The 72,089-nt window shown below is 38.3% G+C and overlaps 1 protein-coding gene across 3 annotated transcripts; it reads right to left on the bottom strand.

Annotated features, from left to right (window-relative positions):
• Window positions 1-33,808: 33,808 nt before the first annotated feature.
• ELAVL2 (ELAV like RNA binding protein 2) lies at window positions 33,809-70,604 on the bottom strand. 3 transcript variants are annotated; one of them, XM_008495816.2, is made up of 8 exons: window positions 70,521-70,604; window positions 69,605-69,607; window positions 67,911-68,148; window positions 53,586-53,689; window positions 40,651-40,804; window positions 37,993-38,218; window positions 34,635-34,673; window positions 33,809-34,136 (listed from the first exon to the last, which is right to left on the bottom strand). In XM_008495816.2, the coding sequence occupies exons 1-8, from the start codon at window positions 70,590-70,592 to the stop codon at window positions 33,809-33,811; spliced, it is 1,164 nt and encodes a 387-aa protein (XP_008494038.1). In that variant the 5' UTR covers window positions 70,593-70,604. The 3 variants fall into 3 exon arrangements, with proteins under 3 accessions (XP_008494038.1, XP_008494036.1, XP_030322976.1); XM_008495814.2 differs by lacking the exon at window positions 34,635-34,673 and having other exon boundaries at window positions 70,521-70,592; XM_030467116.1 differs by lacking the exon at window positions 69,605-69,607 and having other exon boundaries at window positions 70,521-70,592.
• Between the last annotated feature and the right edge of the window lie 1,485 nt (window positions 70,605-72,089).

Here is a 72,089-nt window from a genome sequence, read left to right as displayed (position 1 = left end):
ATACAACACATCTAAATACCTTAGGTCTGTACACAGAAACTGCCATATCTGACTGGTTTTTTTCATTGGCTTATCTGATGAAGTTTTGTAACACTAACAGAGAGCAAAGCTTTTGCTGCTGTCTACCATTTATTGTTTTGTGGGTTTTTTTTTTTTGTTTTTCGGGTGCCGTTTTTTTTGGAAGCTACAGAGAAAAGAGGCTAATACTATAAGCTATACTAGTTTTAGAGAAGCAGTCCTCCACTTCAACTTCTGTCACTATGTAGTCAAAGTAGCCTCTTCTGTGGGTGCATTACGTTAATGTCACTAGATGAGCTATCATTTATGTAACAAACATGATTTTCTTTTGTCTCCTTGCAGGTACTGCTTCATGTCCATAATTCAGGGATGAGTAATGCCTCCGGAACAGCTGCAGGCAGCCCAACCTCCAGTCACCACAGATTTACATTTATCTTCCCAACAGTCTGAAAACCTGTCTTCAGGAGTACACTTTCTTCGGTTTTCTTACATATAAACTGTGAACATTCTCCCCTTGAAAATATCTTAAGACACAAACAAAACATATGTAATTGCAAGCAAGAGACAGCTTCTTTCTGAAGGACAAGACATAGACTGATTTAAAAGAAAGTAATTTTTACTGCCTCCACAAAGCCAAAAATAGTTACTCTGGTCACAGTAAAGTTGAGATTTTTGCTTTCCTTGACAGAACACATAGCAGGCCAAAGAAAGATAATAGACTTTAACATAATGACATTATTCAGGGCCTGCCTATGCAGCACAATAGAACTGTGTAGAGATATGCAAGCCAGATTAAGGCCAAGTGCTATACCATATGCAGCACAGTTTTCTATTCCTGGTTAATTACTCTGCTAAGAAGCTAGCAATTAGCAGGGGTACACCCATGCTGATGTGCACCTGATGCAGTCACAGTGTTTTCATTAATAGTGCTCCGTGTACACAAGGGTGTCAAGTAGAATTTGTGAAGTTTTTTCCCTCTTGTTGAACATGATACACAAATTTAGCTATAAAGTCAGATGTAGTGTAGAACAATATTGCAGTGCAACATTTTTGCAGTTCTCTCTTTTTCTACCCTTTAACTTCAATTTTTCTGGTAAGCTCTCATAGTAGAGGTTGAATTTTTATTATTCACTTCAGAATGTCATATGCAGATCAATATTGTTTGAATGATGACTCACAATATGCTTATTAACAGACAGATTTGTTCTTCCATGTTAGTATGTCTCTTTTCAAGCCCTGTCACTAGTGAATGAATAACATCATGGAATTATTAAATTAACATCACAATACTGTTGAATAAATGTACTTTTCAAACCTACAAAATGAACTCCTGGGAAATGACAGAATTCCAACTACTTGATCAAAACAAAAATGTCAACAAGATGGAGCTTCTATTTTGATGAGTCTGCTAGAATGAATTCTCAGTTAAAAGGAAAATTTTATTTTTCTATTTCAGACAGTTTATGTTAGTATTCTGTCAGAATCTTTTTCCCTTGCAACTTAATTTAGATCACAAAATGTTAGAGATAACTAGATGTTAAGTTTTCTCTTTTTTGTTTGTTTTTTTGTTGGTTTTTTTTTTTTTTTTGGTTGGTCGCATTGGGGTTTTTTGTCGATTTTTTTATATAGGGAACCAAAAGACTATCCTTAGAGAGTTGAGTAATTTGTTCTTACACTTCTAATCAGTGTCTTGCCTCTGCTTGGCTTTCACATCATAAAATCCTGTAAAGTGTTGAACCATTTAACAAGAAGAAGATGCTTTCTTGCTGGCTTGATCAAATGGGACCAGAGTACCTTGTCACAGCCTCCAGAGAGATCAAAAGCAAACCTGATGCCGCAAATCAAATACAGATTATGCTTTCCAAACTCTTCCTGATCTGAAAATTCTCACTGCACTTTTCAATCAGCTTTGAAAGCATGTAAATAAAATGTCTTCAGAGTTCCTCCTGAGGCCAGGGACCAAACAACAGATTAACCCACTCTGTCACCTCCTGGCTATGCAGCCCTTTACAGATATAGCTTTGGCCTGAAAGTCAAGGAGAATATATTGAAAGTTACATTGATTTTGTCCCAGAAAGTCTTCAAAAAAATTATGCTACAAAGGCATCCAAATAGAGTCAGGTGCTCTAGAGGAGAAGAAAAGTTGTTTTCAATTTTCCTAGTGTTCTAAATGGCACATGGAACCCATGATAAACTGTACTGGAACTGCTAATTCAGTCTCCTTTCAAAGCGTTTCCTCAGGAAGGAAAGGTGGTCTTAAGAGAGCCATGGCCAGATCTCTGCTTGGTAAAGATGCACTGCTGCCAGCTCAGCTTCACTCACATCACTAAGCACATCCAAGTGTGCAATCCTACGGACTTTATCAAACAATGGAAAATGGCATTAGTCTCTCACTTTAAACCTTGATTTGTGTTTATTTATTTTCTGTGCCACACTTCCCTTATGAGAACCACAAACAGTTAAAAACAGATTAAGCACTATTCTCTAAAGAGGGTCCTGTTCTGAAAAAAAATGCTTCTGAGGAAAATTTGATATCCATCAGGTCTATGACTATTTTTTGTTGCTCACAGCATATTTGAAATTTTCAGAGTTTTTGTGTATTCAGAAGAGCAAGAATTTCTTCTGAGGTTGTCTTTCTGGGAGCCCATAAAGGGCCACAATGACCACTGCATTAGCAAATTGCTTGTCTTTCATGTTTATGAAAAAAATGTGAGTAGAAGAACCACTATCTTGTGTGCTGTATGGGAATTCTACCAGCACACAGAGAAAGATAAAAAGGTAAGTTTTTCATTTTAAATTTAAATCACATTATAGAGGTAAAATAAAGTAACAGTTGATCCACTAGTTATTTTGAAAGTAAGATCTGTGGTTCGTCCGGATGAAACAATAAATCCTGTGCAATAAGGAACAACCAGAAAATGCCCTATTATTATTATTTAAAATTAAAACTATGCTTACAACTATAGACCTCCAAAGAAACTTTCCAAGTTTGGCTCTCTGGATATCCTCTGGTTCCATAAGAGGAATTTTTAGGGAATTTTTGGGAAGCATTTGTTCATCATGGCTTGGAGAATGCTATTGAGAGAAAATCATCGTCAGAAGGTTAAAAAATTACAGAGGGCGAAAGCTATTAACTTTGATTAGTAAAAGCAAAATAATTACAAAAAGGGTAATTATCAGCTAAATTTCTTCATCTAAGTCACATAACAGTGTCTTTCTGTTCATATTGTTTCATGCTCCATCTCAGAGAAGAGCAGATATTACAAAATATTTTATATCATCCCTTCCTCTTTGAAATTTAGAAAAAAATGGATCTCCATCACTATTTGGCTTCTTAAACTTGTTTGCTTTCATGAAACCTTCTTACCCTGTGCAAGGCTGGTAATGCCATTCTCCAGGTGTAGTATAGACAGGAGACCATCATCTCCAGAGGACAGTGCCCTGACAACTGCAACACCATTGAAAAAACACTGTGGTCTTCATAATATAGCCAGACACCTAGAGATAAACACTAAGTATCTTCACCCTCTAGAATCATTTATTGTCAGATCTGTCATTAAAACTTCAGAAATTAAAAAAACTTCAAAAATTATCCATGCAAACAATTGACTAATATGATATAGTATGTGGTCTTCAGAAGCCTGCAGGTTTTATAATATAACTTTAAGGGTGTCAAATGAGAAAGGATTTAGAAAAGCAAATTTTCATAAGCTATGTAACAATACATAGGGATGTACTTTGTGATGGTTCAAATTTTCCTTTCTGGGTTACCAAAAAATTGAAAACCACTGCCTAGATAAATCCACGGCTTCACATATTTCATGTCACAATATATTTAGATAGTTGTATTTCTGCCACTGAATAACCACGGAAAACTTCCAGTACATTTTGATAATTTCCTGTGAATTAAAATGCATCACTGACCCTGCAAGGATGAAGAATTATCAGGTCATGGAACTAACATATTGTTAAATTTTATGGTTAGTCAAATTATTTCAGACCATAAATATTCATTATGAAAGTGACCAGTTTTCATGCATAGTCACAGGTACAAAGAGATTAAATTTGTGAATCCTTAGAGACATGTTTAACATTGACACTGTTGGCAGCACTTTGAAAAGTAGGATTTGACAAAAATATCTTTACAAACTTAGTCACAACACTTCAGTAAGTTTCATTTATTCAAACATTCCTGCTTTGACTATAATGTCAGTCCATATAGATGCTTAATGCCTAAATATTCTAAAAACATACCAACATACCAACAAGTATACTACTCTCTCTCCCTTGAGGTCTCCCAGAATTATAGCAACCTCTGCTCCAAGTCTAAAAAGACTAAGAATTAAGCTATCTGTCAATTAACTTCATTGAATGTTCTCTTACTTCCCTTTGGACAAGGAAGAGCTATAGACCTCATCTGTCTGGACTTCTATGCCTCTGGTATGGTTCCCCACAACATGATTCTCTAAATTGGGGAGAAATATTTTTAATGGATAGACTACTTGGTGACAAAAGAATTGGCTGGATTGTTTCAGCCAGAGAGTTGCACCAACAGTTTGGTGTCACGTTGAAGATCAGGGACAAGTGGTGTTTCTCAGGGACAGTTCCTCAGTCACATTGACATTGGGATCAAGTACACCCTCAGGAAATGTGCAGATGACACCAAGATGAGTGCTAAGGCTGACATGTCTGAGGGATAGGAGAACTTGTAGAGAGACCTGGACAAGCTTGAGAAGTACAGCAAGGTGAATCTCAGGATGTTCAACAAGGCCAAATGCAAGTTCCTACAAATCTGAACAATCTCTAGTATCAATACAGTCTGGGGGATGCAGGGAATGAGAGCACCCCTGTGGAGAAGGACCTGGGGATACTGTCGGTGAGAAGTTGGATGCAAGTTGGCAATGTGTGTTTACAGCCCTAAAACCAACCATATCCTGGGCTGCATCAAAAGAAGTGTCGCCAGCAGGTCAAGGGAGGTGATTCTGGCCCTCCACTCCAGTGATGCCTCACCTGGAGCTACATCCAGCTCTGGAGCCTTCAACACAAGAAAGACATGGGCCTGCTGGAGCAGGTCCAGAGAAGGGACACAAAAATCATGAGGAAACCTCTCCTGTGGAGAGGTTTATTTTGGGGACAAGCATTTTATCAGGGCCTGTTGTGATAGAACAAAGGGAAATTATTTAAAAAAAAAAAAAAAAGGCTTATTTTAGAGTAGATACATGGAAGAAAAAATTACTGTGAGGTAGGTGAAGCACAGGAACATGTTGCTATGAAAGGTGGTAGGTGCCCCATCCTTGCAAACATTCATGGTCAGGATGGACTGGTCTTCAAGCAACCTGATCTAGTTGCATACGTCCATGCTTATTGCAGGGGAGGGTTGGGCTAGATAACTTTTAAAGGTCCCTTCCAACCTGAACCATTGTATGATTCTGTAACAGTTGTGGCTTTGAGGATGAATCTAAGTTGAACATCTTTGTTAAAGAAAATAACTTCCGGAGAGCAAAAAGGAACTATCAGGAAATAGAAACTGGAAAACTGTAGTCTAGATGTGGTTCAAAATTGGATTAATCTTGTATAAAAGCTGCAGTATTAAATATCATTCTTAGATGTGCTTTACATATCATGTAAAAGGAAACTTCCCCTTCACAAACTGGTAATCTGCACAAGGCAGAAAATGTTTAGCTATAAACATGCAGCCACACCATATCATTTAACAAAGCTGACAGTATAAATACTGTAAACCATTAATATTTCTGAATATTTCTTAAGGTTTAAATGTTTATATGCAAATAAAAAAAAAAGATTAATTACACCCTTTTAAAAATAGCTTATTTCCTGTAGACATATTCTTTAAGTATTAATGCTTCATTAATTCTAACTCTTGATATCTTAGAGAAACAGCACCTACTTTAATCTGAGTTGCACACTGTTTAGACTGAAGTCAGACTATAACTAATGTGGGAACACAGAAACTTTAAAAGGTAGAAATGGCAATTTATGGAGAAATATCTTGGGAAAGGCTGCAGAACGCAATGCATTTACACTGCATTCCAGATAAGTTCCTCTTCCTTCAAGTTTTAAAATGATGAACAATGAATTTAAAATTATGCCTGAAAAAGCACATTCTTAAAACGTCCCCCAACTCCTAACACAAAATTTGTCCTCTGTGTGATTTCATCAGAGATAGCTCCAGAGACTTAATGTCAAGAACCGTAGCTTTTGCACATCATACCTCTCTGACAGTTGGGAAGGCTGCTTTACAAGACTGTTGTCTTATGTCTGTGCCTAACACATATCATAAATAGTTGCATTACATAACTTTGCTTTCAGGCAGCTGTGGGAAGCTCACAGCTTTTCTCTTTTAGGATACAAATGTACAGCAGATCACAGAGCCCTTATCTGTCTCAGAGACAAGTGCCTTAGGTTTGTAAGTTCTACCAGCCCTGTGAACCAAGGTGAGCTGGAAAACAACTCTTGCAGATGATTTCTATTAGATGGGGAGGCCAGCAGGGGGAATGCTTTCTGACAGAGCTGTGTTTTACTACAAAGAAGGCTCCAGATCCTGTTTTCTGGGACATGGCATTTAGGATACAGAGCCCTGCTTAAGCAACACCTTTCAGCAAAGGAACCCAGATCTTTTTTCAGGGCTAGGCTGACTTCTGTTTCTGCTGGAAACTTATTGTGGTTGTGCTGATGCCTGTGCTGATGCTCATAAATGAAGGCATTGAAAAATGGTAAAGTTGAGTCAAGCTGCTCTTTCAAGTGTGCCATGTGTATTTCTGGAAGATTTCAGTGAAAAACTGGAACTGGTAGTTTCTGTAACCAGAACTGACCTAATTTTTGCAACTATTTTAGGATGAGAAGTAGCTCTTACTGACTCTTAACAATACACTGCCTATCTGGCAACAGTGCAAGTGTCCTATATTCACTGCCTGAAGAGACCCCATGAAGATCCTCACTCAAGAACAATTCTTGACCATATGCAAACACATCTGGACTATGAAGTAATGTACAAATACAGTAGCATCTGATTATTTATTTATTTACTTTTTTTAAAAGTTCAGCTCCACATAAATGTCCTCTTTTCTGTTGTTTTTAAAACAGGAATATCTATCTCACTCAGATCTTTTCAGCTGGCTGAAAAATTCTACCATGTGAAACCAGAGTGCTTTGCCACTTTGGAAGCTTCACAAGTAAAGCTGTGAGAAATAAACACAGTTTTCATTATGAAACAAACCCTGGTTTTGACTTAGCAAAACTACACCAACAAAAAGCATTTGTGTTTTAAAAAACGAGGTACAGGCACTTCGTTGTTTTTTTTTTAGCAAAGCACAGAAAACAATACTCAAAGCAACTATAAAGATTTTTAAATTAATCTTAAGATATGTATGTCCATAAAGAGGTTGAATATTGCTTCTCTTTTACCATGGATAGGAAATAAAGATATTGAATAAACAGCTGAAGCAGGGAAAAACTATAAGTCCTTATAATTCGGGTGGATTGCCACATGTTTAAGCTAAGAAAGAGAAGAATTCACTGTTACCTGGCAGTCCATCCTCTATCAAACTGACTTGGTCTCCCTTCTTCTGTTGCACATACATAAAATGTCCTTTTGTCACTCCAAATTTACATAGAATAAAACTAGTTTGTTCCGATTAAATAAATTAAGATCAGCATTTCTTTCAGGTGTCACATATGTAACTGTTATAAAAGTACCCTACTATGAGTAGGGAGTTGTCCAGAATATCTGACTGCATTTCTCTCTTCAAGGGGTCAGTATACGACTAAAGAAAAAACACACACACACATAAGAAACCTTTCAACCTGTCATGACAATGGAGAACAAACCATTTCACCTACTGTTTTATTGACTCAAATTTGAGACAAGTTAAAACACCCACAGAGAAAACACTAGCAACTGAAAAAGGATCACTCTACTTGTGAATTGACTTTGTGAATGAAGTTCATTCAGTTTAAGAGCTGTGTTGACTAGTGGTTCTACAATATTCAGTATGAAAGGTTATTTCTTTCAAGACTTCCTGTGTAATGGTTTATAACACAGGTGGAACCAAAAAACCTGAAAGCCTCTACACCCTTTCCTAATAAAATAGTTGTTCTCCTTTCTTCACCTTCCCTCAACCTTAGCCCCGAAGAAGCAAGAAACATGCTGCTACTTTTGACTACAGTAAGTCAACTGCTGCAACCCTAGTGTAAGCTGATTTTTCCATTATAGACTGTGCACCACCCCCTTCCATAAACATTTAATTGAGGTATAGGAGAATGATGGCATCAAGGAAACATCCAGTTGTGTGCAAAAGATCTGTAAGCACGTCAAAAGGGCTGCAGAGGGGAGTACTAGAACACAGGTTCATGGCAGATTTCTGTGGTAGAACATACTTTTGGGGGCTCACCCCCTACATAAGCAGAACTGTTGTGCAAAATGTGTTGAAAATTAAATTAGCATTAGTAAAATAACTATAGTAAAACCGATTAAAATAATTAAATAAAATTATTGAAAAAGGCTTTTTAGTTTCTTGTTGAAGAAAAATTAAGATATTTAAATTACAGCTCTGGAACTGAGACACACATTTTTAAAAGGCTTTAATCCTCTTAATGTCAGATACACAGACGTGCAAAAAAATCCAAAAACATCAGTTTACAATTGGCACTTTCCACACCATATTTTAATGGCAAGATTGGATACCCATGTCAAATTATCAGCAATTTTATGCAAAGAAAAAAGCTATTTCCACAAAATCGTCCATTTCATCATGTGATTTCTAGGACTTTCTCCCATGATATATGGTGTGGAGCAGCACAGGCCCCGCTCTGACTGTGAAGATCCCTTTCCTATGTCAGAGTGAGCAGTACAGTGCACCCCATACCTTCTCTGAACACCAAACAGAGGAGATAGCACACACACGATGCTCCCAGCTGACTAATTCATTGCAGATGGCTGCCTTAAATCACAATACACATGAAAATCAGATGCTTGTAAGCAGGATCAGTTTTATTACAACCATGCAGAGACAGTATGCTTGCAGTAGCATACAAGCATACACCTGAACAAGACACAGTAGGGTCAAAAGAAAGACTACTGTGAGCAAACTACAGGGGTAGTTTCCTTGTTCAAATACAGGGGGTTTTTCTGTGTGAAGAGGTCTCCTACCCCCACTGAGCAGAAGGGCTATTTTTTTAACTCAGCCTTCCCTTTTGAACAACAGGAAACCTCCATTCCCTTCATTGCCCCATCAGTTTCAGCTGCAGCTGAGTGCTGACTTTCCTCACGCCTCCCTCAGGTAACAGGCACCCTCCTGGTGTCTCTTCCTTGTTTCCAGCTTGCCTTCCGTTTTCTTTACATAGCTGTGACTTAACCAGTCTTGCAGTTCCCTGGACAACTCTGTTCTGGTTATGGACCTGGCTTGCCTCAGGTTATGGCAAATGACCCATAGCTGAACATCCCTAACGCTTTCAAAAGAAACTTCTGTCCCACACTGTGAGATATATTCTATCTCTGTCAAGTAGTCTGCATGCTTTGAGGAGGGTTCCCAAGAAACTGTGTTCACTCATATGGTCATGCAGGACTGTATTTCAACAGCTGTAAGAACTTTAAGGTCAAGGAATAGATTTCTATTTTGAGCTGATGTGCAAGTATCTTAATTGTTAAAATCAGGTTTACTACTCCAAGGAGAAACTCCAGTTCCATCTAAGTTGAAAATTAAGTGCAAAATATATGAAGATATAAATACATAGCACATATAAGCATATGCAACCACTGAGATTTTATGCTTGCCTTCCTGATTGAATGTAGTTTGACACAACAATTAAGTTTAGCAACAGATGTATAAACCATGCACAGTGATTCAACACATTTCTACAGTCTAGGAAACTGTTAGCAGTTAAAAAAGGGATTGTATTTTGAAGAGATAAAAGCTACATATAAGGGCATTCTGCTGCGGACTTCTAATCTTAGACTGATCTGCCATTGCCTGTATCTTGCAGGTTGCCCTATAGCACTTCACAGAGCTCTTTGCAGTGTGCCTAAACACAATTCCCAGAGTATTTTACAAAGCCCTCCCAAAGACAGCAGTTTCAGGATACTGCAACCCTCTTGATGTTTCCTGTTCTGTTCATGTGATAGGTTTTGTGGTATTTCACAATAAGGAAGCACTTTTTACTTATGCTACACAAACAGAAATTTGTTAATCCTCTGGTTTAGAGATGATTTTTGACTTCAGAGGATGAGATGCAAAGACCCAAATGTTAATTTTTTTTTCAAGCTGCTGTCAGACTTCGATTACTTACAGCTTTATACCACATCTGCTGCCTCTTTCACATCCTACTGACCAACAAAGGTTGGAAAAAGATGATTCAGGTAGCTCACATAATGCAAAACGCCATCCTGTATTTTTGTCAAGAACATAGTACAAATAATCAAGAGCTATGAGAGGACAAGAGCAATTGCATAAATGTCAGCAATGGGAAAAGATACGAAGACTAAATGTTAAGCTATTACAACATCTGCAATGATTTTCTCTCTCTCTTATTCAAGAAAAAATCCAAACCACCTGAACCTGAATCTTCACTGTCTTTTAGCCAATACTGAGATGGAATCTCCTACAAGCACATACAACCCAATTACAAAATAAATGTATCTTTGGTACAAACACTAAGCCTGTCTTCAACATCCAGTTACTCCTTCCAAGCTGGATAAAAATTACTCCAAAGAATTTTAAAGAATTAAAGAAATATGAATGTTATTTAAATATTTTGGAGTAAAGTACATCCATATACACCCCCTCTTAGTGGGAATGCTTTAGTTTATAACCTAAGTACTGGGAAAAGAGCATTAAATGTCTCAGGGTATAAATTATTATTATTATGGCTAAAAATAGAGCTGCCTCTGCTATTACAAGCTACAGTAAGAAAATTAATGGTACCTGTGAGCCTCTTGATTTATGATTAAAACCAGTAAAAGTTTCAGGCCCATTTGGAGACAGAATTGAAACTTTAAAGATTTTTTGCATCCAATCTTACACTGTTGTTAATGAAAGGAATTATTCACTCCCTGGTCTGCATTTCTGGTGAGGTCTCTTCAGCAGTCTACAAATACAGATATAAAGCTGTCCATCATCTGTACAGAAATGTTCTACAGCAGCTTCTCTAAAAAAAATAAACAAACAAAAATAAAAAAAAAAAAAAACCCAACCAAACAAAAAACAGCTAAAGTAAAGTAAATCCAGCATCATCTGAAATATGGTAAACACTTAAGTGCAGATATTGCAGCAAAAGCACAAACATGACCACTTTCCTGGAGACTAAAAGCAAAAATACTGTGCTCTGCTGATTTACCAGTTTACCTCCCATTATTTGCAGGGAACATTTACCAATTAAATTATATGGATCAACAGCCTTACACCAACAAGGCAATTGAAATATCGTTGTGAAGAAATTTTCATCTGCAAGGTTATGCCCAATTTACCTTCTTAAAGTGGGGACATAACAAATTGGCCTGTAAAGCAGAGCAATGGTGTAGACAGAAAAGTTTTTGAATTGCCACTTAAAGCACAGTTTGTCACCTTGAAGGGTTCTCAGCTATTCCAATGGCTAAAGAACACTGGAAGATTTTGAGATGCTTTATTTCCCCACATGACCTTGAACAACTGTTTTCATCTCACCTATTCTGGTCTTCCAGCACACAGAGAAAATGAAATGAACAAACTGAGTGGATACACTGAATGGAAAATATTCCTTGAACATAATGACAGTAGTCATATATTCTGATCTATGCCTTTTCTCAGTGTAGTTCCCGTCATCTTTAACACTTAACAAAATAAATGGCCTACTTTGTTGATTTTCTTAATAAAATGAGGCATCTAGCCAACACTGCTAGGCAGACATTTCATATTTCCTTCCTAAGTCTGTTCCAGCAATAATGCTGATTTACTCCACAGTGACCCCCAAGCCTTAGATCAGATCTAGATACAGATGAGCGTATAGGAGTTTGTTACTTCCTACACCTCTTATACCATCCTCTACTGCTGGTGATTGCCAGCTAACAACTGGATATGCAGTCTTCTCTGAAACAGCTTCTCCAGTCACCTGAATATATACTATATGCTGTTTGTTATCAAAGAGAGGTTTCAGGTCAATGCAAAGTAAGCATTAAGGTGACCAAATTCATCATGACTGCTGTGTACTGCTTTATAACATTGACTTGAGCTAGTTAGGCTCTTGCACCCTTTGCCCTCAAGTGATAGCCAGCTGACACAAAGAGTGTAAAGAGGGGAAAATCCACAAAAGTTCATCATATGCCTTGTTTTGTAGCTGCACTGATATTTTTAAATTCTAAATATCATTAAAAGTCCAAGCACTACTCAAACGTTTCTTATATAAACACCACATATATAGAATTTCAGTGAATTTTAATCCAAATTTTAGTTTCCTGAGCTTTAAATTGTGTAAACAAATTTAGCTCATCTTTAATTACTTTCAGTAAACATATAAAGAAACACAAACTTTCTAACAATATACCTTGCATATATATTCCTTAAGGAGCCTTTCACTTTTCCTCCAGTCAGGAGAAAAAAACCACAGCTATGGTAGTCTCATTGTCTCCTCTTCTGTAAAGACTGCATTTCTTGTAACACAGGACCACTTATGCGAACAGGTCAGTAAGTTCTATTTCAGATAAAAATAAAACATTTTGGTAGTTCTGTGCCCTAAATTCTTCTCTAACATTAGCTGATCACAGGAGGTTCTGTATAAACATAAGAAAAAGCTTCTTCACTGTGAGGGTGACAGAGCACTGGCACAGGCTGCCTAGGGGGCTTGTGGAGTGTCCTTCTCTGGAGACATTCAGAGCCCACCAGGATGTGTTCCTGTGTGACCTACATAAAGTGATCCTGCTCTGGCAGGGGGGTTGGACTCTTCCCCCCAACCCCCTAAGGCTCTTCCAGCCCCTAACAATCTGTGATTTCTGTGATCACGGTGGATGGGAAATTAGCATCCCTTGGAGTTAATAATTTGAGAATTATCTGTTCAGGCACATAAGTAAATTACATCTCTAACCATACAGAGGCCAAGACATAGGAAGACAAAATGCCTCAAGTTTCTTAACTATGTTGCAAACATTACATTTCAAAAGGTTTCTGTTACGAATGTGTGAAATAAGTTATAGTAATGACCTAACTCAGAAAAGTCAGCAACTGTTCCTGACCAAAAGTACCTCATTTTTCTTCCCTACAGGAATATTTTGGCTACTGGAGTAGCCAAATTCCAAGAACACTTCTGTGAAGACCCTGTGTTGCTGGCAAGTCTTCATGGATGGAGCTGCGCCCCACAAGTATTTCCTCCTACCATACCTATCTCAGCCCCTAAAAACCTCTTTTCAAGATCCTGATTTTGGAGAACCATGCAAACTCAACTTTTCTAGTTGACAGCTGAGAAAAAGTCTGTGTCACCAACACTGGCATCTTTTCTTTGCTCCAACAGAGCCTGTCCAGAGGAGTAGAAACCACACAACATCGCCATTTCTGGAACAATTCCTAAAATAGAAGCAAATGATTCCCTCCTTAAAGTTACAAGTTTTAGTTGCACAGGACAGCCAGAGAAACAGCAGAAAACTACTGCAGAGGTTTATAATGCCATGTTTAAGAATCCACAGATCATAAACAATGTTACATACTTCTAAATGGGCAATGGGCTGTGTCTCGAGGGTTCCAGAACCTAAGGTAGAAAGTACCACACCTGGAAAAGTCAGACTCAGGATTTGTTGGGGATTTTTCATCACCTTTTGAAGTCAATGTTTTTCAGAGATGTTGCTACATTAAAATGGACTCTCCACAGGGAAAGACAGAAGGAGTATATGAGCTTGGCAAAGATATTAATTTACATTTTCTTCCGTCTGCTACTCACTTTTTGTAGGAGAGCCTTCAACAAATGCTAGTAAGGTTTCTTGTTTTGTCTGCACATGGGAAAACAAAGCCCCTGGCAACAGAACTTCAATGACTTTGTAAACGTTGTGGTAAGAAAACTGGAACATAGCTTACATCTGAAAACCCTGTATATGCTGGGCATTGATCTTCAAAGAATTAGTTCACTTAAAGAGATTCATACATTTACTACATAAAAACACTAATGTATAATCCATTTCAAGTCACCTAATTGCTGAAGCAAACCAAAGTTTAAGAAAGGCAGTGTTTGTAGTATAGTATTATGTTCACCAAAATGCTTTTTTTCTTGAAGAAGTCAAGTGAAATAACTGGTTTACTTTTAGAAAAATGTTATGTTTTAGCTGAATTATTTAAGAAGTATCTCAAGTCTTTCTTTAAAAGAGCAATTACCTTTTTTTAAGACAAAAGTGCCAGATTTTCTTATTCTTCTAAAATACCCACAATTGTCTCTTGAACAAGAACAAACTTTTACTTTTGCATCTTTTAAAGAATATCTTCTTCAACGATTAGAATTAAGTAAAATTTAATGTTTGAAAACACATTTCATTGAATCTGAGTTTTTGGAAGGTGGCCTAGACAGTCTAGTCTGCACAGACAGCCATGGAAAATCCAGGAAGTGCTCAAATAATGACTGCTTTCTGACTAAATACATGTAGACCAGCGGATGCACAATATTAAAGTACTTTGCTTTACAGAAAGATGCCTAAATTTTCTTGAATTGGTCAGGGTATGAAATGTTTGGTGTTACGGATTTAAAGATGCATTCAATACAATATAAAAATTGTCTTCATATGATCAGGTAAAGGCAAACTACCTCAAGATACACAGTCAGTACAGATACACTTGAAGGACAATGGGCAGGACTGGCTCTGATTGACTGTTAGAAATGTTTGTTTCTGATCTGAGAAATGGCAGAGGTGCTCCCAATTTTTAGATGTCAGTTGCTTATTTATCTTTAATAGAACAGGGTCAAAATGTTCAGTGACATGAAACTTTACATGCACATATATACATATACCAGCTGCAAAAAATATTTTGTTTAGCATGATTTCTGCAACAGCATGTGTGTGTGACATATTTGCCGTATTAAGAAACAGGGTTTCCACTCACACCCCTCCAGGAGCCAGTCTGAATAATTCAAGTACTTTGCACAGCTGGACAAGCAAGTGAAAAACATCACTTTGTACAGCTTACGTGTATGAGGATGGGCACACAGGCCACTAGGGAGACAACTGCCTACAGCTTCTGGGATACTTGTTAAACATAGAACACCACTTTACCAGGTTACCTCCTTCCATCAGGACTTCTCTGACTATGTGGCATCAGCTGAAAAAAATCTGAGCAATCCACACCAGAGTAACTCTTCTTCCTTAGCCCAAGCCACTGATGAAGCAGGTCTACTCTTCTCCAGCTAACAGAATGACAAGGGGAACCCAGGGAACTGCCTCTCCTCTGAATCCAGGTGGGTCTGTGGTGTGACAGCCACAAAAAACAGGGAAACTGCCCCAATTTGCTCCAGCTGGCAAGCCAGAGACAATCTCCACGCAGGCATGGATGTCTGTGAAGTATTTAACTTCTGAAGCACCCCAGTTGTTAGGCACCCTAATAACACCTATCTCTAAAGAGTGCTGGCAGCCAGAATATCCCGCTCTTTACCTGCTCTCCATCTTAGGAGAATAAAGCAAAATACCTGTCCCACACTTCAGCCACAGATCGTTTTCCTTGTTTAAACTGTGACTGTCTTTATGTGAATGAAACTGACAGTTGTGGTGATGAATAATGACAATTCCATTAATAGGCTCCTGCTCAAATCTCTCTGTTTAAACATAGGCCCTCATAGAGGCAGAGGCTATGATGTCAGTTTAACAAAAGCTGACTGATGCATTAATGAAAGACTCATTAGGAAAATTAGATCTGCTGTTCAGCAAGGGTTGATGGTATCACCCTATTTGCATTAGAAGTGTGCATGTTGGCACCCAGGATTTCTGGCAGAACTGCTGTACAGGATAAGTGCTAACCCCTCCCTCCATAGCACAGCAGCTCTGATTTAAAAGTGCTACAGCAAGTGAAATAACTCAGCCTTTGGGTGACAATTAACAAATACTTTCTGCTGGTAGTGTGCCCTCTGCAATGCATGTTTAAGAGGAAAGCCTTAGGCTTGAATGGTAGACTCTGTGTCTGTCACTGCTACAACAGTTAGCAGTGCATTTGGCTTGTGTGCCCTTGTCACTTCTCTGAAATACTACCACAGAAAAAGCAGATCCTTTGGGCAAGTGAAGTAGAAGTGCAACTTGCAGTCATACCTCCCTGTCTCATTGTAGCATCACTTCTTGTCTTCATAAGAAACACAGACTCACTTGCCTACTCATGGCCAGTAGCCACAGTTCATGCTTGCAATATGGATCAGTCACAGCACGTTAGTATTAAGTTTTGTGCTACATTTTAAAAGAGAAGCTTCTGGAAAGGAAAAAAAGGAAGGACCTCAATTTTTGGTGGATTTGGTGCCATTCTTCAATAGGTCATCTCTCTCATCTCTATCAGGACCAGCAGTGGCCTATGTGCAGGCAGGGAGGAAAGACTGCATTGATGTGATTGGTCATCAAGTATCTCTGATAGCTTATTTTAATTTTGGCTATGATTGTACGAAATGAGCTTTTGTTTACAAATGAGATAGATGCAGCTTCTGATATATTAAACCTACCAAGGGGAGAAAAAAAAGAAAGACACAAGAAAAAGAGCATTTGGACGTAAGAGGTCAAGTTGACTTTGAAGTGCTCACTGAAGTATTCACAATATACCCACAGTGTCCCCTCCTGTTCTTGCCCCCACACGCTAAGGTCCCTGCAATGACAATTTTATCTTGCATAAGACATTTATTTGCAAACCAGGAGAGTTAATGATGAAGCATTTTGTAGATGCAGGGAATCTTGGAGGCCTGAACAATACTTGGAAGTGTAAACTGATACAGTTTGGTTTTGTAACAAGCATATTTACCTCAGTGTTAAGGAAATACTTAGCTTTAAAGGGGACAACACCCTGCTACTGATTATATTTAATTTACATCTGGATTATAATAGTTGTTTAGCAATTAAAGATCTGTAACCATGCTTCGTTGGATAGACTTTCAGTATAACATGAAAGCCTGATACTGATAGGGTTTATATTTTTTATTTCTCATTGAGAGAAAAAATGTTTCATAGACACTGTCTCTATTCTAGAAATGTCTGGTACAGAATATATGGAGTCAAATTACCACTAATGCTCCACCAACATGGCTTATTCTTTGGAAAAATTAACACTAAAACCAAAACATCTCTGCAGAACAGAGATGCAAAATAAAAGAAATGTATCAATTCCCTAACAAAAATTCTTACAGCCTTTTTGTACGAGCAAAATAGGGGACCAGACAATCTGGAGGCCCAGGGAGAGTTTCTGGGAAGCCCCAGTGGGATAAGACACAGTTTTCAGTAATTCACAGGTCAGCAGCAAAGGCTACTACACTAAAAGAAATCTTTAGTCTAGATCACTGTCATGGCCAAAGTATACTCTTTGAAGAGTAAGATGAAAAAATTTCTTGGACTTTTGTCCTCAAAAGCAGATTTTACTGCAATTTTAAACAACTTGGATGCTTACTTGCTAGCTACTAGTGAACATGTCCATATAGGACGTGTCTTAAATAACTAACTATACATAAAATGGGAAGTAGAAGCCTTAGTAGAATACCTGTGGCTCATCAGGAGAGGACTTTTTGGCATTTATTCTCCTGTGCTCATTACTTCCTACACACACTCTAGTTAAGTGATTGGGAATGCAAAATGCTGTGATCAGAAGAGAAATTCAAGCTCTAAAACCATGATCCCCTTCAGTGTTACTATTGGTAAAGAAAAGGTTGTAGCAAACAAAATGATCTGTAGCTTTTTCTTGTGTATTGTGAAATCCTTGTACATATCTCAAAACAAGTGACATTGCTTTCCTCAGCTTGAGGAGGATGACACTCCTTCAGAAAAAGGGAATCAGTATAAAATGCTCTCTTTTACAGTACAGTGAAGTTTGCTTTGTAAAATAATACAATACACTCACATAATGCTAATACCACTTTCAAGGATATCTGTACTTTCATTTACATCATACACTCTGTAGATATTTTTGTTACATACAGCAACAAGATATGTACAAACAACTACAGAGCAAGCAGATTGTTTCTGCTCTTCATGCATCATCTTCCAAATGTTTCTTTAATGAAGACAAACCACTTCTTGCTGAGATTGCAGACCTTTTTAAAGTATACATTAATATTTCCAGAGCTTATTAAAACTACACCTTCTAAATTTTTAAACATTTAGCTATTACAAGTGCCACAATTTCAGGGCAGAAAGGAAAAATGATCTACAACATGTTACTGTGCATGCAATTTGAACACAGCCATGGTTTTGTAACCAACAGACTTCTAAAAAGCTAGAAAAATATAACCCACATTTTAATCCAGGACATAAAAATTAACCATCTTGTTAACTTTCTCCTATACAGACTATAAAACCTAAGAAATTCAGAGGTCAGTCTGTTGGTGTTGGTTTCCTTTTAATTACACACATGAAATTGGATTACATAGTAAGATCCCAGCTGCTCAACCAAAAATTAAAAGCATGAGTTTATCTCATTTCTTTCCATAGATCCACCCATTGCCAAAAGTACTCCCCGATGTAAAATACTCCAGAGATTCATTGGTTTCCAAACAGAACCTAAATGCACACAAAGCCTTGATGATCTCCACTGGAGCTTAGAGTATCTAACAGCTGCAAGTCACGGCTCTAGCTAATTACTCCCAGTAACAAAAAGAATTTAAAAATCACTACAGGAAGAAGGCTCTCTGCCAGTGAAGTATTAATACATTTTTATGCAGCTGTTGTTTGCCTTGAATCTTGGTTCAAATTTTCTCAAAGGTAAAACTTCTAGAAATTGCTGTTCCTTTACCTGTTTTTACAGATTAGCAAAATGGGTACTACAGTAAATAAAAGATTTCAGGAGATCTTCATCACTTACTGTTACAGTATGAAAGTTCATTAGAGAAATCAGCTTTATATTTTTCGTTCAAAGAGTATTGCTTACCTAATATTATTTACTCCTGCAGAAAACTACCTGTTCACAGAAGCATTTCACAGCATACCCTGAACATGGTTAAGCTTTGCATTCTCTTGTTTCCTGTAGAAGTCTCTTCATAACTGTAATTTCTTAGGAATTGCTCTTCACTGAGCTTGTGAGTACATTTTCCACGACATCATGGTGTGCCTCATACTAGATGGATGCAGCTGCTTTTGTGATTCTTCAGCACACATTTACTCTTTAGCAGTCACTGATTAGGCATTTCAAAGCAGAGGCATCTAGCATCACACAAACTGGCACAGCAATCTGACGGCACTAGCAAAGATGCTCCCTACAGTTTTAGCAGCACAAGCCATGAAGAATAGCACACAATTATGCAAAAAATCACACATTTGTGTATGTCTCCAGCTAAGTGAAAGCAGGAATATAACCAGCAGTGAGGCAAATATGAAATCACTGTAGCCAGGACCTTGTTTACAGGTGAGACAAAGCAGCCAATGCAAGACTGAGGTAGTATTTTTAGATTTTTTTATTCCACTTCAACGAATCAGTTCTAATGTTAAGACCTTTTTAAGTAGGAATTATTCCCACCAACAGAAGCAAACACTTTTAGATAATTTTCCTTTTGACTAGCATTTACTACATAGTATTGCTATATATTTACTATATAGTATTGCTCGAGTTCAAATTCAACCAATAATCTTAACTAAGAACTGTTTCAAAGCAGCAAGCACCACTTATCACTAGATTGATGATAAAATTTGATTGATTAACCTGGGCTCAGTCATGGTATGGCAAATGTACTAAAATTAATTGTTGCAGTAAAATCCTCCAGTGATTAATACACATGGAGGTAAGAGAATATCAGTTTTTCCACTGGAGGGAGCAACTACAAGGATCACCATTTCAGGGGTTCATTCCTGTTCTGTGAATATGCAAGGGCTTCATGACCCCTGCCTTACTCGCCAGCAAGATTAAAAAGTGGCAGCAGGAATACACTCTCACATTCATAGAGTCTTTATATTTATGACCATGTCCCTGGGATGCCACTAGAACAATGGAATCTCAGAAATGTTGTGAAGGGGTTGGAAGAGACCCCTAAGATTACCATGTCCAACTGCCAGCATCCCTCCTCCTGATAAATAAAATTCATTTCTCTGTATCACCATGCCCACTAAAAGCATGTCCTGAAGTTCCTCATCTACACAGTTTTTAAATAGTTCCAGGGATGATAACTCCACCAGCTCCCTTGGCACCCCATTACAGCACCTAACTCTCTCAGTAAAGAATTTCTTCCTCAGATCTAATCCAAAACTCCTCTAGAGCAACTTCAGGCCATTTCTTCAAGTCCTGTCATTATTCAGTTGAATTCTTTTCTCAAAGGCCAGCATCCACTTTCCTACAGTCTCCTTTCAGGCAGTTGTAGAGAACAATAAGGTCTCCTGTCAGCCTCCTCCAAACTAAGTATTCCCAATTCCCTCACCCTCTCCTCACAGGACTCGTTCTCCAGACCCATCACCAGCTTGGTTGCCCTTCTCTGAACTCTCTCCAGCACCTCAAAGTCTTTCTTATAGTGAGGGACCAAAAACTGGCCACAGTACTTGAGGTGCAGCCTCACCTCTGCTGAATACAGGGGCACCATCGCTTCCCTTCTCCTGCTGGCCACACTATTCCTGATATAAACCAGGATGCTGTTGGCCTTCTTGGCCACCTGGGGACACTGCTGGCTCATACTCAGTGGATGAACATCCCCCCCCCCAGTCATTTTCTGCCTGCCACCTTTCCAGCCACTGCTCCTCAGGTGATGTGCCCTGGCATTATCTTGACTATCATGACAACTTGTTCATGAACAACTTGTTCTTGTCACTATCTCCAGGCATATCAAGGACATGGGGGTCATCAAGAGCAGTCAGCATGGTTTTATCAAGGGTAAATCATGTTTGACTAACCTCATAGCCTTCTATGAGGAAATTACTAGGTGGATAGATGATGGTAGAGCGGTAGATGTGGTTTATCTTGATTTCAGTAAAGCATTTGACACCGTCTCTCACAGCATCCTTGTAGATAAGTTGACCAGGTATGGGTTTGGTGATCAGGTAGTGAGGTGGATCAGGAACTGGTTGAAAGGAAAGAGTCAGAGAGTTGTAGTCAATGGGGCAGAATCTGGTTGGAGGTGTGTGACTAGTGGAGTCCCTCAGGGGTCGGTACTGGGACCGGTGTTGTTCAATATCTTCATCAACGACTTGGATGAGGGTATAGAGTGTACCCTCAGCAAGTTTGCTGATGACACTAAGCTGGGAGGAGTGGCTGACACACCGGAAGGCCGTGCTGCCATTCAGAGAGACTTAGACAGGCTGGAGAGTTGGGCAGAGAGAAACATGATGAAATTCAACAAGGGGAAGTGTAGAGTCTTGCATTTGGGGAAGAACAACCCGATGTCCCAGTATAGGTTGGGGGCTGACCTGCTGGAGAGCAGTGTAGGTGAAAGAGACCTGGGGGTCCTGGTAGACAAGAGGATGACCATGAGCCAGCAATGTGCCCTTGTGGCCAAGAAGGCCAATGGCATCCTGGGGTGCATTAGAAAGGGTGTGGTTAGTAGGTCAAGAGAGGTTCTCCTCCCCCTCTATTCTGCATTGGTGAGGCCGCACCTGGAATATTGTGTCCAGTTCTGGGCCCCTCAGTTCAAGAAGGACAGGGAAGTGCTTGAAAGAGTCCAGCGCAGAGCTACTAAGATGATTAAGGGAGTGGAACATCTCCCTTATGAGGAAAGGCTGAGGGAGCTGGGTCTCTTTAGTTTGGAGAAAAGGAGACTGAGGGGTGACCTCATCAATGTTTTCAAATATGTAAGGAGTGAGTGTCAGGGAGATGGAGTTAGGCTTTTCTCAGTGATGACCAGTGATAGGACAAGGGGTAATGGGTGTAAATTGGAGCACAGGAGGTTCAAGTTGAATATTCGAAAAAATTTTTTTACTGTAAGGGTGACAGAGCCCTGGAACAGGCTGCCCAGGGGGGTCGTGGAGTCTCCTTCACTGGAGACATTCAAAACCCGCCTGGACACGTTCCTGCACGATGTACTCTAGGTGGCCCTGCTCTGGCAGGGGGGGTTGGACTAGATGATCTTTAGAGGTCCCTTCTAACCCCTAGGATTCTATGATTCTATGACTGATCAGCACTACACTTTGAAACTTGGAGGTCTTCTTGGTCTTGATCAGGAAATGGAGACGGATGAGTTTCTCAGGACAAAGTTTTGCAAAGTGGTTGAATAACCCATTTGTTTCCAAGAATCATTTCCAGTAATGAGTAGGCTTCTAGCTGCTTTTACCAATCTGCCTTTATTTCATGCAATAAGTCCATTTCCCAGTGAAAGCTTGGAGAGAACAATTCTGTTTGACACAGTATATACTTGGACAATTGGACAATTTTCTTTTTTTTTTAACCTCCATTTTTTTCCCCTTTCCCTTGTGTTGCTTTTATACAGAATATTTGCTGCAGTGTTCCCAGACTACAGAATTTATCAAACTCAACTGATTTTCTCAGCTGATTACCCAGATCATCCTATAACATCTCTTGCTATACAGAAGAACACTGTTTTGACGGCACAGAACTGGAAGGCTCATTTTGCCTTTGATCTTGCAACTCCAACGAAACATATATTCACCTGCCAGTGGTACAGTGGAAGTTAGTGGGAAATCTGGTACTCATCCCCACAGTGACAATGTGCAGTAACGAAATAATTAGCAATGAAATTTACATCACAGATCTCATAAATGGTGGTTCTTTTTTCATTGTTTATTTTCCTGCAGCAAACAGAGTCAAAACAGTTTTTTCTTGACTGCACTGGGAAAACAGGAATCCTGCTACTTCTGCTGAACAGGACAATTGGTAACCATTCTTAATGAGGGGCAATGAATTACTAGTACAGCCAAATATCTAATACTTAATGAAAGCAGCTCCACTTGATCCAAGGTCTTGAGAAAATAGTGCATTTTCACAGATTCAGGCCTTTAAAGGCTTGTTTAAACTTAAACATTTTTCTGTATACATTTTTTTTTATTAAGATCATCTTGATTTCACAAAGGGTTGTGTGCTTCATTAACCCACTGGAACTGTCTTGAACATAAAGAGAACCATATAAAGAAAACATCACTACACAGGCTAGTAGTTTCATTTAACTCTTAGGATACAATTTCTAACACCACACAGAAGCACAGCAAGCGGCCTGTTTGTGGGGAAAATAATTAACCTAGGAGCTTTCAAAAATTTCAGTATATTTATAAACTCAGTTTGAAATGTAAAATATGAATGCCTCCAGAAAAAATTAACAAGATCACGGTGGAAAATTGCCATTAGTGTATTTCTGAAATTTCCTAGGACAAGGCATCCTTAAAAAAACCAAATCGACAACTACACCAGTAAGCTGTGTTAACATTTATCAACTATTTAAATATTAGTTTCAAAAAAGAAAACCCTTTACTAAATTTCTGAAGGAGCAGATATCTAGGGACACTTAAGGCTTATTGACAAAGCATGCACTGGATAGTGAGCTACCACAAATGCAATAGCCCTGTGGCCAGAGAGAAACCATACCAGGACACACAGTGTCCTCAGCACCAGCCTGACCCTGTACATGCAGTTCTTGCACTGAAGAGGCCAAGCAAGCTCTAGGCCATCAACCAGAGCTGTGAATGCTCCCAACACTGCATCTAAAGCTGGGTTTTGTCTTGCCTCCACTTTGGCTCTGAGGAAAGGTGGAGGCAAGGTGTGACAGGTTCCTTAAACAAACCCGACAGATACACAGCAGACAGACAGCACATCTCTCATATGTGAGGAACAGGAGCCCTGTTTCACTCTTTCCTTGTAGCTATTCTTGTATGTGTTTAGCACTATGTAACAGTTTACAGTTTCTAGATATTTGCTTTTAGGGAGCTTTTATAGCTGTGAGCAATTTAGAATGTTTGGAACCTACTCCTGTTAGAAATTCATTGTGTGATTTATGACAGCACACATGCCAGAAATATACTACAGGGGAAAAGCAGCACGAAAAATGCCATGCATACATGGGAGTATAAGTGCTCTTCACACAGGCAGGGTGAATTTACCTATCTTATGAGGGGTCTCTACCTCTGTAAGCTAAACAGGGGGAAACAGCACTGCTATGTTTGGTACCTAAAAGAACTTGCATTGTTGGTCCTACACCTTCCATTCACCTCTTGAGTAATGGAAAATTGTGCTTAAATGTACAGAAAGAAAAAGATTTCACTGAAGTAATGAAAAATGCCATCTTTTCTTACCTGTATAAATCACTGCTGGGTGGGAAATCCAGATGAGCATACAATTGCTTTAAAAAGTCTTTCCACCCTCCCCAGTTGACAATGTGGTTGAATCTTCTATGTTTAGGTTCTCTCCCTACCAGCACCATGAATAGATTCATCTGGTCAATGACACCCATATATCTTGCAGCAATAGAGGACCATACCCATTCTAAAGTAAAAAAACAACCAATCAAAGTAAAACAACAACAAAACACAAAACAAAACAAAAAACAAAAGAAGCATTTACAACACAAAGTAATTCTCATTCTCTCTTAAGTTTTTCTGCCATGAACTGATGCCTCATGTTTGGAAATTTTGAGTTTCATTTTGCCTATCTAGTGGAGCTAGAGTAGTTCCAAAGCACCAGATTTCTTTTTATAAGTTAATTTGCAGTACTGAGAGGATATGATGATCTAACTGCATCAGTAAAAAATGCAGTAGGGTACTGCTGTTATTTTAGGACAAAGAATTGAAATGAAATGAAGAATACAGACTTGAGTTGAATGCTGCATTTCAGTCCATGCAGCAGGGAAAAGCAAAGCCTTGGTGAAAAGTGCGTAGCTTACAAGCTCATGTTAGCAGTCAAAAGGAGAGAAAAAAATACCAGCATTCAAACTGAAATGATACTCTCATATACTTCTGCTCCTATCTTTTCCCTGGAGTCTGAAAACATCATAGTAGCAACACTGATATGCTAATAATAATAAATCTGAATGTGAAGCAATGCTCCTTACATTAAAGCATTATGTTCAAAATACCAGGCAGAATCTGTTAATGACAATAAATTGGCAGCTAAGGCTGAGAGACAAAAAAAACCCTCCTCTAACCCAGATGTGCTTCATTTACTAAAAAAATCATATTGACAAGTGTGTTGATAGAGCTCAGCTGGTGAGCAGCTGCTTGGATAGAAATAGTTCAGAATAGTTCAGAATCTGTAATGTTTGCCAATATTCAAAGACATTTAAGGGGACCTAACAGGAAACAAAAACTCCATGGCCTTCAAAATGAAGTGATCCTTACTATGAACATGACACACCTGCTCATCTGTAGGCCAAGGAGCCTGAACAGAGAGCAGGAATTAAACTAGATAGCTCCCAGATGTATTTCTATGGCAGCCAGGAGTGGAAAGATCACAGTACCAACATGAATTAAAATGTAGATACCTTCCCAAAGCCCTGGTGTGCAAATAGGTTCATCTAGGTAAAGAATGGCATGACAGCAAGTCTGACTGAAGATTCACACTCTGTGCCTCCAACAGACTCCCAGTTCTTCCACAGCCAGGCAAAGTTTCTGTAAGAAGCTGAAGGGCATCTTCTGGATAAATAGATTCCTACAACCAAGATCAGAGCTGCTCACTTCTCTCCATTTGTTACCATAATTTTGATGACTTCTGCTGTACAGTGCATGCAACCCTGGAGAAACTCTATGGGAGTTCAAAGCCACTTTCTGAACTCAAGTCTCCAGCTGTCTTGGTGACTCAGGGAAACCCAATTATTTGGGTTTGGTGTATTTGGTGTATTTTATGACAGAAATAGGGACTCTCCCGGAGCCTGACACTGCTTTCTCCCAGTGTGGTCACATTTGGAGAAGGCTGTTTTGTCTAAAACCATACAAAATCCCAATTGAGATTCCAGTCCAAAGAATTGTTGGCACTTGTGACCACTGATGAATTCTGTCAAATAGGTTTGTATTTGGCACGTTTACCCAGCCCTTCAAAGCCCCTACTGCTGAAGAGGTACTTGAGATGGGGTGGACTCACCAGATTACAAGGCTGTTTTCTAAACAGAGTATTTAGCAAAAGCTAAAGTTCAGAGGAGGAACATTTTGTGACATCTGTCACAATACTGATATTCTACTGAAGGAAGCTTCATGTTTATAAATAATCCAAGGAAAAAAATGCTGTTAAACAGCGGCAAACATGTTAACATAATGACTTGGCAAGATACTTTGAAATCACATGCCATGTATTTCCTAGATTAGACTTTTTAAGTAAGGGTTATGTGCTGTCCAGTGTTCATAAAAGATTAAGAACTAGACAATACTATAAAATAATCTCAGACTTAGAATCCTCAAGTAAAACCAAAACATTCCAATCTGTAACAGCCTTGAAAATTGATCTTTATCAATTGAACAAACCTGGTACTAATTCTCAGAGACAAGAGGTAAAAGATGGGCCTTGTGAGAGCATCTTCAGGAACTTTACATAATTTGATTATTACGAACTTTTCCCAAGAAAACTGAGTACATGATACAGACCAATTTCTTTATTGTCCTACAGAAATCCTTGTCTGAAAGTGCTACAAAACTAAATATGTCTGTGGAACAGATAAACGGAAGTTATTTTGAAACACCTAATATTTATTCCAAATTTTGTGATGAGGACTGAAATTTCATCAAGTTTTCATTTGATTTTCTAGGAAATAGCTACAGAATACTTTTGTGAATAAATGCTTATAGCAGGGGTTCTCAAATTCTCTTCAAACAAGTTCCATGACCAGGTGAAGCCCTCAAGAAAGATAAAACACTTCACAGGTGGCAATTCAGTCAACCAAAGAGGAAATTAATCTATTTTATTAGAATTTTATTTTGCTAGAGGTTTACTTCTAATTTTTTACTTTAAATTTATTTTTTCTCTTTGTGCTTTGCATAGATTTTGAAGCAGCGCACTATCACCTGAAAGAACTGCCAAAATTTGGTATCAGAATTTGAAAGCTTCTTTTCAGGCTTCTGCTGCCTTTGCTTTTAGTTGTTGGTTTGTTTTTTTTTTCTTCACATCCTTTTCTGCTTTGCTTCTGCTTTTCTGGAGAAGTTATCTCGGTAGCAGGAAATTAAATAACCATTTTTTCCAGAAAAAGCAAGGACAATTCAAAAGACTGAAGAGGGTAACCTTAGAAATTCTAAGACAAGTCTTGATGAGCTTCAGACATAATATTAATTTTCAGCAACTTGAACTTTCCTTTTTAGTCCAGATTTTACCTTTTTGGAGGTCCCTCTTCTCTTCCCCTAATTGTTCTGAGGGATGCCTATATAAATTCATAGGGCATCAGGGTTATAGCAAATACTGTTAAGCTACCTAGAATGTGGACGACACTGCTTTTGATCAGAAAAGTAAGCTACATCAGTGAGTGCTGAACGAGTTTTCAGGACTAATTAATTTTTTATTAGAGATTATTTTCTTTCATAAGTGTTGGCAAAGAGTCCTGTTGGATCAGCAGTTGGGTGACCTGCTTTTATGAGACGATTCATGTAAATGCTCAAAAGTATGAGCATCTAATACAAGTACATGTGCTGTACTAAGCAAGGGTCCTTCTGCATAAATGAGAACAATTTAGTAAGTGTTGCTTCAAATCAAAATGTATTTTTTTTGTTTAGTAAAGTATGCACAGTTTATAACCAATACTTTGCCAGCAGTTATAGTAACTTTCCCTATAGGATTACTGGGTCACAAAAAATATCATGTTGACTTAAAATTCACTCATGTCCATGAGTCACCATGACATAGCACACATAGAAACCAGGTTTTGTTAACTTTCTGGTTAATAAACTATGCTTGGTTTTTAGAGTGGTCTTATAAGTATAAAAAATTACTAATTAGTTTTCCTCTTTTCCCATTCATGCCTCAGAAAATAAGTTTAGTCAAGAACAGCAAGAAGACTGTTCAGAAGACAATTGTGTCAGATTCGATAGCATAAAGTTAGGCAATCTCTTAACCCTGACATAACTGCTGTCTACTTTAAAAAAATGCACATTTTCATTCACTGAGAAAATGTTCTCCTGCCAAGGGAAAACTCTTCATAGATACAGGTGGGAAGTTCACCTGTCACAGCTACCTTCATTGCATACATCTTTTACAGAAAGTCTCAAGTACGTTTTGTCTGTAATGAAGCCCTTCCACAAGGGTCCCAGCAAACACTTGTGTCTCCTAATCACAGTTCATCCTCTGCCAGTGTCATGCTTCCAGCTGGTCTCGTCTTTCTGTTAGCCCCACACAAATGTTGCTGAAACTCTTTTTATTTAAGTATCTTGCCCTCTTCTACCATAACTCATGAAGTAGTTTCACATGTTCTTCCTTCGCTTTTTTATAGAATTTTAGTACAGTTAAAAACAACCAACCAAACAAATTTGCATAATGCTCCCTTACTTATGAGCTATGACTACCCAGAGGTATTCAACTAAATATAATGAAATTCCTGTTTTCTCTGCTGATCTTTCCTCTGGGCAACTGCATTTATAACTGGTAACTTAGTGTTGATCATTGATTGCCTTCTCTGCAGTGAAAAATCCAAATACAAGCAGTTTTAAACTAGAGGTAATTACATAAACACATCTTGACCTCATTTCCATATAACAAAATAATTCAACCATGCCTACTTACGCTGTACTTAAACAGGTTTAAGTTGAGAACTAAAACTAACCTTCCGTGAAAGAGTGCAAGTTGAACACACAGATGTCCCTGCTGGGATATGAACTCCAAATATAGTTACTCATTTGCTGCCAAGCACTCTATCTTGCATCCTTCCATTACTCTGGCCACCAAAGAACATAAACACACAAGAATTCAGAACACTATTTATTTAAGTAAACGTGAAGTGGTTTGTTAACACTGGCTATCACTGATATCCTATGTGTGTTATCTATGCGTGTTGTTCAGATTTATGAACTTAACATCAAGTTAAACTCTACTCCATCAGAGAATCATAGAGTTCCTCAGGCTGGAAAAGACCTTCATAGAGTCCAAGCCTTGTCCTAACCCTATTGCCCTGTTTCCAATGACCCACCACTAAACCATGGCCCCAGGCACCACATCCAGGTGATTTTTAAACACGTTCAGGGGTGGAGACACAACCACTTTCCTGGGGAGTCTGTTCCAGTGCTTAATAACCCTTTCTGTAAAGAAGTTTCTCCTGATACCCAACTTAAATCTCCTGATGCAACTTGAAGCCATTCCCCCTTTTCCTGTCATCTGTCCCCAGAGAGGAGACCAACCTCACTCTCACTACAAACTCCTTTCAGGTATTTGTAAAGAGTGATAAGGTCTCCCTCAGCCTTTGTTTCCCTAGGCTATACAGCCCCTCAGTCACTCCTCACAGGGGTCGTTTTCCAAACCCTTTACCAGCGTGTTGTCCTTCAGACTTGCTCCAACACCTCAACATCCTGTTTGTATTCAGGTGTCTACAACTGAACACAATATCTGAGGTGGGGCTTCAATAGTGCTGAGTTCAGGGGCAAGATTACTTCCTTAGTTCTGCTAGTCACACTGTTTCTGATACAAGCCAGAACGCCATTAGCCTTCCTGGCCACCTGGGCACATTGCTGGCTCATATTCAGCCAACTGTCAATCAATACAAGTGCCTTTTCTGCCAGGCAGCTTTCCAGTCACTCTTCTCTAAGCCTGTAGCATTGCCTGGGGTTGTTGTGACCAAAATGCAGGACCCAACACTTAGCCTTACTGAATTTTATCTCAGCCCAACAATCTAGTCTGTCCAGGTCCCTCTGTAAAGCCTTTCTACCACACAGCAGAGCAACACTCCCTCCCATCTTGGTGTCATCTGCCAACTTACTGAAGGTGCATTCAATGCCCTCATCAAGATCATTAATGAAGATGTTAAATAGTAGTAGCCTCAGCACTGAGCCCTGGAGGACACCACTTGTGCCTGGCTGCCAACTGGATTTAATTCCATTGACCATAACTCTTTGGGATCAGCCATCCAGCCAGTGTTGAATCCAGCAGCGTATATGCCCATTCAAGCCACTGGTAGCCAGCTTTTCCATGAGGATGTTATGGGGGACAGTGTCAAAGGCTTTACTGCTACGTCAACAGCCTCTTCCCCATCCACTAAGCAGGTCACCTTGTCATAGAATGAGATTAGGTTTGTCAAGCAGGACCTGCCTTCCATGAACCCATGCTAACTGGGCCCAATTGTCTTGTTGACCCTTAACCGATCTATAATAGTTCTTGACATTATCTGTTCCATGACCTCCCCTGGCACTGTGGTGAGACTGACAGGTCTGTAGGTACTGGGACCCTCTCCTTCCAGTGTTACTTGAAGGTGGGTGTTATATTTGCCAGTCTTCAGTCCAATGGGACATCCCCAGTTAGTCAGGACTTCTGGAAGATGATGGAGAGAGGCTTGGCAACCACATCAGCCAACTATGTTAGCACTCTAGGGTGTAATCTGGTCCCATCAATGTATGAGTGTCTAGCTTATGAAGCAGGTTCATAAGCATTTCCTCCTGGATTACACAGGGCCTAATTTGTTCCCCCTGTCTTCTATTTTAAGAGATTGTGTGCCCAGGGAACAACTAGTCCTATTAAAAACTGATGCAAGGAAAGTATTAAGTACCTCAGTCCTGCAGCAATGGGAGATGTTCCACACCACATGCTACAAGGTTTTGTGTAAAAATCTCACAGTAAAGATACAAAAGAGAAGGTGAGAAACAAACCATTACAAATGAAAGTTACATTGAATAAGCCACTTTTGAAAATGTATTATGAAGTGGAAATTCACTTTCATTCAACTGAGCAAAGCAAATAAATTTAGGACCATTTGTACTTTAAAAATGGCAAGAAACAGTTGTGTAATTTTTAAAGAATTTTAAGAAGAGCTGGGAAGGGAAAAAAAAAGCAAAGGTTAACTGAATATCCATTTGATTAATGGAGCCCAGAGATTAATAAAGTAATTAAACAGTAAATGAACTTTGCAATAAAGACTAGATACTTCCATCTCCTTTGTATTTATCCTAACACACTAGGGCATTAACTTGGCTACACTGAATAGCAATCTGCTGGACAGACAGCAAACTAATTTTTGCTGAATATGTTTAATAGCTCATTAATTATATTGGCCTAAGTAGTGAGTGGTTCATATAACACCAAGGTGAAAAGAGATGACACTGATTCAAACAACTAATACACAGAATTAGTCCTACTTCCTTGTTGGTAATGGGGACCCTAAGCTAAATTAAAAGGAGCTCAAGAGCTTAGCAGAAACCTTTCCCTCAGAGTGCCAACCCCTGCAGCAGAGTACAAGAGGGTAAAAGACATGCTCATGACACTCTTTTCCCTTCAACTTTGTTTATTGATGTACTGAACATGAAAAAGTACAAAGGATCCAAACACAAAAGAAAACATGTACAACCTCTTAAATACTCAACAGAATATATTTTCTATTCCAACAGATGTGAATTAAGTCATACTATACAACTTCAAATAAATACCAGCCTTATATTTTACTAAGTGCTCTGATAAACACTGTAAAGTGAAGCCCAATTTACATGCCTTCTCATCAATGCCGTTAGTTGCTACAGTATTACAGGAAAGAAGCATGTAGCTACCGTTTTCCCCACATTGGAAAGTTTGTGATTTCTATTGTATATACAATTTTTAATGCAGAGGATTAGCTTTAACAATCTAAATGCACCTAAGAATGAGGAAGTGCTCAGGAAGCCAATTGATTTTTGAATAGCATTGAGTGGGTCAGCATGAAAACTCGCTTATTCACTTTAGCACGCGCTTCACAGTATATGTACTGTACTATACTGAAAGATTTATAACTACAATTTAAAAGAATAATAACCAAAAGCAACTGCAAAGATAGTGTACAACTATGTTATGCATAGAACATTGCTTTTTCTAAGGGGAAGCATATGAGCATCTCAGTTTATACAAAAAGCAGGACGTAACTACATAGTTGTCAGTGCATCCTGGTGAAGGCATAAAACCCCCAGCTCTTTTTTTTCAAAAATTTAATTATAAGCTAGATGCTAATCAGAAAATATTCTGTATTTTTTTTCTTAAATTTCTTCAATATGTGGTAAAGGCTTCTTCTATTTCCCCAAATAGTGATTTAAGCATCATACAAAGTTAAATTCCAATAGCATACAGGTATTTATGGTTTTGTATGAAAAATGTAAGGAAATTTGTTCAAAACCTATGATTATACTCGTTTTTACCACAAACATATTTATAAACAAAAATGTATCATCACCATAAACAGCTGAAGCTAGACTATCTACAGACAAAAATAGCAACAGATCTGATGCACTGTAAATTCAAGTCCTCAGGACAACAAAAATGAATAAGCAGACCTCAAGTAACAATGTTAATGCCATTTACAAAGAAAAAACTCATACAAAAACATTCAAAATTGAACGTCACTTGGCATGTAACTTAAAAAATCAACTGAAATCAAAATTAGCTGAAAGGCTTATAACTCAAGGTCTTATTTACATTACACAAAGCTCAGGTGTTAGCCTTGAACAGAACTTTCAAAATACCTCCAAATATACCCAACTCAGGCCACTTCTGCTGATTTGCAACTTGCAAACCATGCTCAATGTCTTTTTCTTAAGACAAAACAATTCTTCAAACAATAGCAAGTACATCACTAAACACCATGAGCTCTATCTGAAGGGAATTCTTTAGGAAGAACAGATTTTTTTCCCCCATCTCTCAGTATTTTAAGTTTCCTGCTTGCTCTTATATTCTTTTAATTTTTCATTTGTTTCAAAATCACAAATTAATGTGAGCCACCTATCACTTAATAACCAGGATGGCCAAAGACCTCACTGATGATTACAAAAATGAAACCAACAGTGTATCCCATTGACTCTGCCTCTTAATACAAAGGTCTCATAAATCTTTCTAAATTTTCCCCAACAACTGCAAATTTCCTGGTAAGTTTTAAAAGCTCACTAGATGTCATATGAAGAGATTTCTCAAAGTATTCAAGTCAAAATATTTGTTCCAGGACCAGTAAAAAGTTTCTCCAAATTTTTTTTTTATAAAAATAGATGCTTTTTTAAACCCACATCAAAGAGGCTCTTATCTCTTTGGCAAGGTACTGCTTTATGAAAAGTTCTCCAGTATTCTTACAATAAGCTTTTATAATGTGTTCCCATTCCCCAGCCCAAATTATAATTATAAAATAAATACTGCTTATAACTTTATAAATTAAATGTAAACTTCAAATACTTCTCTTGAAAAACAAAACAGCAATGCATCCAAAATGTAAATTAAACACAAGGCAAATCAAGTAACAAAAAAGAAAAACAAAACAATTAAGTGTAACACAAAGCCTCAGTATTTACTTATAGGCTAAAGGCAGTCACGAAAAAGAAAACTTCCTCCCTTAGCTGAAACATTTTAAAAGGTCCACCTTCTTCAAAGAAGGCAATAGAATATGCATTGCGACAGGCAAAAACCCTGTACCTCTTGTCAATATTCAAACACAAAAGATATTTAACAAGTTTTAATTCAAATATTAGCAATAAAAAATCTCACATATTCTTAGGATGCTAAGTAGTCATTTTATCCCCATTTCCACACTAACATACAACAAAGGCATTTACTACTGCACAAAGCTTCTTGTAAATCGCCTTTGTTGTATAGTTTTCATGTAGTAATGCACTGAGAATAACTTGCTAGGCTTTGTGCGTTTTGTTAGTTTTGAAGGAGACCTGCAACACTCTATCCCCAAGGCGGTAGCCATTCAGGCTCGCTATGGCCATTGCTGCCTCATCATAGTTTGTCATAGTCACAAATCCAAAACCTTTGCACTTGTTGGTATTGAAGTCACGGATGACCTTCACATTGGTTACTGCTCCGAAGGGTCCAAACATTTGCCAGAGGATACTCTCATCAGCGTCGGGGGCCAAGTTGTACACAAAAATGCACCATCCAGTTCCTGCGTGTCCGGGTATGTTAATTCCAGCCAAACTGGTCATTCCATCAATGGTCATGGGAGGAAATCTATTGAACAATGGGGGGGAAACCAAAGCAGAATCATAAAGCAGATGCTCAGAGAAAATCCCAGCAAAGAAATTTCACAAATGAAAAAGAAAATTATACAGGGCTTTTCACAGCATGAACATGGTGCCTAGAATAATAAGGTAACATCAATTTTTTTTTTCCCAACTGCAAAAACAAAAAAAAAAGCAAAAACAAAAAACAAAACCAAAAAAGGTACACCATTACGCGTAAGTACGAGGAACTGTGCGAGGCCTGTGTGAAATGAAGTAACAGAAAAACAAAAGAGCAGCATGTTATAAAATGAGCGAGGACTGTTAAATCATTTGAAACAGGAATTCCATGGAACTGCTACAAAAAGTTTGTCTCTTACATGCACTATGTGCCAAAATGAAAAATCTTAGCTGAAGTCCCAACATGCAAAATTCCAACAGTAAGCCTGAGAAAGTAAAAGTACACTAAAAACTAAAAATGTGGTTATGAACCTAAGTCCTTCATTACCTCTTTACTCCATAAGCCATGTTGAGCAGATTGTCCAACCTGCAAAACATTTAGCAAAGTTTTCAGTCTTCAGACTTTTCCACCCTTGAATCTTAAGGAAATTACTGCTATGATCCTTGCATTCTACAGAACTTCATGCAAAGCATCATCACAGTGCACTGCCGCACCTGATTATACCTGATACAGTTACTGAGTATGAAGCAGACGTTCTTATGTAGCCTGCACAACCATAAATATTTAAAGTTGAAAAAGTGCATCAAGTTTTGCCTAAGTCAAATATAGTTAGCATGAAATTAGTCAGTGACCACCTCAGTGGAATTTGCCATCTTACTACCTTGTTTTGGATAAAGACTGAGGCTTCTGATGATTTGATGGTTCAGACAGATGCAGGGTTATGGAGCAGTGAAAGATTGTTAAAGCTTCAACTACAAACAAGATTTTTCTTTTTCCAGAACAAAGGGTTTTTATACGCTCACATACATATATTAGACTGTAAGCTTTCTCTATTTATTTCATCCCTCACCTTGCCTCAAGCTGCTCAACTGTAATATGCCAATACAACTCTAAACATTTTGGAATCACCTAGCCAATACACAGAATATGACAGTGACTAAAAATTGTATTAATTTAATTCCTGAAGTTCCTTGAATTGTTTCCCTAAGAAAATTTCCACCTTAAAGAAGCTCTTATTTCTTCCTGCCAAAGCACAGATATGTGAATAGAAATTCTTGCTAAAGGTTCTCTTCAAGCTTAGATAAAAAAGGTACACTTTTAAATATTGTTCTGTTTTGAGTGACCATCTGTAACTTATTATGAGTTCTCCTCAGTAATGAGATACACCGTTAAAGATAATTACTGGTATACAGAATCCAAACACAACTACTGCAGTAATCTAACTAATACTTGTGCTCAAAAGACTTGAAAAAAAAATATTTGGCCTTGTTTGCAGCTAAGAAAAGCTGTCAAACTGTAGAGCACTAATGATTTTGCAGTAAGCAGACTTTGCAGGATGCAATGACAAGAAAGCAAGCCACTGAACACCTATAAAAGGAGCTGAGAAAGGGAAATACTATTATGCCTGACTACTATCCATAGACCTAGGGTGGATGACAGATGTCTACTATCATTAGCATTTTGGAGGTGGAGAAGACGGTGAGGAGTTCATGAAACATTACCACTTAGAGGTTCTTGCTGAGGATGTCATACACGAGCAGTACGATCACCCTAACAGTTTTTATCAGTTAGCAAGATGACTTAAAAGATATTCTGGAAGAATTCTCATGGGCATTCACTAAGCAGTTTTTAAAGGTGCTTGAAGTTACACATCCTGCAGAAACTGAGGAGGAATTACATATAGCTGCTTTGGAAAGCCAGGATTTTTTAGTAAGAAAAAAGAAGTATTTTAGTGATTCTACTGTCCTTTACTACTGAAGTCTAATTTGACTCTGTTATCAGGCCTCTGTTAACAAAGACAGGGAAAATGCATCAGGTAATCTTGTCTGATATCAACAATTATTTTTCCCATGGGAAAGATACAGAAGACTTGAAGCACTGGTGCAATTTGAACTACGTAGTCAGCACCCAAGCTGGAATGCTGCAACTCAAAAAATCAAAAAAGACAGATTTCCCTTTATAAAGGGGAACAATTTATAAAAACTTAAAATTTGCCAATGCAGTCTTGTTTAGAGAAGAAACAAAAGCCTGAAGGCCTTTCCCCCCAAAAATATTAAAAAGTCAACTCAATTTGTCTGCAACCCCAAGTCTACTTTGTGACTGGACAGTTCAACCTTGTTCTTTCTTCAGCATAAACAGGAAGACTTTATATCCCCTCCAATTCACTAGACTTGGTACATACTCAATGCTTTTGTTGCCATTATACTTTGAAGTGAAGCTGATCAGTATTTCTTATGGCTGTTTCCGACATCCCTTTACGTTTAGTATCTCAGCAAAGAACAGACAAACCAACCAACCAACAACTTTTCAGTGAAATTTGAAAGCGCATTCTTAAAAATACACTACTTTTAAATTGAAAAAAAAATCACAAGCAATAACATTTTTAAAGTAGTCTACCTTACTGACAATAAATTATGTCCTATTCTAAGAAGAAACTCTAGAAGTTGAAGAATTTTTACAAATTGTCATAGTTTTAACCCAGAGTTAGACCCAGATGCTATACCTGCCAGTATCAAGAGTAATACTGAACAGAGCTCAGTATCTGGGAACAAGCATATTCACAACAATAACAAGGCCAGATTTGCCAGAATATGTTGAATCCTGTATGCAATGCACTCCTCATAATCTCATTTCATACAGTGGACTGGAGGCCCATCCTGAAAGTACAAATTCTACCCCTGTGCTCTGCCTATGGGACAATGGCAAGCCTACTTTTAATGAATATTCAACACACAGTTAGATTAAACCTCTTATTCCCTAAGAAATTGTAAAGAAAATCCACCAAACAATGAATAAAATTGGTTATTCCTTCCCTTAAGGCAGAAAGCACATAAGGCTGAAAAGCTTACAACTGATACGTTCTGCAAGTGCAGTCCATGACCTCTGAATCTTCAGTCTAAAAGCAAGGGTAGCCAGCCAATGCAGAGCTTTTGCAGTTTGGAATCATCTCTTTGAAACAAACTGCCAGCTTATTTATTTCTTGAAAAGTAAAAGAGAATCTGTTTCAGTATATTACTGTTTAACACATTCGAGTCAGAGTGATGAGGCAAACTGTGAGAAAATGATGAAAAATGACTGAAAAAATGCAAGGTCTAAATAATTTCTCTGCTGTCACCATCTGATGTTTTCAATACACTATATATCACAGGGAATTGCATGGCTGTAGTTTCAACACAACAGGAACATATACCCACAAAAAACACATGGAAGTATCTTTACTGCAAAACTTTGTAATAACAGAAAAATAACTGTGGCATTCAGGACTTAAGGCAACTGACTAGAAGAACACCTGAAAACCTAAACAGGGAGAAGAAACATGGACTGGGGGAAGAGGAAGCTGGCTATGCCATGCCATATGGCTAAGAAGCAAATTGGGTTGCCTAGGTCAATGTTAACTAAATCAATTTACAAACTAATCACCAGGAGTCAAATAGGATTTTTTAAAGTGACTATGTAGAAGGAAAGATGTCATCTCAGTGTAAGTTGTTTTATTAACTACTGAAATGCTACAAATAGGGTAGAATAAATTTTTCTTTCAACTGTGCTGTAGGAGCATAGCAAAGTTCACTTTCATGTACTTCCTTCACACACACGAATCAGACAAGCAGGTAAAGGAAAGAGTGGAAGGAAACAAAAATGCCTGTGTGGCTTCCAGGTTTGTTGAATACATAGGTATTTCACTTACCTAAAACGTTGAGCCTGCTGAGCAAGAGGTGCTGGATACCTTCTGCTTGGAGAATGGTACAGCTGGGAAAGGATGGCCTGACTGGTTTTTTGGCTTGGATTGTTAGCGAACTTTACAGTGATGGGCTCTGTGGCACCTGGAGGTTTCTGGCCATTCAAGCCCTTTATAGCTTCTTCTGCTTCAATTCGCTTGTCAAACCGGATGAACCCCACGCCCCTTGATACCCCTGCACAGGTTGAAGGAAATAATTATTCAGTAATTAAGAGACTCTGGAACATTAGGTGTTAACATTTGATTTTCACATGGCTAACTGCTGTGAACATATGGTAATTTTAAACTTAATAGAAATGAACTTTTGCTCCAGGAAGAAAAAAAGTTTTACAAAGTAAAAATGAGACTATTTTTATTTTTCTTTAAGTTGTCTTACATTGTGTAGAAAGCTTTGAAGGCTGAGACAAAACACAGTGGAAACAACTTAAAACATTGTGAGTCAAAGTGTAATTCTGAAACACAGCTATTTTGAGAGAGATGGAGGTGAACCCAGAATCAGCTGCACTGCAAACTCTGTTCAGTTTATGCTAACTCTGCAGTATCTAAATTCATAGAAATTCTGCAAATAGCTTAGTCATCTGCTCCACAGCAGCAAGAAATGGCTTATGCTCTCCTGCAGCACCCCTTCGAGTTCCATGTGGTGCAAATATGCTCAGACAGCAAAGAACGGAGTGCAAGCTTTAGATTGCATTAATAGGAATTATGGCCTCATTTTAACAGTTCCATGGTTATCCATAAGCAAAGCAAAAGATTCCATTTCATCATACCACATTTCTGTAGGTGTTATTTTGGAAGGAAACTAACTGGACCACAGATTCTTCCTCAGCATAGCAAAGTCAAAGACAACACACACTGGGATCAGCAAGTGCTTGCGAAAGTTTTTAGGAACATCAAACCTCAAAAACTCAATGTAGCTTGAATTTAACACACCAGGGTGTCAATACTTGAACCACAACATTAATGCTGCTACAACTGATACTAGGTAATTGCATATTGTGATGTAATATTCTTAAATCAACTTAGAAGCCCCTTATACAGTGGCTTGTGAATAATGAGACAAGTTAAATGCTTGTCCTCCCTTGAGAAAGACATTTATGACAAGAAATGTATTCTGTTCACAAAGACAATTTAAACCACCACAGTGAAAATGAGCAGGCACAAAAAGCTTTCAACAGGTAAATATCAGAGCTTCAACTCCCCATTGTTCATCTATCAGTTTGTGTTACAACTTTGTTTTCACCTATTTGAGTCTACCTCTTAAAACCTAAACCTGAAAAAACAGTCTATGCCAGAAAATTATGGTGAACATCCTGGGATTTAAGAGAACTTGAATTAGATACACATTTAAAACTTTATTATATTTAGTTACTTGGCCCTTTTGTCAAATCCCACCATTTCTATGCATGAATATAGAGGAACATAACAAACAGCTATTATTGCACAGACACTGGAATTCAGACCAACACACCTGTTGCTTCTACAAGTCACTATTTGGCCTTTATCTATCCTTTCTCTGCCTGTCTACACACTCACCATCTCACACTATTAGAACACTCCAGAAGCACTATGTGGTAATACCAAGACTGCTGCTAAGATAATGGATATGCAAAGGACTATACTTGAGATCCTCTACAGGAGACCAAGTGTCAAACACTGGTATGCACAGTCCTTTTGAAGACCATTTGAACACTTTATGGACTCCTACAGCTGAGAGCAGTTTGTTATCCACCATCACATGCATCTTTGAAAAGGTAGTTAAAAAATGCAACCTAGCTTATTATTCAGGGAATACTTTCAGGTAGTAAATTAATTCTTCTGGCTCACACCCCTAGATTTTTGGGAAGATGAGAATTTGTGAATACTGATCCTTTATATTTAAATTTGTACAATACTTCTGTCATGCTCTTGGCATTTCATTTAGTCACTTATCTTTGGAACAGGCCTGTTCCAAGCAAGTGAGACAGCAAAATAAAAAGCTCCAAGATCAGCCATTTGAGCTAGAAAAATACATATATTCCTGTCCAAATCTTAACCAGAGTATCACTGGCACCTACTCACTGGTTAAGACATATACTGTAACACAACTAACTTGCTAGAGCTTAGTTTTTAAAGGCACCTCAAAGCAAAGAATGTATCTTCTCTTGAGGAACTCAGAGTTCATGTTCATTGGTGTGCTTGAAGTAAATGGTGCAACCTTGAACACATTCTTAACAGCAATTACCAGTCAGGGTCTTTTATAATCATAGCCTGAGAGAACTAACTATGCATTTCTGCATAATATTTTTTTTTAACATAATAAGTGTTTAACAGCATTTCGTAAGGCACAATAAGAGACTATTTTCACACACAGTTTGGAAAGGAAGATTTTAGCAGCTGTAAATTTATTACAAGCCATGAAACAGGCTTCAAACCTGCACCTTCAGGGTAGAAATGACTCAAGCTGGCTCAGTACACAATGATCTGTTTTCGTCCATACATATTTATGAACAATTCCAGCAGAAAATTGCTTTTTCTGGCCTACATACACCTTTTGTACATTCTGCAAAGGTGAAGTATTTCTTGAACTGCCAGTCCAAAAATGAGAGAAGTGCAAAGCTGCCTACTCACCAGTGACTTGGTCAACCAGAATACGAGAAGTAATAATGCGTCCATATTGAGAAAAGAGTTGCTCCAGTTCTTTCTGGGTCATTGTTTTTGGAAGTCCACTAACATACAAATTCGCATCTCTGATAGAAGCTGAACTTGGTCGCGCATAGGAAACCTTTGGGAAAAGAAAGTAAAAACACTTAAAAATCAAAATTAGCTGAAATAGGACAGTGTTGTTTGTTATGAGGCACTGAAATATTTTTAAGTTCATCCAGAAAAGTTACGTTGCAAAGACAGTCAGGTAGGTTTTTTCAGTGCTGCCTTCTGTAAAAACACTGCAACAAACCACACAGGAGAAGTTGAAAACATGAAGGCACATATAATTTAAGGAATCAGAGAATCATAGTATCAGCCAGGTTGGAAAGGACCTCTGAGATCACCAAGTCCAACCCTTACTCCACTACCACTGTTATTACCAGACCATGGCACTGAGTGCCACATTCAGTCTCATCTTAAAAACCTCTAGCAATGTAGAATCCACCACGTCCCTGGGCAGCCCATTCCAATGATTACCCTCTCTGTAAATGATTCCTGATTCAATGATTCCTGATCACCCTCTCTGTAAAGAATTTCTTCCTAATATCCAACCTAAAGCTCCCCTGGCAGAGCTTAAGTCCATGCCCTCTTGTCTTACTGGTATCTGCCTGGAAGAAGAGATTGACCCCCCCTATTCCCCCACCTCCAATCTTCACAGAGTTGTAGAGAGTGATGAGGTCTCCCCTGAGCCTCCTCTTCTCCAGACTGAACACCCCCAGCTCCCTCAGCCATTCTCACAAGAACAGAAATAGAGGGGAAGAATCAGCTCCCTCAACTGGCTGAGTGCTTCTTTTGATGCAGCCCAGGACACAACTGACTTTCTGGGCTGCAAATGCACATTGATGGTTCATGTTGAGCTTCTGGTCCACCATCATCCCCAAGTCCTTCTCCTCAGGGCTGTCCTCAATTCCTTCTCTACCCAACCTGTATTCATGCATGGGATAGCCTCCACCCAGGTGCAGAACCTTGCACTTGGCCTTGTTGAACTTCATGCAGTTTGCACAAGCCCACTTCTCAAGCCCGTCAAGGTCCCCCTGGATAGCATCCCTTCCCTCCAGTGTGTTGACTTCACCACACAGTTTGGTGTTGTCAGCAACCTTGCTGAGAGTACATTCTATTCCACTGTCCATGTCAAAGATATTAAACAGCACTGGTCCGAGTACTGACCCTTGAGGAGCACCACTCATCACACATCTCCATTTGGACACTGAGCCACTGATCACAACTCTTTGGTTGTGACCATTCAGCCAGTTCCTCATCCAAAGAGTGGTCAATCCATCAGATCCGTACTTTTCCAGTTTAGAGATCAGAATGTCTCATGGGACAGTGTTGAATGCTTTGCACAGGTCCATGTGGATGATGTCTGTTGCTCTGCCTTTGTTCACCAAGGCTGTCACCCCATCAAAAAGGCCACCAAACTAGTCAGGCAGCATTCACCCTTGGTGAAGCCACCCTGGCTGTCAATGACCCCTTTGTTATCTGCTTGCCTTAGCAGAGCCTTCAGGAGGATCTGCTCCATGGTCTTGCCAGGCACAGAGGTAAGACTGACAGGCCTGTAGATCCCTGGGTCTTTTTTAAACTTGTTTGAAAATGGGGATTATGTTTCCCCATTTTCTAGTCAGCAGAACTTCAGACTGCCATGACTTTTCAAATATGATGGACAGTGGCTTTGTAACTTCATCTGCCAGTTCTTTCAGGAGCCATGGATGAATCCCACCAGGTCCCATGGACAGTGTTCACCTTCAGGTTCTCCAGGTGGTTTCAAACCTGCTGTTCATCTACAATGAGAAAATCATCCTTTTCCTAGTCCCATAGCTCTGAGCAACCACTTTTGGTGAACCTTCTCTGAGAACAACATTGGAATTTAATCCTCCAGAAGTACCTTCAACCCGCAGCCATTCTGTGATTTTCCAAACACACAGCAAAGCTTAAGGAAATTATGTGAAATAAACACAGGGTCTGGAAATAACTTCAATCAAGTGAAAGTAACAGAGGATTCCCATTCAGCTTTCTGCATAAAATCAGTGATAGTCATTTTCCCCTTACTCATTCCAAGAAGAATTTGAAATACAGACACTGCATTTTAAAGGGGAATTTACACTGCTGGAGAAGTGCTGCCACAAAAATATAAACTCACTCTAAACACATTAAGAGGGGAAAAATCCACAACAAAGGTCTACTAACTTACTGCAAACAAATTGTTACGCTACATAACATGTATCTGCAAAACTCTTCTCACTTTTCCTCTGTCAAATAAATATGAATTCTTTCAAAGTGACACTTAATCCAGTGATATCTATTGCCCATTCCTGAGCTGAGAAATGCTATTGGCAGAGCAGTCAAAGCCAATACAGGATACAACTTAAAGAAAGCAAAAGAATGAAAGTAATAAACCCTAACCAGTAAAGATTAGTAAATATTTCAGTTTCGGTGTCATTACCCCTTGGAATTATCTTCAAGTGTGTTTACAGGTATTTTTCACATCTAAGTACACGCACCCATGGCAGATAGGTGCTGCATGGGAAATACCCCACTGACTACTCCTTTATCTGATACACACTGGAATGCACACTGATTAGTCACAGGAGTAACATACAAACTGAAATCAGTACTTCATTAGCAATATCCAAACACTACCTCTAGTAATCTTGCTAATCTCTAGAAGTTCTGGCCAGGCAAGAAATGTGAAAAACACAGAACTTAAACCAACTGTAATTAAAGATTTACTTTCTTTTGCAAAACACTACTAGTAAACTGTGATTAATGCAAGTCAGCACCACTGGAGAAGAACAGACACCACAAAATGTTATTGATATAAAGGAACTAATTCCCATGCAAAAAAGAAAAAACAAAGGAACTAATTCCCATGCAAAAAAGAAAAAACAACCAAACTTTCCTGGAGTATGGAATATAGTTTCTCTTCATTGTTGATGTCAAAGTTCAGCTGTCCCTCTTATCACAAAGATTTAAAGCAAAGACTCTCTAGATTAGTATCTCTGTCTGTATCCTGTCAGCTTGCTCATTCAGTAATTACTTTTTTCAGTTAAAAACTTGTTCTAGATTAAGGATCTTCAAATAATATATATATGCACTGAATGAATGGCCGGGATAAAATATTACTTCCATATCTGCTGGATCAGGTGAATATTTAATAGACAAACATTAAGGTTATGCAGGGTCAAAGCCACTGATCACAATGCAAGTTAAGAAGCAGCCAGGTAGCCTACAGTTTTAAATATTTAACACACTGTACAACATTGAGCACAACTACTTCATAGACACCAATTTAAAAATAGTTTTACTGGAATTTTCCACTGCAATTAGTAGAAAAGTCACTTGTTTCTAGAAATACAATAATTACACCACCAAATCCAAGTATTTTCACTATTTTACATTTCTTAACATTAAGATGAACTGATCACAGTTTACAAGTCAAAACAGAAAGCTTAAACAAATAAGTTGCCAAAATCCCTACAAGTGAATGTTTCAGTTTTACTATTTCCTACTATTTTTCTACATCCCAGCACTAGACTTTGATCTTCTTTATCTTGTTAGAACTACAGAGAATTTTGTAGAGGAATTTTGTACTATTAGTACAAAAAAAGGTGTTTGTATTACACAATACAGCTTCAGGGAAATGTGGCATTAAATTCTCAACACCTCTACTTCAGTTGTTCTTGCAGGTTTTAAAATCTAAAATCTTTAAATGTTAAAGTAAGGAATTTAGTAGACCTTTAACATTCAGTAACTTCCAGTTACTGAAGTACACTGCCATGAGGATGTTATCTAGCTCCTTAACATTTATGCTTCAATGGAAAACATTTCAACAACAAATTCAAATTACTACCCAGCTTGTGCAGATGAAAATGGGTTAAACCTTCCTGCAAACCAGACAGATTTAGTCTGGAAGAGGAATATATTAGGAACATTCAAGCTCCCTTGGTAAGCATAACAAAAACAAGGGCACATTTCTTTACTTTTGTTACAGTAATGTTCCAGAGACAACTGTGCCAAGCAAGTATTCTTAACTTGCACTTAAATTAGTACCTGAGATGCCATGAGTCAAGAACCCTTCTTAAAATTCTAGTAACAAGATGGTGCAGTACACAGCAGAGACCAGGTCTCAGATGTTACTAGCCAGTGATGGGTTGTTGTCTAAAATAGCTGAGTACATTGAAGTATATTAAGTTTACTTTCTGCTTCCTATCAAATGAAAGATAGTTCCAATGCAAACAAAGCTTGAAGGCCACTTTTCTCAGTTACACAAGACTGCCTTGATAAACACATGAAGGCTGTGCCTAGTTTAAGTTTGTCGTGCAGTCTCATAGCAGCATGTTTCTGTGGGTAAAGCAAATTGGACACAGATTTTCCTTTGTCAAGGCAATTTAGACTCTGGAACTACAAAAATATACTACTCAACCCATGTGCATAGATTAAGCTAATAAATATAACCATATCCCATACATATTTTAATTATACGGCCTGCTCTGAAATAGGTAACACATTCAAAAAATAGACAGGGAAGCAACAGCCTTTCAGCACTGTCATTAGAAGAGGTTTTGCTATTTTAGCCCACATCTCAGGAATGGTAACACTTCAGAAAGACATGGTGTCAGAGTTCCAGGTCAGCCACAGGATCCACTTCTATTCTGTACCCTCCTGGCTGAAGGCAAGAGCAGACCAACCTGAGAGTTTGTTTCTTCACAAAACTGATAGAATTAGAACCAGACTGGACCATGAAGTAACAACTGAGATCATGATGGAGCTACACTTCAGACAGAGAACTTATTAATACACTGCACTGATACCAGAGCTTTGTCTTGAAGGACTGTGGAGAAGAAGACAGATTTATAAGGGACCTGTGAAGTCACTAACTGTGCTGCAATATCCTGCTGCAGAGTAATAGTGCCAGTAACTAGGTGCAGTCTTGACAAAGGATCCTCTACAGTCCTGGTACACAAGGAGAGCTGCCCTGACCAGTGCAGCCATTTCCATGTTCAAATTTACAGGCTAGCTAGAACAGTGTTATAATTCCAGTTCCTTCACAAGCTTCTTACATAAACTGATCTCAAACATGATGTTCTCAGCGATTCTTGATGGGAATAATCATTCATGTAAACAGTGTTTTATAAAGCTCTTCCTTTGAACTAGGATAATTTTATCGAGATATTAGGAATTTGCCACAGAGCTGTAGGCTAAATATGCCACATTTACTAAGACTAACAAATATGAACTCAACATAGGTTTTGAGCCAGGGAAAGGAAAAACACATGGATGTGTTTTTCAAAACTAAGAAGGCTACCTAAAGAGAGATCACTTTCACCAAAAAAGTCTCCTTACAGATGTCATCTCTTGCAGCTTTTGCAAACTGCTCACAGGATGTCTTCTATCTTAACGTACTGATCTTCACCCTTGAGCATGCTAGTGCACACTACAGACACTGAATCCACACTCCAGCATCTGAGGCTTCCACCCATTTTCAGATTACCTAGTGAACAGAGAGCACTCCTGATACAATACTGAAGGCTCAGACACATTATTTTCATTCCTCTTTGACCATGTTTCTGTATTTATATATCAGAGAGGCAGTGTGAGAGACAAAGAGCAATCAAGCTAGGGGATACCTCCAAGACAGTTTGCATATTCTACAAGGATAGCTCAATGAATTTCCACTTAGGTGTCCACAGAAATTTACCTTGCAAAGGGTGAACTAGCTTTCCTTCAGTTTCCTGATTTATGATCAAAACAAAAGATGTTTGCTGCAAAAGTTAAGGTTAGAACAGGTATGATAACTAACTTGTATGGGCTCTAAACCACTTTGTTTCTATGAGAATTTAAACTGTCATCTGGAGGTAGTTCTAAAATACACATATTCCACTGTAAGAAACAAGTGGATGAGGATAATAACCGAAATACAGAATTTACCACATTTGCTGGGTAACTCCTCTCTCACTGACATCGCACCTCATCCCCACTTGGCAGTGTTAGTTCCAAGCATTTCACTGTGTTCCTTCTTTCTGCATTTTATCTGTACTGGATTCAAGAGCTACACAGTTTCATTATGTCAACATTCTTTTATAAAAGCCTTTTTTCAGGATAAATTTAGACAGACCTGCCTTTATGAGTGAGAAGAAGAGGACCAGGATTCTTCCTTAGGATTTAACCTATCAAGAACAGCACATTGTTCAAAGAGAAAGCCCTTGTAAAACTGCCACTGTACATACCACAAAGGAACATCAGAAAGGCTTCCACAAGATTTGGTCTCAAATGCCAAAATGCCATGTGGGGGAGAAATAAAATAGTACACCTATTTTAACAACAGAAATCAACTGGGAATCCTGCTATGGTCAAAAACAGAGCTAGAGTTTTCTCAGAAGTGTTCAAGATAGTACAACAGTTTTTATCACACTACTTTTAAAAGAGAGGCAGCAACTAAATTCAGACTTCTTCCTACCCTATACAGTCATGAGACAGATTCTGCTGTTTTGCCTTTAAAAGGACTAACACAGAAAATCTTAAAATTTTCAGTCATAAAAGAAGAAACATTTGATTTAGATTTTTAGTATAAAGAAGTTGTAAGAAACAAAAGGAGATGTAGTCTCCAAACATTCCCAGTTTCCTACTTCACCCTGATTGTCTCAGAATCTCTCATTCATACTTTGCATTGCTGACTGATCTGATGGACATGCCATCTCCACTCATGCCCAACCAGTAAGAACACCACAAATTTCTGACACCCACACTGTTCTATATTTTATATGACAGAAGTACACAGCAGTACCTCTGTGTATAGAGATACATCCAGCCAGTATCTCTGAACAGCAGACACCAACTCTTCTTTTGCAGCAGAGGTGAATTTGTCTACAAGTTCTCCCTTCTTCTGAAGGAAGCAGTCAGACCTCAGCTTCACCCTGTTTGTGATTAGAGCACTGTTGCTGCTGACAGAGACAACCACAGACAGCTGCAACTACACCCCTTGAGTGTCTTGCGTTATTCATTACACACACACACCTCATCGAAATGCACAAAACACTCATTGTCACTGAAATATCTTGCAGTCTTTCAGGAAAAGGAGGTCAATTTGTCATAGGATCTCAAAAATAATGCTTTTATTTGTGGATGCACTACTTATACTTGAAACCTATACTTGGATTAAAAAAAATTAGGAAAAAGAGAGGTATCTTTAAGACCAGCATATGCAGCATTTTGGATCCATGCAGAAGGCCCTAATCTACACCAAGGGCTTTGCATAGCATGACAGGAAGATGCACCTTTGATCAAGAATTTTGCTTTTGAGCAATGCTTGCAGTCATCCTTCTGCTCCATTGGTCCCTTCTAACATTTTTCTGCATCAGAAACCCCCTGTGCAGATTCAGAAAAGACATTACTGCACCACTGAGGTTTCTCGCTGCAAACTTGCTCAGCAGGCCTTACACAGGGAGCTGCTCTGGGGCCAAGGGGTCCTGCTGCAACTCAGCACTTGGAGTTCAAGCAGAAAACAAGCTACAGAATTGCTGAAGGCATTATCAGCACATTTTGTAGTTCAGTCTGACATGCTGCATTATTTTTCTCAGTGTGGTTTTGCATTAATGAACAACCATGTGGCCACAATGGGGTTTACAGAAAGTGACAGTACTATGTGTTCAGCAGTGAATTCTTCTCTCAATATTATATATTCAGTCAAGATGAAAAACAACTAGACAGCTTAAGCAGGTTAAGTAACATTCAACATGAGGGAATCTGATTTTCAGTGAAGAACTAATTTTACCTGGGGTAAAACAGCATGTGTGGGGTAATGAGGAAGGGTTTAAAATGGAAATGCTGTCAATTTAACTGTAACATAGCTAAGACTGCATAATTACCACTTATGTAACTCCTGGAGAAATTTAAGGGAAAAAACACCTTTACCTTTGTTCCAAGACAAATTGCTCTCCTGCTTCAGATCTGCTAGAGCACTTTAATATTACCAGAAGAACATTCTTGAGGTATTTAATAACCTTGTCAAGACCACTAAATGGTTTGGCACCATGCCCCTTCTCTCATTCTTTGCTGATTGACAGTATCACTAGAAACTCACTAGCTTTAATTAAATCTCCAAATAGGATCCCCTTTTTCTGCTCAATAGATCAATGTTCTTTAGTGTTAGAAGAAAATGGAAAAGGTAAGGATAGTTTCTCTCACCTTCACAGCTCACTTGCCTCAATTTTTTAAATAGACTTTTCACACAAGTCATATTTCATTGCTCCCCATGGACATTAGCTATTGAAAAAATTACTATAAAGTGACACAAGCAAAATTTTCATCTACAAGTAGCAACAGTGAAAACAGGAGCAATCTCAATCCTTCATCTGCTACACTAACTCAGAAAAAAATAGCATGTTTGTTGCATGTTTCATTTTTCAGCATTTTGGTTTTTCCCATAAAGCATACAGTGTTTTCAGAGAGTACTATATAGGTAGTTCATAAGGTTAGAGTAGCTAAATTACAGAGTAATTCTTTTAAAACAAATCTTGTCATGAAGCTAAGTAATAACTGTTCAAGGCATCAAGTGAAATTTCATTGCATAATGTCAAGTTTTAAGGACACTGCCTCAGAGTACACTCACTAAGTTGTGACACATCCCTCACTTCAAGTCTTCCCTTGCTGTACTGCACTTCTGTGGGCATTTGTAAAGGTGGTAATTAAATACTCAACTCTTCTACTGCAGTCACAACTAGCTCTTATTACACAGCCTTCTACAGTAGGGCAGTTAACTAGGTGATGATGGCAAAGTAGGGCATCTTTACTAAAGAATCCGTCAAACTTCATTTCAATAGGAATATTACATGTTAAGCCTAATTTTTTTCCAATATATGCAAAGCTATAAAAGAGTGGGAAGAAAACCTACAAATTTAATACTTTAGATAAAATATTTCTTAAATAACTATTCCCCTGGAAGGTGATAATTACCCATATAAACATACTACTACTCTAAAGAATTTAAGGAGGAGGAAGCCTTACTAAATCTGATTTTTAAGAAGCACTAGATTGTGTAACAGCTAGATTAGTGTTATCTTACAAAAGAGGACAACCAGGCCACTTAGCCTAGACAAGCTATTTTATTTCCCCTATCCAACATCTGTCTGCATATGCTCATATCACCAGATTTAATAAGAAACCATCTGGCAGCTCCCACATGGAAAGCTGTCACTTCAGGCCCTCTCACACTGGAAAACTGAGGACAGGGCAGTGGGAAGCTCAGCCCCAGGTCTCGAAGCAAGGGGGGAAAAAAGTACAGCATTACTGCCATCTGCAGTGTCCTCTTGGCAGTTACGATCCACAAAAGACCACTTCCATCATTTACGGGCTAGCATCCACAGAGAAAAATTAAGGAGATTTTCCTGGGTCCTCCTGCAACCCCTTAATAATCTAGGTAAAAACCTGTCTTCTCTTCTGCATCTTAAATGATTCCATGCCAGTTCAAGGATATGCCATTTGTATGCCCACTCCTCTCTAGTCAGAGAATCTTACTATTTTTCCAGGCACAAAAATCCATTTTCGCTGGCTCTTAAATTGGAGGAGCCTCCTAGCAGCTGTGAATTCCAAAAAGAAAAGCCACAACAAATGTTTTACCTCTTTTAAGATACAACTGGTTTTCATACTAAAGCTGCAAAATTTAATGAAGCCCAAACTTAAAAGGCTAACTGCAATACAAGTATGTTTATACTGCAAATCAAAGTATGCCACAGAGGGCACCATGTGTTTTAGAACACTGCCTAGCACAGTAAGGTTTGGGTATCTAACACACCTATATGTGCCTTCAACACCAATGTATACTCACCCCACAGTTTTAATATTCAGGATAAATCAAGAGGCAACCTACCTGGCACCAGGTTAGACAAGACTAAGACTGTTATGTCTTGCTTTTGAGGTACAGAACTGAAAATTTCTGAAGATACTTTGCAACTACTTCAATAAAGTATTCCCATATTGCATTCCATAGAATTTTCTTTTTTAAAAAGGTATCAGGTAGTCGTATTTAGTATCACTACAGACAAACTTAAGCCAGCATTTTGGAAATTCACCTTCTCAATATATTTTCTTTCCACAAAACACTAGGGGGCATCCCCTTTTACAGATCAAAGAAATACACCCAATGTCTAGCAGGCTAGTAGTAGTAGTACAAAAGCAAGATCAGAGGTATGTGTTATGGCCTCCATCTAGAATATCACGCATCAGGATTGATCAAGACAAATTCTCTTGGAAGTGCTAACAAAGTTCAGTCAGGTGAGGTTCTACCACCCAATTGAAAAGGTTCCTCCCAGTTTTATAGACTAACAGAAAGCCAACTTTCAACCATCCATCCACTGAACTACTAAATTATTCTAAAGAACTCCCCAAATGTACAGAGAACAACCACCTATTATTCTTTTTCCTTTTGAAGTCAAAATATCCACTAACACTACCTCAATCGCATTGTTTGTAATATGAAAGTATATATAAAAATCTCAATATTAATTTCTTAAAAGTAAATCCAAGGGTTGCATTCTGAGTCTCTCACAATGTTTTGGTTTTTTTGTTTTTTGATTTTTTTTAATTGAAATATCCATTTTAGACAAATGGGAACACTGTAGTCTATACTCTAAGAAGTCTATGCAAAGGTCCTGGCACTCTTGTGACTCCTATCCCTCTCTGATGTTGCCCCCAGAGTCAGCAAAAGCTTTAGACTTTACCTCTCCTATGTAGTGCCTCCAGGTTGATGTGAGGAATGTGTAAATTATGAACTACTTTACACTAGACTGTGCATTTCTACTGGCTCACACATGAAGTCAGGCTCTCTTGGTAAGTCTCCTTTTAAGTCACTGCCACACAGACACCTTGGATCTTTTAATGGAACAACTGTCCAACATGCCAACGTCAGTCTTAAAACATACTACTGATTCCCCTGGCCTTTAGAGCCTTCTGCAGAGTGGCAGAAGCTGGAACCAGAACCTTCAAACAGCATCCCAGAAGAATTCAGTAATGAAAACTTGGCCTGAAACATAGTATGTGTCCAAGAATGCAGAAGAGTAAATGGAGAAAGGAGAAAAGCAGCTTCTTGCCTGGAGTCATGCACACCAACACTGAAAGATGCTGCTCAAGTTCAGTGGGGAGGTACATAGGTAGCTAGAGTAAGAATTTTACCAGTAACATGACTAAGTGATACTTAGATACCTTTTTTCTAACTAAACAGACTCTCTCTATTTTAGTGAAGAGACAGCCATTTCAGCTTCTGACAACTCTTGTTCCAGACTTTCTTTAGTTAAAGACATTGAAGGCACAAACCCCTGAAAGGTTACACATGAACTTTAGTCTCCAGGCAAGGGCCAGTGTCTGGTACTGTTTATAACCTAGAATTCTACTTTCATGTCATGAAAAGATGGGAAAGGAAAGGCATGGGCATCCTCATCCACATCTGTCCACTCCATTTTCCTTGTTTTTCCCCTAGACCTTTTTACAGTCAATTTGTAGTTGCAGAAGAGAGTCACTGTATTAATCACTTAGCATGGCAAAAGAGGATTAAGAATTCATATCCTGGCAGCATAAAGTAAGCCACTGGAAACCCCCTTAAGGGATTATTTTGATTTGGGAGATCTGGCTTGATACTCTAGATCTTTTTATAACATCCTTTTTTGTCTGGCTATACAATACCAGAACTTCCAACTTACCACCCTAACGAGATGCATTTGCTATCTAAGACATTAAAGGCAAATATACAGTGTACCTGCAACACTACTGGCATGCAGAACTATTTCCTTTCTCACCACAACCCAAAAGACAATTTGAAAAAAACTGGAGCATGAAATTACTTCCCTCAATGTCCCCCCAAAGCAGAAAATTAGACTGTCTGCGGGCAGAAGCCTGCAAGAAGCACATAGGGACCTTTCTGCAGCAAAGAATCTTTCATCCTAAAGGCCTTCTCTGACCAAAACAATCCTGTGGTTCTATGATCTTACTTTTGTCTCAGTCATCTTTAAGTGACTCTGCATTACTTTTTTAGTTCAAACTTAATCTTACAGCTCAAACATGATCCTAGTTAGAGGGCAGTCACTATCCAGTTTATCAGCTAGCAAGCCCTTCTGTTCCATGAGGAAGAACTGGCTGACTTGAACATGGACTACCTTCAGGCACCAGCAATTGTGAAACATTCAGAAGGCAGCATTCCTTGATAAATTTTTTCATCTTCTCTCTCTAGATTTCAGAGCCCAAAAGATTAAATACAAGTATCCCCATTCTTCTGATAGTGGATAAGACAGCAGGTAAGAAAAACTAACTCAAAGACTTCTGCTTCTGAAAATTAAAGAAACTGAATTTAGTAAACATGAGGTGCAGAAATTAAAATACAAAAACCTGATATCTCAAATCAGAGACCTAGAGACAAGATGCATGAGTCAAGTAATTCATATATAACCAAAATAGCTATTTTGGTATTCCATGTAAAGGATCTGTAAGAGAAACAAGACAATTGCAACCTAAAAAAGGAAGTATTAAAAAGCAAATTATACTTTCACAAAGTACTGATGAAGCACAGGGTGCCATGTTCAGACTGTATGCAATATTGCATTCTGCAAGTAAAACAGTTTCTCAGTTAAAACAATTCAAGCTCACTTCTAAAATGTTAAGTGTGTAAAAAATATTTATATTTTCTATACATAACCTCTCTCTAGATCTAAACTACAGACCTAGTCTACAAAGGACTAACCACCTACTACACAGTGATGCCCTAGTCTAGTCTACTGACAGCAGAATGCTTAAGTTACACTTGAAAAGTGAAAACAGAACATACACCCAAACAAGTCAAATCATTTCAGTTTCTTTAAATCATAATTAACACTACATACTTTTATGGTTTTAGTTTGAAGTCTTAGTCCATTCAGAGTGTTGATAGCTTTTTCAGCATCCTTGGGTTCAACGTAGTTCACAAAACCATAACCCAGGCTTTGTCCTGATTAAAAAACAATAGAAAAATAATTATTAGTACCACAGTGCTATACAATGCACTAACATGCACTAATGCATGCACTAGGTGTTCAAAACCTGTAGAGACACACTGGGAAAAAATTGCTTATGAAAACAGAATCTGCCTCAGATAAAGTTCCAAAGGCTTAAAACACACAATTTGTCAAATAAGGTTTTTTAACTAGCTTCCTCTGTTTCCATGAACTGCCTTAAGTTCAAAGCAGAAATAGGTACAGTGAATTTAATGAAGGATTTAAAAACTTATATGCAAACTATGTTCAAGAGTTTGTTGTGATCTGCTAGTGAACAGAAGACCTGAATGAGCATTGAGGTTAAGACAATGTAAAAAAAACAAACAACAAAAAACACTCACTCACTTTGAACTTTTTAATTAAACACTGGAAGTACAGTGCCAAAATTCTTGGCTAATGATTGAAATGAGTGTTTTAAATATATTTCAACAGACTTTGAACCACATTTGAAAGTGACAATTCGTACAGATGTTACACACTACACAGAGCTTCTCAGTAACAAGGAGTCTAAAGGCTCAAACTGTTCCTGTACTCAAAACAACTGGTAAAAGTAACAGCTCATGAACTAAATATGCAGAGTATTTTCGGGTTTTTTAGTATTGGTAATTCAGATGACAAATGGACATAAAGCACTTTTAAGTCATATAATCACTGAACCACAGACTTTGTCTACCAGTGTACTGTCTAAAGACTTGTTACTAAATAGTTGAAAGTTTAGCAGCAGTCATGTCTTGACAACTTCAAAACCTAAAGTACACCATCCTTAACTAGCTGCGCTTTGGTGGCAGAACTTCTGAGAGATCATCTCCCATATGTCTTGATTATTCTCTTTTAGAAACCGAAACAAGGTCAAAGAAACAGCCATCAACCCTAAGAGAAGAATCCGATGTGTTTTTCACAAAACGCTTATTGGCAAGATTATCTTGGAGATACAGTATTACATGAAGCAGAAATGGCATTCATTTATTGCCAGCAAGGATATAATGGAATCTAGGCTTTTATTGAGTTCTTGTACGGTATCTGTACAGTGTTCAATATAAAATGAAACAAAAAACTGATGGGAAGTTTATAATTTAATAAATAAGGCAAAAAAGGGTTTAGTACCAAGCTTACCACATCTGGCATTCATATTTTGTACAAATCCACTACAGCACCAAAACTAAAGACAACTGCACCAACACCCCATCCCTCCAAGCTCCCTCCATTCTTCCTCATCTGCTTCTCAAAACAGTGCACACAAATACAACTAAATTGGCTAGATGAAGCCATCAATGGGTTAATACATGCAGAGTTATTAATAAAAAAATCCAAAACCCATCTGGACAAAGTCTTGAGCAATCTGCTCTAGATAACCCTGATCTGAGCAGGAGATTGAACTACACAATCTCTGAAGTGCCTCCAACCTCAACACTTTTGTATTTCCACAATAAACAATATGGAAACATGCAGAAACATTTCTATATTCATGTACAACTCTACCTACATATACCTAAAGCCTTTTTCCTTATTGCTTTTATTATTGTAGAGAAATTTTTATACCAGTCATTGCCACCACTCCTAATGTCTGCAGAAACTCTTACCATCAGTGTCTCCAAAAAAGAGCAGCTTAAAGGAATGTCTCTTTTTGTAAATGGCTTTTATTTTAGTCTTTATCTCGTAATAGAGAAATGCCGATTTTGATATCAGTAATCTCCTACCAAAGAACCTGTTTGCACCTCAACCTTGAAAGGTGTTAAAAACTTTATGAGAAAACTATTTGTATGTAAGACTATTTGTATGCACACTAGACAAGTGTTAAACAAAGTAATCTTACATAAAATGAGAAGCAAGTGAAGAACACACTTATTCAGTATTTAGGAAAGAAAAGCATTTAGACTTTACAGGCACCAGCCAGTACAAGACCAAAAAAAAAACAAACCAAAACCACTATTTCATGCAGGAAGAGGGCAGTAAGTAAACAGGAAGATAGTCATGATCACAGAGCTCCTGAATTTACTACTGCACCTTGAAAAAGTCATGACAATTACAAGCCAGCTCACTTCACTTGATCGCTGTTAATTACTTATGCAAAGGTGTTTTATAAACCTTAGGGAAAAACAGGTGATCTACAGGCTAGGTCATTTTTCCTACTGCCATGTTACTACCCAAATTATTCATAACAGAGATAGGCAAGAGCTGGTGACATGGAGGAAGAAATAAAAAATTGAGTACTGAAGCTGTCTGAACACTGATACATCTTACTAGCTAGACAAGTCTTCTGCTGGAGAAGTGTTCATGCACAAAATGCTTGGCTGTATTAAGAATCAAGGTGTCCTGATGCATTCCCCAGTTCACTGTTGGGAGACTAGCTTAAGAGACCTGTCATGAAAGAAGATTGCTCAAGATAGGGCAATTAATAGGATATTGAGTAAAACTGCAGAGCAATAGGTCATTTTCCTGATGGCTGCTTTAGTCTAAAGGTTTTGCATGAATTTTATTTCTACAGTATACACAGCTCTTCTCCACTTTAACAGGGAACCTGACATCACCCGTTCACTGCAGTGTTTCCTCATGTTCTCGGTTGCATACGCACCCCTTTTACACTTGGTTACCCATTTAGAGATCACATAAGATGAGGCACAGCCAAATGAAGTGATCGCACTCTAAAGACTGGTAGTGTTTCCCTCCTGTTATCTGTCTACTGACAGACATTTTAAAAGGTCAGGATTGCTAGTGGTGATCTGTCCAAGGCAGTAATTTATGCCTCAACTGAGCTGAGGGCAGCACCTGCAAATAGCAGCGAACAGTTATACAAGGGCAGGATAACACAGAAAGCATTTACTCTCTGTGGACAATGTATACATAACTCCCATCTCTTTGTAATTTATATGCAGCATTTTTTCACTGCATCTTCTAAGGTTCCAGTTTCTCTTAGACATCCAAAACTTATTTCTGAAGATTAACTCGACTACACTGGAATGCAAGAAAAAGTGAACATTTCAAAGTAAATTATGTACCCCCAGCAAGCCTGTTTTATTTCCAACAAATATGCATTTAGATTGTTACACTGGAGCGTTAGTTGTACAGGGCTATTTAGCTCAAGGCCAGGACAGTAACTGTTTTACAGACTCTTATCTCCAACTTCCCTGGGAAGTGACTCCCGTGACAACTTTTCCTGCAAGAAAAAGCATACCTGCAACCTTCACTCCCTCCCTTTTTCACTTGCAACAGGCAGAGAGCGGCTTGTCTTGAAAAATTTTAGCCTGCCATGTAACAGCTGAATTCCACCATGATGCAGTTCAAAAAGAAGAAAGAAAAACACGAGCCTTCAGGTCAGACAGCTCCCTTGAAGGCCAAGGCCAAGTCCCTTTGACTACTATACTTGGGAAGCAGGTGGCAGTAAACAAAAAAGTGAGACTACAGTACAAGAAAATTTCTTTAACTAGACAGATAGGCAGGAATGCCTCTGTGTAGCTGCTCCCTTCTACAGTGACAAAGGGTGACAGTCTGTTTCATAACAGACCTTGGATTGCACAATGGCTGTAAAATGCTGCTGTTATATTTTCAACCTACAAGCTACCACTCAGTTTAAGGACGAATATTCCCTAGGGCCTCTAGGCAACTCAGAACCAAAAAGAAATGCTATTTCAGACACAAGCACCAGAGGCATGCTTCAACAGCTCTTTACTCAATGCTACTGAGCTGGATGCATAGTAAAAGATAGGTCAGTCATCCCAACTATGCAGCCTTTTTAAACCGTTTGCCTGAAAATGCTCACGTGTCATTTATGTTCTGCTACACCTTAAAAGAAAGGATGAAAGTAAGACAGGCGAATGTGAGCTTTAAGTCCATTTACAAAAGCTACTTTTAAAATACTGTGAGCTGTAACACACAGGAAAAGCCACTGTGAGATTACAAATGCACAATGAAAAAGTGCTACATTATCAGCAGTCCAGCAACATTTTCTCTCTCCTGGAAAAGAATGCATAGTTTTCTGCATAATATGATTAGAAAGCAGGTGATCAGTATAGCAGCTTTATTTCATCATGACTGATTGAAGCATCTTGGTAAGTTACTGTGTCATCCCTAAATGTTTGTTTTGTTTTGGAAACATGAAGTCTCCAGCTGTCCAGTTATATAGTAAACCTGAGTCCTCATGATTCTCCTCCCTGAAGAGCTGCTGCTGAAGATAATTTTTCTACATGTATCATTATGATAAGAAGCTTGTCTTCCCAAGCAAAATCCAGAGGCAATGCTATACAACTTCATCTTTGCTTGAGCACGCAGCTGGTCTTTTTTTCAGACCTGCTCCATTAGTATACAATAGCATTATTACACGATGACAAACAGGTGGTGAAAAAACAGCAACTTCAGTACTGCAAGAATTTCTACTGCTGCATTTCTACACGGAGAAGAAATCAAGACTTCCAGCAATGTGGCAAGATGCCTCTAGAAGCTTGGCAGCACACCCGCCACACGAGGGAGCCCTTGGCTGCTCTTTCCCGTCGAAGTTACCCAATGCAAGGCCTGAGAAAACTACCCGAATTAACAGAGCTTTCAGTTAGTTAATCCTACACCTTGTCTGGAACTCCTCAACATTCCTCCCTGTAAGGTGTGCAGACTAGGGGGAGTTTAGCTAGTTACTCCTCCCTCCCCCCCCCCCTCCAAAAAAACAACCAACCAACCCCAAACTAAAAGACAAAACCCAAGCCCTAAACAATTGTTGGAGTCAAAACAAATCCTGCAATCAGTTGAGCTCTCAAAACACTTTTCAGTATGTACTCAGTTTCTGGTAAGGTAAGGCTGAATGAGTTATAAACAACATAAGGCAAAATGAACCAGTTTGTTTCAACATCTTCATAAGTGGATCAAGAGCACCCTGATGAAGTTCACTGATGACACCAAGATGGGTGCAAAGGTTGACACCCCAGAATGGAGAGTCACCCTCTAGGATGACTTAAGACAGACTGAAGAGGTGGGCTAACAGGAACTTTTTTAAATTCACTGTAATAAGTGCAAGTTCTTGCACCTGGGAACACATAACCCAGGAGTGCAGTTCAGACTAGGATGCACTTGGATAGAGAGCAGCCTTGTGGAAAGGGACCTGGGGGCTTTGGTGGACAACAGGCTTAACATGAGTGAACAGTGTGATGCAGCAGCAAAAAAAACGCAACCTGGCATCATGTCGGCTAACAAGGGCATCACCAGCAGAGATGTGAAAGTCATCAACCCACTCTACTCGGTGCATGTCAGACCACACCTGGAATATTGTATTCAGGTTTGGTCCCCACTGTACAAAAAGGATGTGCACAGGTTGGAGAAGGTCCAGAGAAGACCCAGAGGATGATCAGAACGGTATGATCAGCACCTGCCATATAGGAGAGGCTGAGAAAAGTAACTGGATTTGTTCAGCCTTGAGAAGAGAAGACTTAGGGGAGACCTTGTTACAATGTTCCAATACTTAAAGGAGGGCTACAAAGATGGAGACTCCCAGATTACAAGGAGTCACCCCAACAAGACAAGGGAAAATGGGCACAAACTGCTGCTGGGGAGATTGCAATTCAATACAAGAGAAAAATTTTCATTATGAGGACAGTCGGACGCAGAATGTTCACCCAGGAGAAGTGGTGGACTACCCCACGTCAGAAAGTTTTAAGTGTCCGCTTAATGGGGTGCTGGGGCATCTCATATAAACAGTAATATTAGAGAAGTTGGACCATATGATCCTTAAAGTCCTTTCCAATCTGGCATTCTGTGATTCTCTGTTTTTAGGGAGCAAAGAACTAAGCCCGCAAGTTCCACCTCCCCTCCCATAACTCTGCCAAGTAAGTACTCCTAAAGCTAATTCTTAGAAGAAAAGTTCATTTCAAATTATCATTCTGATACACATATTAAGTAAAAAGTGAAGAAACCCTAGAACACCCCTTGCATTTGCTTACTAATGCATTTGAAAACAAATCACACTCTGGAAAATCAAAAAAACCTAAATAGCAAATAATGCATATTGACAAATTTACCTCCCATAGACATCAATTAAAAAAAGGCATTTAAAAAATTTTTTTCTACAAAAGCCATTGGTTTCAGTATCGTGGTGCTTCAAACATTTCAGGCTAAGTTCTACATAACAGATCTTACTGAAAATAATGAATTAAAGGAATATAACCAGGAAGAACTACAGCATTACAAAGAAGTACTAAAAAAGCCTGAATTTTAAAAGATTACATACTACTTGCATCAATACATTAATGACTAATACACTTCTGAGTTTAAGTAAGTCTAACTGCTGAAACTTGATATCTAAGTCTACAGAAAAAAAAAAGCCTTAAGGATTCTAGCAGACCCAAACTATTTTTTTCTAATTTGAGGTATGTATGCTGCCTTCAGTGCTTTTACTCTTTGAAAATGTATTGGCCAGTCCTTGATTAAAATAGTCAATTCTCCAGTGAATATTAATATATTTTCTAGAACCAGCCATGTTAATTTTATACCCCTATTTTCGATGAACTAAGCATAACTTTGTTTAAATTTTGTCTATGCCACTGAAGTATTGTAAAAAAAAGTCAGCTTATCTTTGTACCAGGACCAAACCAAGCTTACAGCAACTTGACATTAGGCTTTCATCACTCTTGAAGTTGAACACTGATGAAACAATGGAAGAAACATGCATGATCTTACAAGCCTGTATAGAAAGGCTCTCATTGAATTAATATCTCAAACTCAATTTTTCACAAGTCTCCTAAAATCTCAAGAGTGGAGATCAGTACACAAAAGCAGAAGTGGCACTGCATAAAAGGCAGTGTTATGTTGAGACCTACCTAAAAAATTCAAGTATTCACAGCCTACAAGGTCCTGAAGGCAAAACAAGAGTGGCCATAGGAAACATCAACCACTTCTGGCCTCCAAATTCATGAGTATGAAAAGTTTCATAAAAAGTTTCAGATATAGGGTTAAGAAGCACTCAAACCTTCTGTCTGTCTGGATTTGCAATTCAAGACACCTGAATGCTCCACAGTATGCTAGGAAGTCCCACTCAGAGACAAGCCCACTGCACTAGTGGGAGATCATTTATCTTGTATCAGCTCTTTTTCAAAGAAGTCACTGAGTCTTCTTAAGTCACCAATGCACCTGCATCTGATCTATGCCAGAGATTGCCAAAGTATTACTCTGACAATAAATAAGGCTAGAAGCTCACACGAAGACATACAATGCAACTACAGAACTGTACTTAAAGCTATCTACATAGCTATGGTCTCTAACAAGACAGGCTAAAGGAATACAGACAGAATACCAGTGCTGCTTTTTTCCCATTTACTTTAAACATGAATTATTGTTCAAGTAACACAGTCCTCTGGACTTTTCCATTAAAGCTTGAAGTGCTTTTTAAAAACAGCTTCAGCTAAATGAGGGAAAGTACATGAGCCACTGAGCAATCCCTAAATTATCTGCAGTTTGCTTGTAGTTCAGTAAAACTTGCTCCTAGTTCAAGTAGATGGATTCTATTTACTGAATACTAATAACTAGCAATCCAGGTATCTTGCAAGAGGACACGTGTAAATTATGATTGTTACAACAGTTCAGTAATTGATACTTTGTCACCTCCTTTCCTCAAAAGCAGTTTCTCAGCTATTGCTCTGAATCTAGAAAAAAAAACAAAACAAAGCTGAAGACTGAAGGAAAAAGATCAAACTGATCAGACCACTTGAAGTTTAGATTAAGACAGATTTGTCTCTAATTAAACAGTTATTCACAGAGCCTCCCTAAGGCATATTTTGCAAAAGTTAACTTGTAGTGTTGCTTTCAGTCATGTGTTGTGGGATTTTCTTGTGTTCTTTGATAATTGAAAAACCAAAATGCTAAATTATCAAAACAAATTTTCCCTAGACTACATGCAAAGTGTTAACTCAAAAAATGTCATTGCAAGTATGACACAGGGGAATATTCTTTCAGTTTTAATAGCTGTGCTTAACAAACAAGAACTACTAATCTGCGATATCATGTAGTAGAAAACAAGACATTTCTCGCTGTAGTTGGTAAATACACACAGGAAAAGTATACAAGGACAAAAGCTAACATTTTCATTACCTGCAACTGAAATATGTCTCTGCAAAGCATCTTACAGGAACACGGCAAAATTCAAAAAAATAGGGGGGAATAATCAATAAGAGCATCACCTCTGCTAAAAGCACACATGACTAGAAGAACAGGGGCAACTTGCAAGACCCAATGCTTTCACAGGATACTTGTAAATTACTGAAATTACACAAGTAATTTTTCATTTGCTCATAGAAAAAAGTGCAAGAGGACACATATTACACTAAAAAGCATGGTGCTTGCTGAGTAGTAATTTAATGAGGATGATGTTTTGATTCGCTGTACTCAGAGAGGTCCCTAATTCATGTTCACACTTATAAGGAGTTCCTTGCTTATGCTGTATATTGAGATCAACTCATTAATTCAGATTAATATATAAATAAACCATTCAGCCATTTTAAAAATAGCTTGTTTCCACAATATCAGTTGTAAGAACTAACTTGGCAACTTAACTAAATCCCTGTCAAGCAGCTTTTTCCTACCTTTTCATTTGTAAAAACAAAGCTTACAAAAGGTCAAAACAGTAAATACCAAGCAGTAGTACAAGACATTTAAGTACTGTCTTAATATAAAATGAAACAAACTCCATCTTTACTGCTTGCATGACTAGCTTCCAGGAGACAAAGCGTAATATACCATGCAGTTTACTATGAAAAAGCACAAATGCTGTTAAAACCCTTTACACAGTAACACTAAATAGCAATATACAGAATCACAGAAGGGTAACTGTAGAATACAGAATTAGCAGGCTTAAGACAAGCCTCCATTAATAGCGATCTGGATCTGCATACAAGGCTTATTTGGAAAGGTTAACTCCTTCAGGATTATTCCTGCAGTCCAGACAATAGAACAGTACTCCAACCATTAGGCTAAGTAGGCCAACTTTCTGCTGTTACACTTTGTACCAACAGCCACAGGAAGTTTATTTTATTATATCTGTGCAACAGAGTCCCTAGGGCACATTTATCTCCAGAAAAATCTATGCTTCAAAGTCTTAAGCAAGTTGCTCCAAAGAAGAGACCACTCATCACCATAAACAAAAATTTTCCTCCAATCCCACTTGTTGGGGTTTTTTCCACAATAAGGCACTTGGATCAAATTTAAGGAATGGGCCCATGTAACCATGACCAACAAAAATATCCTGAAATACTTTCTTTGTCATCAGGTTTAGAAGACAGAAAGAGATGCAAAAAGAAGCCTTCAGGGCAGGACCAACTTGCTCCTTGTTTGAAACACAGACTATTACAAGTGCTTCACAAGCCTGAAATACTGCTCCAGGTTCAATCTCTAGATGCATCCTTGTTTCCTAGGCATACCAAACTTCAAATGAAAGCTACATACAATACCACAGTACTAGTATGATTACTAGTTAAAACACACTCTAGCAAAAAGTCAAGAAAAACTGCCTCAACAACAAACAGGTTCTCTGTTAGACAAAAGAGGTTATGGATTTTATGGACATGTGATTATTGAAATAGGAGAACAGTACAGGAGCTCTGGAGCCAAAAAAACCTTAAGATATCACAAATTTAACATCTGATTTCAGCTGCTCTCTGAAATGAGTCTGAATTCCATGGTGTTTTGGTTTCACTAACAATTCTGTCAGTTACCAAGGAGTGCTCACAAAGAAGCAAAGACCTGAAATTATTCCACAAAATGAAAACTAAACATTTATCTTCCAGATGTCCAGGTGAATTTGCACTGTAGACAGTGAGCATTAAAAAGTAGTCTTTTCTGTAAGGACACAACACTCATTTCTATTTTTACCTATATCAAGTTTCTGACAAGTAGATCTGGAAAATACAGTTTGCCATACTAAGGTTACTGTTCATTTTTAAAGTGGTAGCTACTGCTGCCTCCTGTATTTCGTCAACAGCTGCTAAATCCATCTGTCTAGTACAAGAAGAAAGCTTGTGTTTTTAAGTGGTAGAACAGTGTCTGTTTAGTAGTTAGATTTATCACATTTTAACCTCTTTCCATATAGTTACAGTATTTTTAGCTTAATTCTCTTACTTACACATGCTTAACACTAGATCAAGTAACATGTTACCTGCTGCTTCTATAGTGTGCTTAAGTATGCTCTTGAAGATAGCCAAATTAAACAGCTATCTTAGCTGGTAAGAATTCAGTTCAGTTCTGATGCTTTGTTGACACCAGTCTCCCACCTATGGTACAATTTACTAATTCATGTGGTACTTTTGGAAATTGTACATACTCTCCATTAGTCAAGAGCAGGTAAGAGTTAAACCAGACTCCAAAATATCTCAGCACAGTGACTCTGAACAGATTTTCTGGTTTAAAGTTAAGTGACATTCATGCCCTACTTCTCAGGTGTTGGCTCCTATTGGTGGGATTCTCCCACAAAAATAGTCCAATTCATCACCCTTTAAAATCTTAATTAGTATCAAGGTTTAATGTCTCTACCTTCAGCAGAAGAACAGAACAGCATTCAGGTATTCAAATTCTTGATGAGAACACTTTTTGTATTATTCCATTAAACCAGCAAGTAAAATGTCACTTCAGCTACTAATGTTGCCACAAAGCAAAGATGTGCCTATGAACTGCATGCTTGGAGATGACCAGCAGGAATGTTCTGCCATTACCTTTCCTCCCTAGCTCCTTCACAACTTAGCACTTAAATAAAAATCAGTAAGGGACACAAACTGAATCTTGACAGTACACTGCAAGGAACTATAACCACTAGATGAAACTATTCAAATGTGGATTTGTTTTTTTAAAAAATTCCACTCTACACAAAAAGCATTACTGAAACTACAACAGTCCTTTAGAAACAGGGCTTCAGACTGCTCACATGGAATTAAAAAGTGAACTCCAGGATGCCTCCCTTCCCTCTGACAGGTTTTCTAGAGGCATAAAGACCTTCAAACTCAACTCATCTTAATCCTTAAGACAGTTCCAAGGAACTGAGGCACTGGTATAGTATAGTCCTAAATACACTTCAGTGTCACAGATATCACTGAAGATTGCATAATATTAGCATGGGAGTTAATTTTGCTCAAATCCACAGGATACTCTGGACAAGTTATTTGGGTCCACATGGCAGTAGCCATCCTTGATCCCTGAACTTGACTGTGTGGCAGCCGTGACCCAGTATGAGCAGGCTTCTTCACATCTTCAAATTTATTAGCAGAAAACCATCAGAGCAGGTTATCTTTGGGACTCTGACACTTGCTGCTAACATGGACAGATAACTTCTGGTTTCCTACCTCAAGCAATATTTTACTGCTGAGAAAAGGTTCACCTGCATGTCAGTTGGGGGGTTGAACTTTAAGATCTTTCATAGGTCCCTTTCCAGCTCCTAACTTTGTGATTCTATCTCATTTCATTCACCCATGCAGATGCTACCAGATTTTCTTTTCCTATACTGGAGACAGCTGGCAAACAGTCCTCAGCTCTGACATATCATAATGAAGTTTAACCTCATGAAGTCACCAAAGGATGCATCCCATACAGATACGGGCCAATATGAATTAAAGGCAGACCAAATCTTTGCCCCTTCTACATTTTCGTTTGCAGTGTAGCCTAAATATAAGTATTTCAATTTCTAATTTCCCCTAAACTTCTTATCAATTAAAGATATTCACCAAGTATCTAAGCACTTCTATCAGTTCATTCAAGAAAAAATATCACACTGTTAACAATAATTAACAAGGAATTAAAACAAGAAAATCGTGAAATTCATGCCAAATCTCTTTCTACACAGAAACCTGGTAACTATCCCAGATCTGAACTGTAGAAAAATGCAGACTTTCAAGAACTCTGTAGGAAAACTGATAAACAGTAACAGGACTGGAACTTGTGCATTCTCTCCCCTGCATTCACAAACACAAGGTAATACTGCTCCAGGTTACTTAAAACAGAAGCTTTCAGAACAAAACTGATGCAGTGTTTTTGCTGGCAGCAGAAAGTATGCCTAAAAAGCTGAGGAGTTGCTCTCTGTTAATGGAGAAATGCCAACTATCTCCAGTAGTTGAAAGCCTGGAGTTCTCACCTATTAAGAATGTAAACTAAATTAAAGAACCTTCTCAGACATCACTTCATGCTATACATAAGACATCACATCTTTCAACAAAATTTCTGCAGTTTCATCTTGCTCTATTCCATTCCCAGGAAAGGAGCCCTTTGACACCAAGTAGCAGTGGTGTGAGTTTCTAGAATATAAAACATAACTATCATTTAAGGATGTAGGTGATTTGCACGTCCACCATTAAGACCTTAAGGCCCACTTCTGTGGGCCTGCAGCAGTCTCTTAATTGGGGTAAGTATGTAATCCTTAAACAGCTTTAATAAGGAATGCTAAACATGTGAACTCAGATTTGCAAAACAGGTCTTTGAATAGCCATCCCACTAACTGACCAAGTACCAGTTATATCTTTCCACTCCTGCAACAAAAAGTCACAAAGCAGCCAAGTAAAGGACATTTTTTCAGGCACTGAGGTCTTTACCTATAGAGAAGACAAGCTTGTTTTCTTCATCTAGTCTTAAGCTGAGGGCATCAGCCCAGTTGAGTTTCTCTGGCACCCCCCAAACACATCTGATACTCTTCACAGCAGAGGTAGCTTTTAGGCCAGGCTAGAGGGACTAAAAGTAGTCACTTCAGCAGCCAAAGCTACTCCACTGAAGCAGGGCACTGTACACATTTAACCATTCCACTACCTAATATCTTAAACACAAGCCACCTGCCAATAGAAGATACACTACTCATTCTGATGCAGAGGGGAGCCTTCATTCAAAAGCAGAGTCAGAGACTATGCAAGAAGGATGCCAAAGGATGAGTACTGGGCTTTAAGCAGCCTCTAAGCTTGAATCCTTAGGATCCTTAACTCAGGGAGGGCAAGTTGTCAGCAATCATTGAAATAATTAAGATATAAAGCATGGCCTAGGGATGCAATTTCTCTCTTTAGTTCCTACTTTATAATGTTTACAGTTCTGAACAAAGAATAAAGCAAATGATGCTGTGTAGAGCTGAACTGATGGTAGTGTAAGTAGTAGAAGCTTGAGACTCCATCTTGTAACTGGGGACACACGTGCAGTTTTTCAAAACTGTTCAGATGTGGTCATACAGTCAAAAATGCTGTCCTGAGCATAAGTAGGATGACAGAAAAGAGCACCTTCAAATAATGATTACTCAGTGGCGTATGAATCTTGTCACCAATTGTGCACCAGCAGAATACAGGTATGAGCACTGGCCATTGAAGTACTGGCTCTGGCCAAAGTCAGTCTCACTATGCAGCAGACAAGATGATCGAATTTTGGATAAGATCTCTATCTTAGCTCATCCTGCTCACCCATAGAAGGAGCAATGTATATTTAAGTACTCTGCAAAAAAAGTCAGGAAGTAGAAGTACCTATGTCAACATTTCTGAGCCACACTAATGAAATGCTAACATTAGTAAACCAATGATTTTTAATTTGAGTGAGCTTAAAAGGGTTGGAACTGAACTTTCCCAGCCATGCTTTTATTCTTGCTTTGAAGTGCAGGAAGTTCTTTCAACATTAAACAGCTAGTCTAAATATATGCAACCTGCACACTAGCTGCTGCTAAAATAAAGTACTAGCAGAACGGATCACATGTGGTTCATACTAGCACTCAAAGAGCACATACTGATTCAAGTGTGCATCCCAAAGAAATTGCTCAAGTGCTGCAATTCAAAAGTGGACTTACCTACAAAGTAAGACAGTCAAACTTTTAGCTTGGGTAAAGGGCAGATTACCTACATACTTGAAAAAGGCAATTTTGCACTAACTATGGGTAATAAAGTCATGATTCCAATGAAGTGAATAAAAAATTAAGTAAACATATTAACAGCTGCTGTTCCACATTAAAATGTTCTAAAGATCAGACTCAAATGCCCGGCTAGCATTTATTATAGCACTCATGCAAACCCAGACAAAACGGGATGGGATACTTCATTTTTGGATGTAGAATCTAAAAAAATCATGAACTTAAGTTCCCTCAAGCTAGCAACAGCTTTGGTTTCTTTTGCCTTTGTTCCATGCCATACAAGAACTGCAAAACCTAAGCTAAGAAATCACAGCTTTGAAAACAAAAGGATGCAGAAACCCCTCACAAACCAAACTTACCTGTTATTTTGTCCCTAACAAGCTTGCAGGATTCTATCTCACCAATGCTGCCAAACAGACTCTTCAGTTCTTCTTGTGTCATGTTCTGTGGAAGGTAGTTGACTATTAAGTTGGTCTTACTGTCTTCTGTGTTCCCAGAGTCAACCGGTGATGAGCAATTGTTTATGGTGGTTGAACTATGGGGCGTGTTATTGCAAGTTGGTCCATTAGACAGCTGTGTTTCCATGGCAGCAACTACCTGTTGAAAAACACAGAAAACACAAACCATCACAATTTGTATTTTACCATCTGTAAGGAGACTTCAGACAACAATCTAAACAACCTGTGACTATGCAGAAATTGTAGGGCCATGACCATATACTGCTTCTATATGCAAAAAAAACCCCCACCAATACAGAAGGATTTAATCTGTTAATCAAGATAATACTTCAAAAACTAAGAAGTTGTCACTGATAACTTCTAGGAGCTTTCTCTATCAAGTCAACACTTAAACACTTAAAAGCTTAGTTAGCAGCCTTCCCCACTACTTTCATTTAGAGGCATCATAGTCTTTCTAGTACACAAGTTATCAAGTAGAATTTGCCTGTTGCAAGAGTAATCAGTTCTACTAACTTACAACTGGTGACAGAAATTATATGAAGTGTAATTTCTTAAAGTTAGAGGAGTTGGTAATTTACAAAAAGAGGAGGGTGTTAACTGTACCTTGAACCTATTTCTCATAAGAAACAGCAGAAAGTAGTATTAGTAATTTAATGAGATACTTAGACATATGGATGTGCTGGAATGGAAAATAATCTTCCCTTGATGACTTCTAGTTCAACCTTTTGTTACCATGGGTTGGAAGTAGCTTTCTAAAAGCTTTTATTTGAGTAAACTGACAATTTCTAGTTCTCATGTCTTCCCTCTGCTGAACACAGAAAATGGTTGAATTTGATACTTCAACTACTTTTAAACATCAAAATAAGGGAGTGACAACCACTGGAAGAACTACTCCAAAAACTGTGACTGGCAGATACAGTTGCAATCATTTGGAGAGGTGTCAGTACTTGTCCACAAAGCTCTCTGCCATCTCAATCTTTCACTGAATGGTACCAGTTGGTAAACAGTGCATTTTTAATGGAGCTTAATATACAAGACTTGGGCTGCCTACCCTGCTTGAAACTACTATTTAGGACAACATCCAACAATAAAGTCTACAAACTGATTCTCCAGTAACATTAACATAGAAGCAAGACTCATCGAGAAATTTCACTTTAAAAAAAACCCCATTTCTCACTGAAACCCAACTTCATACTTAAATTTCTAAGAGTTAAGACAAAAAAGCCTATTGTAAAATTGCAGTGTAAGATGAGCACCTTTAGAGCTATATGTCCTATCCTGTTTAAAGCAGCCTAAGCAACCAACGCATATCCAAACGGCTGACCAGGACAACTGTACTCAAGGAGTGGAAACCTAAACTTCTAAAAACAAGGAACGGGCTAAAGTTGAGTGTCTTAAACTACAATTCAGACATTCCTGGGAACATTTCTATGTTCTGCATACAGAAGTGTTTTCCAAGAGGTTACTTCAGCACAATGTGAAAAAGGGAAGATGCATCATCCATTACGACCATTTAGTACAAAAATGTGATCTAGTTTTCCTGAGGAGTTACAACTGCGACATTTTCTTCCCTCGTGGCAAACTTTAGTGGTAACCTGCTCCTGGCACTGTGATGAAACAAGTCTGCTGAAAAGATGAGAAAGTAGATGATGCTGATTAAAGCAAATTACTTTTCAAATACTTGTATACCTGGCAGAGCTAGAAGCCACTGTGCTTTGACTGAGGCTCTGTAGGATTGATTTTTTTTTTTTTTTTTGGTCTCAAATTTGAAGTGTTTATTGATCAAAATTAGTAGGATTTACCAGGGACAACAAACAATCCTCACTTAACTGCATATTTGTTTTCATGTTCAGGTAGTAAGAATGAGATCCTAAGGCAACACTCAAGTGAACAGCTGCAGTAGCCTGTGTGTGCTGAAATTGCACCATTTCTCAGCTACAGAACCATCTGCTCTGAAGTGATACTAATATGTTTAACAAATAATGCATATTTAATTGATAGGTTGAATAGAACTGTTCATAAAACACAAAGCACTTCAGTGGTTATTAAATATAAGAAATTTACAGTTTTCAAACAATTTCTTAGGTTAAGATTTGGAAATATACTTTTTTAATAGTAATAAAAAATATACAGTATACAGGTTTTTAATGTTACTGCTATTTAGTATTCAGACCATACCAAATCCATTTTAGTGCAATACTACTCTTCAATTATCCACCAGGTATTTTGAATTAGTACTAAAATCTAATTGACCTTAGAAGAACGGCAAGCCACTGCAGTACAATTTCCACAGGAGGTCACCATTTTATATAAAAGTTGTCATGATACACCAGTATGCTCTAGGCTCTCACAAAATAGGGACATGACCTACAGCCTATAATATAACATAGAATCTTAAAAAAGTAGAACAGACTTAACTCTCCAAATGAGAGATAAAAGAGTTTGGTATGGCCTCAGCACTATTAACATGTAAAGAAGCAGCCTACAGAATTTAAGAAAAATCCCACAGACCCCAGTCCAAGGCTCTGCTGCCCACGAACCACTTCTAAGCAGAGAAGCCACATCACACAGTCTGACTGCCATGTTAGTTTGGAGTTGCCGTCTGCAATATGGACACAAAAAGTACCGTATGTTAGATTAACAAGATAATGCAACAGATCAGCTTGTACAAATTTACAGTAATTGCATTTATATTCCCAGCACGTCCATGCAGTGTGGCTTAATTGGATTTGAGGCAATTCCAATCTAATCTTTCCAAATTCTGTTCTAAAGTTATTTTTCTTACATAAATTAAGATGTGTATTTAAGAAGATTTAAGATAATGCAGTCTGCTTTCCCTTGTATCTAACCTGGAAACTACTTCCAGAACCACATCATGCCTAAGAGGGACTAACAAAATAAATTTTCAAATATTCAAGGCTGAAGGAAGAGGAAAGAAATAAAACAAAGTCCATTTTCCATTAGCATGTAAGATGACCATGTACCACTGAAGAAGAATTCCGTTACATGTTCCAAAAAAACCCCCAAAACCCAAGAAAAAAAACCACCAAAAAAACCCCCAAGTCTCCCCCCCACCCCCCAAACCCACAAGACTACAAACTACTTTGCTAGAATCCAGTCTGTTCTTAAAATCCTAGGATTCAAAAATTAAAATCTTGTATAGGGGGCATTCAGGTAGTTCCCTTACAATAGCTGTGTAAGAGTACCATTGTAACATGGCAGTAGAGTCAAGGATTTCTCTTGTGGAGAAACTCCAAAAAATATGCAAGAGAATTCATCATAAGGGTATTTTTGTTATTAACCACATTGTTGTTTGTTTTTAAATAAAACATCATTGCAAACCCAAATGCATTTGAATTGCACAGTGCTAGGAGGATACCACAAAAGCTAATGGGCCATTTGCAAATGATTACAAGTAGGCTAGACGTTAAATGTAATTGCAATACAGGCACAAAGACTCCTGATTGCTGCCACAGCTTGGAACTGGAATAAGAGATGCTTCCTGCCCCTGTTAGACAGATAAATCTAACCTTGATAAAAACCAAGGACTCAGATTTTGCAAGGCTGCTGCATCCAGGGTTTAAAAACATGTACTTCAAAACAACTTTTCCCGTTGTACTTTGATTAAAATGGCACATCACTGCAGAATCTGAGATGTGAATGGTCTCAAAAAAACATTTAAAATACTGAACAACTGAAGAATCACTAGTACCACTAAAAAGCTAATACAGATTTTTACTATTAGCCTCAGAGACAGTATCACACTTCAGATTAGTAAAACAGCTCAGCTATTACTGCATTCAAAGCCCAAGAAATCAGTAAGTTCAGGAAACTGGGCTCTATGCCTATTAAAGAAATATGTCTTAAAATATACTCAAATTGGAAAAGGAAATCTGCTTTCTTTGCAGTCCTGAAAGTAAGGAGAACTAAAAACAAAGCCCCTAAGTTCAGCAAATTGTGAGTGCTTCTCTTTGTTAACATACAGTGCATGGCAGCCATCTACGTTCAGTAAGTTTACTTTTAATTCACCAGGCACGGTTAGGATTTTAAATCCAAACACCCTAATGCTGTTTGTGACAT

Source organism: Calypte anna, chromosome Z (assembly GCF_003957555.1).
Source record: "Calypte anna isolate BGI_N300 chromosome Z, bCalAnn1_v1.p, whole genome shotgun sequence".
Lineage (NCBI taxonomy): Eukaryota > Metazoa > Chordata > Aves > Apodiformes > Trochilidae > Calypte > Calypte anna.
The sequence above is the reverse complement of the archived record's forward strand: the minus strand, read 5'-3'. Positions and strand labels throughout refer to the sequence as shown.

Coding starts and splice junctions, on each gene's coding strand:
- ELAVL2 (XM_008495816.2), bottom strand. CDS start 70,592: ATGGCAGTCAGACTGTGTGATGTGGCTTCTCTGCTTAGAAGTGGTTCG. Junction 40,805..53,585: donor TTCAAACTAAAACCATAAAA/GTATGTAGTGTT, acceptor CTTTTCCCAAAG/GTTTCCTATGCGCGACCAAG. Junction 34,137..34,634: donor ATGGCTTATGGAGTAAAGAG/GTAATGAAGGAC, acceptor ATTGTTCAATAG/ATTTCCTCCCATGACCATTG.